The sequence below is a fragment of the Arachis hypogaea genome, chromosome 11, assembly GCF_003086295.3.
Source record: "Arachis hypogaea cultivar Tifrunner chromosome 11, arahy.Tifrunner.gnm2.J5K5, whole genome shotgun sequence".
Taxonomy (NCBI): Eukaryota; Viridiplantae; Streptophyta; class Magnoliopsida; order Fabales; family Fabaceae; genus Arachis; species Arachis hypogaea.
In genome coordinates, this window is record NC_092046.1 from 132,697,776 (window position 1) to 132,769,864 (window position 72,089).

At 38.6% G+C, this 72,089-nt stretch overlaps 5 protein-coding genes and 1 non-coding gene across 6 annotated transcripts; 2 read left to right on the forward strand and 4 right to left on the reverse strand.

Moving 5' to 3' along the window:
- The first annotated feature begins 4,625 nt into the window (after positions 1-4,625).
- On the forward strand, positions 4,626-5,379 carry LOC112721828 (uncharacterized). The gene is made up of 2 exons (XM_025772855.1): positions 4,626-4,916; positions 5,014-5,379. Exons 1-2 carry the CDS (start codon positions 4,626-4,628, stop codon positions 5,377-5,379), a joined length of 657 nt encoding a protein of 218 aa, XP_025628640.1.
- Positions 5,380-5,720: 341 nt separating this feature from the next.
- Positions 5,721-6,362, reverse strand: LOC112721829 (protein MAIN-LIKE 2-like). The gene has a single exon (XM_025772856.1). The coding sequence runs from the start codon at positions 6,360-6,362 to the stop codon at positions 5,721-5,723; it is 642 nt and encodes a 213-aa protein (XP_025628641.1).
- Positions 6,363-15,384: 9,022 nt separating this feature from the next.
- LOC112721830 (uncharacterized) lies at positions 15,385-16,353 on the reverse strand. Its single transcript, XM_025772857.1, has one exon. It carries the CDS (start codon positions 16,351-16,353, stop codon positions 15,385-15,387), a length of 969 nt encoding a protein of 322 aa, XP_025628642.1.
- A 23,472-nt stretch (positions 16,354-39,825) lies between these two features.
- On the reverse strand, positions 39,826-39,933 carry LOC112725178 (small nucleolar RNA R71). The gene has a single exon (XR_003164302.1). It is a non-coding gene; the product is annotated as a small nucleolar RNA R71 (small nucleolar RNA).
- A 16,366-nt stretch (positions 39,934-56,299) lies between these two features.
- Positions 56,300-58,671, forward strand: LOC112722671 (S-adenosylmethionine synthase). Its single transcript, XM_025773779.3, has 2 exons — positions 56,300-56,683; positions 57,211-58,671. The coding sequence occupies exon 2, from the start codon at positions 57,221-57,223 to the stop codon at positions 58,400-58,402; it is 1,182 nt and encodes a 393-aa protein (XP_025629564.1). The 5' UTR covers positions 56,300-56,683; positions 57,211-57,220; the 3' UTR covers positions 58,403-58,671.
- A 7,985-nt stretch (positions 58,672-66,656) lies between these two features.
- Positions 66,657-67,289, reverse strand: LOC140176212 (uncharacterized). The gene has a single exon (XM_072206129.1). The coding sequence runs from the start codon at positions 67,287-67,289 to the stop codon at positions 66,657-66,659; it is 633 nt and encodes a 210-aa protein (XP_072062230.1).
- Positions 67,290-72,089: the final 4,800 nt, after the last annotated feature.

Below are 72,089 nucleotides of genomic sequence, written 5' to 3' on the forward strand. Positions count from 1 at the left end.
GTTTTAGTTTTTTCTGTGACAACTACATTAATTGAAAGAATTTTTTAAACTATGAATATCATCAAGACTTAATTGTATGGGATGTGAATTTTTAACTAATCATTTTAGTGATATGTGTAAAAAAAAAATTTCAATTGTATTATTAAAAAAAAGTTATTCAACATTTCTAAAATATGAAATTTAAAAGAAAAATAGATTTCTAAATTATATGTTATTATTTAAATTAATATTTTAATATTTTAATTTGATAATTAGACATTTTGAGGATTAATCTTATTTTATAATAACAAAATATAATTAAAAATAAATTAAATAACACATACATTTATACAAATATATAATAAATAATTTAATAGCTAATTTTTTATGTACACATAATATTTTTTATAAAAATTATTATCGTATTATATATATATATATTCTGCCCCACTATCAAAAGTTTATAAATTTATCACGGTCTGTTTTTAATTGTGTGATATAAAATATTTTGTAAAACGAAAAATATCTTATTTCCCATATAATATATGATACATTAAATATTAAAGTTAGCATAATTCACCTATTTTAATTTATGTCATACATTTATAATTTAGACTTTTTATTTACATAGAATTATTATAATAAACATTAGTCACCATCTGTTGTATTTATCTGTAACCCAATTTGAGACGGTTTTTGGTAAAATTATATTCATTTTAATTTTTTTTATAAAAAACTATTAAAAATAGCAAATTGAAAGTAGCATTTTTTATTATTCATTTATTCCTTTCCATTGTTCAAACTACTCAACCCAATATATATACCATTAGGATCGACGAAGTTAAAAAAAAAAAAAAACCAAATTTTTTCCATTTTTTTGCAATAAAAATTTACATGCCCAATTTATCTTTGGATCTTAGAGTTTTTGGTCCATGTTTATCACAGCCCACACGAAAACAATAATTTTTTCTTTTACATATTTGTCCTTCTAGTAATAATCAGTTCTCATCTCACTTTACATATTTGACTTTAAAGCTCTCCATCACGTGTCATCTTACTATTCACCAATCAATCTTTAGTCACCTTTAGTCATCAAAATCCAAGCCACCATAGACATCACCATATATATATATATATATATATATATATGAGAAAAAGCTATGCATAGACTCGTTGGGATGTGCGCCGGGTCCAATGGTTTAGCAAACCGGACTTGTCGGATTGGCTGTATAACCGACAGATGAGCTCATTAGCCATAGGATAGACATGCATCATATGCATTTGTATGCTTTATTTGGGTTTGAATTTGTTTTGGTTTGCCTAATTGTTAAACTGTTCTTAATTGCTACTTGAACTATTTGCTGTAACTGCTACCTAAACCTGTGTTTTCCTTGTCTGTTTTGCCTGTGTTTGTCTTGGTGTGCTACTTTTGAGAATGAGTTTTGGTACTGAATTGATTATTGTGTTGATTGATTGCGTGGTTGGTTTCTGATTAAGAATTTCTTATACGAAAAGAAAAGTTTTGGACGTATGAAAGATTAAATATTGTTTTTTTGAAAAGGTTTTGAACAATTAGCTATTGGTTTTTAAAAGATTCATAAATCATGATAATCGCTAAGCTTGAAAATAGTTTTCTTATTAAATATCTTCTTATGACAATTCTGAAACTCCATGGTGAGACCGTGTGGTTAGGTTCTCACCCCCCTACAGCTTTACCTTTTCAGGAATCGGAAAAAAGAGCATTATGAAGAGTTATACTGCGTTTTGGTTTATGATGTTATATTAATTAGATAATTTTTCTTTCCTCGTCTTTGTTATTACAATTTTATAAGAGGGATAGGAGTTGTATGTGTTTTATATGTATGTTATATTATAAGCTATTATGTAAGAAGTCTTATATATGAATCTATGCCTGTTTGTATTTTTTTTAAGATAAAGTATTTATTTCCGATTTTTAAGAAATCAGCGATACGGTGTCGAGTCAAAGGCTCCTATTTTAATATTAAGTATATAAAGTAGTCGTAATACTTCTTTCTATCAAAATGATGCAGCCGGAAGCATAACATTCTGATAGTAAGGATGTTACAACATACAATGCTTTTAGAGGTGTTTTTAATTTATTTATTTTAATTTATTAAACTAATTTAGTTATACTAATTATTTGTATCAACTAATTGATTTAATTAATTCTTGGAGATATCTCCTGATTAAATTTATTTGATGTATTTGAATTTATTAATTATAACTAATATATATTATTTGATTTAATTCAAATATATGTATTTGATTTAGTTTATTACTCACTTTATATCTTATATATATGCATTTTTATTTTATTTTAATTTTATTCTTAATATTTAATTTTAATTTTATTTTTGATATTTCAATATATTTCAGTTATATATACTACCAGAGTGAATAATATTAATTATAACTAATTAATTATATTATTTGATTTGACTAAGATAAATATTAAATTATTTAATAAATAAAAAATAAAAAATAAAATAAATAAATTTAATTTAAATTGTTCTATTATTATTTTCTATATATGAAATCATAATTTACTTTATACTTTTTTTCTCTTTCTCTTATGTTTTAGTTATAATTTTGTAGTTGCTTTATTTTTTGATTTTGTTTATCTTCGTTTTGCCAAAAAAAATTCATAATTTTATTTTATATTCTTTTTTCATTTATGTATTTTGATTAATAATTCTCAAAGGTATTACTATTTTATTTACTAATATTTTAAATTTTTTATAATATTTTTATAGAACTTGATTAATAAGTTCTTTTTTATAATGTTATTTTGAAATTTTTTAATAAGTATATATCTTAGTTTTTATCTTTTATTTTTTATATTCATTGATTATACTAATTTTTTTATAATGTATCTTTTATTGACAACATGTATTGTATTTTTTAACTTCTACTTTTTTTAATTATTTTTTTACTTTTACTCCTTTTATGTTTATTATATTATTCACTTCGTCTTAATTTTAATCTTATGGTTATTTTCTAATTGTGTAAAATTGAATAGTTTCTTTCAAAAATATATATACATATATATTACCTATTATAATTTAATACAATTATTAAGATAAACAAACAAATTATATGAATAGGTAATTTATTTCGAGGGCAAATCACTGATATAAGCTAAGGGGAGGAAAAATTTACACCAATCAACCAAATCAAAAACTGGTTCATGAATCAACCAAGAGACATTTCTATATAGTTCGAATCACCCAAATTCAAACTTCATCTCCATGTAATTCGAATCATACTGATTCAAATTACACATACACGCACACACTCACTAATTCGAATCAACCTGATTCGAATTACATACATACAGTAATTCGAATCAGGGTGATTCGAATTACACCCACGCACGCGTTCCAAAGTAATTCAAATTGGAGTGATTCGAATTACACAAGCTATAATTTGAACTACAGTAGTTCAAATTATACAGGGCCAGACGTGTATAAATATGGTGTGAATGTGAATTGATCTCATTAGAGTGAGAAAATGACTAGTGAGGAGAGTTTTGTAGTGTTGGTTCATTACAGAGGATCGATTAAGAGGAAAACACGATCTGGTGTGAAGTTCACTGATAAGGATCCTCTCAGTATTTTTATCAGGCCTACGATGAGCTATGATGAGGTTGTGAATTCTATACTACAGAAACTTGGTCTGCAAGGCATGAAACGGATTCACAAGTTATTCTATCGCATTCCGATCTCAGTGATGCAAGAAATAGTGAAGTATGATTGTTTCACGATCGGGGGTGATGAGGACTTGCAGGTCCTGTTTCATTGTCGTCGGCAGTTTTCCGAGGTTAGGATACCTGAGCTATTGGCGAAGTTGGTTGATGTGGTATTTAGCTCGGGGGGTTCGAACTGGAATACCCACACTATAGGCACGGTAGCCGATTCTAGCTCCAGACCTGTTGGTGCATCTTCGTCCGTCCCTGTGAATGAACCTCCGGTCGAGCCTGTCGCCTCCCCGTCATTCGCTGTTGATCTCAACTGTAGTGGAGGTGGAGAGGTTGGAATAGTAGATGTTGTGCCGACTTTTTTACAGTGTGCTGCACCGGCTGGTCTGGGCGATGCTTTGCTGGATGATGTTGACAATGATGACGTGGAGCAGGATATCATTGCTGATGACAGTGGCGATGATATTTGAGCAAGTGATCCAGCTGGGGCTGGAGGTGGTTCTAACTCTGGCACACAGCAGTACCCTTCGCACTTTTCATCTTTGGACTTGGATGCCATGAGACAGGAGGGGTTCCTGGGGAGCCTACTGGATTTGGTGCTAGAGATGGCTAGGGGTCTGTAGGTCTCACAGAGTTTCAGGTTGGTCAGCAGTTTCAGGATAAAGATGAGGCTGTGTTAAGTGTGAGGACGTATAGCATCCAACGCGGGGTACAGTACAAAATGGTGGAGTCTGACTATCGCCGGTATGTTGGGAAGTGTTCTGAGTTTGAAAATGGGTGCACATAATTGATTAGGCTAAGTCTCCGGCAGCGCAAGGGTATTTGGGAGGTAAAACGGTACAACAGACCACATACGTGTCTCGCGACGTCCATCCCTAGCAACCACAGGAGTCTGGATTATCATGTGACCTCGGAATTCATCATGCCAATGGTTAGAGCTGATGCATCCGTCAGCATCAAGGTGCTCCTGAATGAGACGGCGGCACACTTTGGGTTCAGGCCGACGTATAGGAGGGTTTGGTTGGCGAAGCAGAAGGCCGTCGCCCACATCTACGGTGATTGGGATGAGTCGTACAACGAGCTCCCGCGGTGGGTGTTAGGAGTTCAGTTGACAATGCCTAGTATTGTTGCAGTCCTTAGGATGAGTCCTGTTCGAGTTGGGGCCAGGTCGACGACTTGCAAGCTTATTTTCACCAGCTCTTCTGGATGTTTCCACCATGTATTGAGGCATTCCGGCATTGCAAGCCGTTGGTGAGTATTAACGGCACCCACCTGTATGGTAAGTATGGGGTACATTGCTCGTCGCGATTGCACAGGACGGAAACTCCAACATACTGCCTGTTACATTTGCACAGGTTGAGGGTGAGAATGCGGAGTCCTGGTCCTTCTTTCTTTCCCATCTACGGCAGCACGTGATCCTGCAACTGGGTCTGCTGGTTATATCAGATAGGCACAACAGCATCAAGGCTATGCTTGAGGCTCCCGACGGAGGCTGGCTACCTTCTGCTGCCTACCGTGCATTCTGTATTCGACATGTGATAGCAAATTTCGCCCTGACCTTCAAGGGCAAGGACGCAAGGAGGCTTCTTGTGAATGCAGCTTATGCTAAATATATCAATGCCGTCACACACCGCCATAACGCCGTATGCCGAGGCTCCAACACCTCCGGATGCACAACCTGAAGGACGTCGGGAGAGCTATACGGCATCTAAATAAACTGCAAATACATAGCATCAATGTTAGGCCATACCGTGATGCGAACTATGAAAGGTTACTTAATTAAAAAATAAGTGGTTTGTATACTAAGATCCCCAGCCTGTAATAGGTCTATCCTCAGCCTCCACATATGCACTCGAGGTCCCTTCTCACTAGCAGAAGGATTGTGACCTGACCACCTGCAACTCACATCGGTGGTATAACGAATGCAAAATATCACCACATAGTATAATATTATAAGTAGACACGGAATAAAATAATTTTAGATGAAATAGAAAAAATGATAACAGTACCTCGAGGCCAAGGGTCAGCTGAACGTATCATACCCAGCAGGTCTAAACCCAGGAAAGCGCCATAAGATCCAAGACTGAAGTAGCTGTAACGAACCAGCTAACTTCACAACATGTATGTTGGCCACTCGGCACATGCACCGGTACAACCACGCGAGTGCTGCCGACCCCCAGCTGTAGCCACCCATATCCTCAAGCCTAGCCACGTAGGGTAGCCACCTAATGTGAATACGGTTGCCGGACTTGTCGGCAAACAGCTGAGTGCCTAACAGCATCATGATATAGCGCCTGACTGTCTCCTCGTCGGCTCCCTCAGGGCACCCTCCAAACGTCTCCTGGAACCAGTTGCAGTTCACTGCAAACTTCTGGATTTGGTTCGCAGGAGGTAACACACCAAGAAACTCCTGGAACCACACACAAGCTGGACGGTCACCCTGGATGTATGTCTGGAAATCCGTCAAGCAACCACTGACATAACGTCCGTCGACCGGCAACCCCAACTGGTACGACACGTCCTGCATTGTGATCGTGCACTCCCCGAACGACATGTAAAATGTGTGCGTCTCCGGATGCCACCGCTCGACGAAAGCACTCACAAGGGGCTCATCCAATCTGAACCATCTATCGTTCAGTCTCGCAAGATGGTATAACTCCGCCATCTGCAAGTATGGACCGTACCTCTCGTCCAGTCACATGCCCTGCTACCGTCGCATGCTCGAGATGCATCGCTGGGGCTGCACATATAATGGACCAGATAACTAAAATCACTTACAAAACCAATTACAAAACCACTAACATAAACCACTTGCAAAACCACTAACAAAACCACTAACGAAACCACTAACATAAACCACTTGCAAAACCACTAACAAAACCACTAAGATAAACCACTTGCAAAACCACTAACAAAATCACTAACAAAACCACTAACGAAACCACTAACATAAATCACTTGCAAAACCACTAACAAAACCACTTGCAAAACCACTTGCAAAATCACTAACAAAACCACTAATAAAACCACTAACAAAATCACTAACAAAACCACTAACAAAACCACATACAGTATCACTAACAAAACATAAAAAATCAGTCACATACAATGTTACCAACGTCATTTACCATCAAAACCACTAACATAACGTATATAAACAAACGAATAAGTTACTTAATCCTACTTTTAAAAAAAAGATTACGTACTAACCTCTTCGTTGATAACCCCGACTATATGAGCTACTCCTTCCAAACGATATAGTCTGTCCGGATTATCCCCTATGGGCTGAATATCCTGCTCGAGCCTTTGTTGGAGTCGTTCTGGGTCGTTTTCTCTGGGATTTGGTGGGGTATGATAATGAAAAAGTGGTTCGAATGAGGTTGATTCGAACTCTTTTTATAGCCGAAGCATGAGTAATTCGAAACACCCCAATTCGAATTACTACTAGAGCCAAAAATTGAGTAATTTGAATCACTCCAATTCGAATTACTTTGGAACGCGTACGTGGGTGTAATTCGAATCACCCTGATTCGAATTACTCTGTGTGTAATTCGAATTAGGTTGATTCAAATTAGTGGGTGTATGCGTGTATGTGTAATTCGAATCAGTATGATTTGAATTACATGGAGCTTGAAGTTCGAATTTGGGTGATTCGAACTATATAGAAATGTCTCTTGGTTGATTCATGAACCAGTTTTTGATTTGGCTGATTGGTGTAAATTTTTCCTCCCCTTAACTTATATTAGTGATTTGCCCTTACTTCTATAAATGATTTGAAAAACAATACTATCTGATTGTCTTAAAATCAATTTTAATACAATTTTGTTCTTTCATTTTTCATTTTTTATGTACATCGTGAGTTTTGTAGATGATTTATGTTCGTTCATAAAAAGTACATGCAAAACCAATCATTTATCATGATGAGTATATATACACATAAATTGTGAATTTTATAAGTGTATCAGAAAACGATAATATTATGGAAACAAAAGAAATAGTTAGAATTTTTTTTATTTAACATTTATTGATAGTTATAATAATTAATAAATATTAAATAAAAAGATTTTGACTAATTTTGGTTAATTATTTTTAGTTATTAAATATTTTTTATCAAGTAAAATCAACAAAAAATATAAAACAGGAAAAAATGCTACAATTTACGTAGTCCAAAGGCTAAGAAATAAATAAAGAAAGAGCCAACGATTTACTGTGTGGTGCTAATAAAAAAAAAACAAAAACAAATAAAAAGAAAAAAAGAAAGACATGAATTGACCATTGTTTTTTTAATATGAAAAACCAATGAATTGGACTCCTAATTGATCTGGTACTGTTTCTGAACTGTTTAAGAATAAAGATTGATTAAAGTTGGTAATATTATCCAAAATCGGTGAAGATCGATTCACCCGAATTGTTAAAAAGAAAATTTTAAAATTTATGAAGATGTGATTTGAATTTTGTTTTTTTTTTTTGTGACTACATGCTCTCTTTGTCGTTAAACTATATTATTTTTTATTATTTTAAATATTAATTATTAATTATATAGTAAAAATATACAATAATTTTTTAGATATTGTTACGTGGGTAACCTGAAGTTGGTGGATTGGGCTTGTGAGATTGGTCCAAGCATTGAATGGAGGTAGACTCCGACTTGGCTTGCGTCTGGGAGCCGCCGTCCGACTTGCCTTGCGTTTGGGAGTCGCCATCCGACTTGTGTGTATTATGAAGGAATGGGGGATGGTACCTGCAAAAACACTCCGATGCTTAAGTCAGCAAGGGGTTAAGCAGGTTTAGAGAGTATTGGAACTTAGAGTTACCTGAGGGGTGTCAGTGTATTTATAGTGGTGAACCAATAACCACCGTTGGAGTAGTTCCACCTTTTAAGGTGGATAACCGTCCCTTTATCTTAGGGAAGTTGAGATAGGGCTCCTGGAAGTGGGTTGAGAGATTTTAGAGGCAATTACTTATTTTGAATAAGTGTTATATGCTAGCTAACTTTTGATCCCGACTTCTTTGAAGTGGAGTCTGTATTCGATCCGACCTCCTTCCGGATCCTTATAAGGAGGTCGGTGGATAGCGAAGGCCAATCTTTGGATTGGGTCTTTTTGGCTTATTTGGACCTGGACCCTAGTGTTGGGCCAGGGTATGAACAGTGCCCCTACTCGAGTTCGATCTCTTTCATTTATGAGTTGGATTCGAGTATTTGAACTTGGGCTTGTAGCCGACGTGATTTTGAAACCGACGTGATTTAAATTTCTCAACAGTCGCGTCTAATCAAATGTCGCGTCTGTTATGGGTTTTTCCTCTCTTTTCTTTGTTTTCTTTCGCCTTCTAAAAAACTTCCTGCATACACTCTTTGTTTCTTTCAAAGGAGAAACTCTCTAGTCTTCCTTTTTTGGAGTGGTCCGCTACCGCTGTGTTCATTTTCCTTCGCGCTTATTAACAAAGGTTGGTCTCTTCTTCTTCCCTTCATTGTTATTTGATGCTTTATTTTGCACATTGGAGGAGTTTTTGCGTGTTCGTAGTGAGTCTGTCTGTAGGTCTAGTAACTCTGTTTTATTGAAGGGCTGCTTTACTCTTTTAGTGACCCTGATTTTGATCTTTTTTCCTTTTTTTGTAGGTCTCATTGTCCTTTTACCTACTTCTTTTTTACTGGAATAGATGTCTTCCCTCCAGTCCCTTTTCGCAATGGGTGGATGATACAATTATGGAGGAAAGCCCTTTAGTAGATGTCGATTATATCATCGACCTTCGTACCCATCATATGATTTGTGGCGATGAGGTTGATGAGCCCAAATATGAGTTAGTGGCCTCGGGCCCTGAAGACCGGGTTTATTTTGGGAGGATTTCTGAAATTAGACCCCCATTTTTTCTTCATGTATAACTGTCTTTTTACCCGTCTGGGAGTTTTTCTACCTTTTTCTGACTTTAAGATAGAGGTTCTGAATCATTGCCGAGTTGCTCCTACTCAGATCCACCCCAATTCTTGGGGTTTTATGAAAATTTACCAACTTGTCAGCCGAGAGCTGCACTTTCCGACCTCCACAAAAAATTTTTTCTATCTTTTTCATCCGACCAAGCCATTTAGTGGTCAAAATAATAAGTAGCAGTGGGTGTCTTTCCGGGCCATTCAAGGTCGGAAAGTTTTTTCTATCTTTGACAAGTCTTTTCATGATTTTAAAAATTTTTTCTTCAAAATTCAAGCCGTAGAAGGTCACCATCCTTTTTTTCTGGACGAAAATTCTCTTCCCCGCTTTCCTCTTTATTGGTTAGAGGCCTCTCCTGTGGAGAAGTATGGCCTGGATGACTTGGATGAGGTTGAGGAGGCCGTTGTTGGGTTCTTCCGAGAAGTTTGGGGAAGGACCCCTAATCTGGACACAAAAAAGTTTCTTCTTGGTTCTCTGGGTTTCGTGTAGACCCAATTAGGTAGCTTTCGTTTCTTTGTCGTTGATTTTGGTAACTTCCAACTTGTAGTCTTCCAACTTGTAGACTTCCGACTTGTAGTCTAACTCTTTGTTTTCTTTTTTTCATAGATGGTGAAGAAAGGTTCCATCGCCTCCTACCAGAAGGTTCAAGATGCCAAGAGAAGGTCGCGGGCACGGGTTGATGCCACGAGGGCTACCGGCACTCTTCCTCCTCCTCTTCCTCGTGATCTGGGGACCTCTTCTCGTCCCATTATGGTAACTTCTGCTTCTGCCTCTTCTCTTCCTCCTCCCATCCTTCATGTCCGAGCTTCCCCTGAACCTGAGAAGAAAAAGTGTAAGACCTCGGGGTCTGGCTCTTCTTCTAGGAATTTTGATGATCCCCAGTTCGTTTGGAATCACATCTTTTCCCATACTCAAATTAATATGGATGATTCTTTCGTTCGAAACCATCTTAATATCCTGGTTCAGGGGAGTGTTCGGGCTGCTGAGGTATGTACAAAACTTCTTGATATTTTTGAGAAGACTCCCCTTATCTCTTTGGGTTCTACCAAAAAAGTTGAAGAGTTGGAGGGGAGGATTTTCCTTTATCAAGAGGAAGAGAAGAGGTTCCAGGAGGAAGTTGCTGGTTTGAAGGAGGAAAGGTCCTGACTTCAGAAGAGGGAGAAGAAGTTGATGACCCAGTGTGCCATGGCAGAGGGCCTTAAGGAGAAGGCAGAGCAGAATTATGTAAGGGTCTTTTCTGAGAACATTGATCTCTAGCGGGAGTTGGAGAGAGCTCGAGAGGCTTATCAGGATTTGGAGGTCTCCGTGGCGGAAAGCTCGGAGGAGGCCTGGAGAATTTTCAAAGAGCAGGTCGGAGTTATTGCTCCTGGCCTGGATCTTTCCCCTCTTGATTCTGATAAGATTGTTGTGGATGGGGTTATTGTTTCTCCTCCCCGACCTGAGACGGATTCTGAGCTGAAGACCCGTGGGCAAAGACTTGTAGAATCTCCTGTTTGTGAGGATCAACTGGAGGGGTCTCAGCCAACGTCTTCAAATGTTCCGACCCCTGCTGCCGAAGAGACCGCTCCGTCCTCCCCTGCCGCTGATCCGACCTTTCTTCCCTCTGGTGACTCTTAAGTTTTCTTCTTTTAATTAATTTGAGCTATTGGGGTCCCGGCTTGTGGGCCCCTCTTTGAACAATTTATCTTTTTCTGTTGTTTGTGGTGGCTGACTCTGACTTTCTTGGCTTTTCATGGCTGTTCACAAAAAAATTATTTTACTTCACCCTTTTTGGATAAGGGGTTTTTTAAGAGATATCCTGTGTGTGTGCATCCTTTCTGCAATTTTTCTTTGCTAGGTTTGTAGAAAAAAACCTTTTTGATCTTTTTGTTTTGAAAAAAACATTTTATCTTGGCAGGCTGTGCTTTATCTAAGTTATTTATTTTTTCAGAGACTTTGAGACAGCTTCTGCCTTTAGTTTTTTATGGATTTCCTTTATCTAAGTTATCTCTTTTTATCTAAGTTATTTACAGCTTCTTTTTTGAATTTTGCTCATAACTTAGGTTATTTTCACGATACATTTCAATTCTTCTCGGTTTTTTCGACTTGTGGGTTGTAATATTTCCGAGTTATCATGATTTGCTTGTATAACCTCTTTGCACCGATTTGTACCTTGTCGTTTCATCCTGACGACCACTTAGGTCGGTCCTGGGATTTTTACGTTTTGTCGAGTTTAAGTCAGCGTGTTTCATAGGAAAATGGTAATAACTTAATGGAATTTGCATAGAGATGTGAGAAAAAGATCTTTATTTATTGACGAAGGTACTTTTTGCTACTAATCATCGACCCTTAGTCTCCACTTTGATTCCTTGTTGAAACCCCTTTCAGGAAAACCCTTTTTTAGGAAAAAACCATGAAGTCAGGAAAAAGAGTACATCAGGGAGTGGAGTTCGCTTTTAACTATAGTACCTTTTCATATTACAAGCATGCCACGACCTTGGTAGCTCGGTACCGTTCAAGTCGGTTACTTTGTAGTATCCTTTTTCCTAAGACTTCACTTATATTGTATGGCCCTTTCAAATTAGCAGCGAGCTTTCCTTTTCCCGATTTGTTGACTCCGATGTCATTTCTAATCAAGACCAAGTCTTCTGGGGCGAAGCTTTTTCGAATGACTTTCTTGTTGTATCTGTTTGTCATTCTTTGCTTTAGCGCTGCTTCTCTTATCTGGACTTGTTCTCGGACTTCAGGGGGTAGCTCGAGCTCCTCTTTGTGCCCCTGTACGTTGCTAACCTCGTCGTAGAAGCTCACCCTTGGGCTATGCTCGTTGACTTCAACTGGTATTATGGCTTCTATGCCATAAGCAAGTTGGAAGGGTGTTTCTCCTGTGGCAGACTGAGGTGTGGTCCGATAAGCCCATAGTACTTGAGGAAGCTCTTCAGCCCATGCTCCCTTTGCATCTTGTAACCTTTTCTTCAACCCAACCAGTATGACTTTGTTAGCTGCTTCAGCTTGCCCGTTTGCTTGCGGGTGCTCTACCGAAGTGAACTGAAGCTTGATCTTCATACTGGCTACCAAGGTGGAGTCAGTGAACTGGGTTCCATTATCAGTAGTAATGGAGTGAGAGACTCCATACCTTGTGATAATATTCTTGTATAGAAACCTCTGACTTCTTTGGGCTGTGATGGTGGCTAATGACTCTGCTTTGATCCACTTCGTGAAGTAGTCTACTCCCACTATTAGATACTTTACTTGTCCCGGCACTTGGGGAAAGGGTCCCAATAGGTCCAACCCCCATTTTGCAAAATGCCATGGAGAAGTTATGCTAATGAGCTCCTTGGGGGGAGCGACATGGAAGTTTGCATGTATTTGGCATGGTTGACACTTCTTTACGAATTCGGTGGCATCTTTCTGTAAGGTCGGCCAGTAGAACCCGGCTCGTATGACTTTCCTAGCCAAGGACCTTGCTCCGAGATGGTTCCCACAGATACCATTATGGACCTCTTCTAAGACTTCTGTTGTCCTTGAGGTCGAGACGCACTTTAACAATGGTGTGGATATACCTCTTTTATAGAGGATATTTTTTACCAAAGTGTAGTTTTGTGCTTCCCTCCAGATTTTCTTGGCCTTTTTTTCCTCTTTGGATAGGATGTCGAATTTCATGTATTCGATTAAAGGGTTCATCCATCCGAGGTCCAATCTGGATACTTCAAGGATGTCTTATCTGCCCTCTGTTTTTTTTTTACTGAGGGTTCTTGGAGAGTTTCTTGTATCAGGCTTCTATTATTCTCTCTTGGCTTGGTACTTGCTAGTTTGGAGAGTGCATCTGCTCTGCTGTTGAGATCCCAAGTTATGTGTTTGACCTCGGTTTCTGCAAAATGCCTAAGATGCTCCAAGGTTTTGTCTAAGTACCTCTTCATGTTGGGGTCTTTAGCCTGATACTCTCAATTTAATTGGGAGGTCACCACCTGAGAGTCGCTGAATACGACTACTTTGGTTGCACCGACTTCTTCGGCCAGCTTTAACCCCGCAATCAAGGCTTCATACTCTGCCTGATTGTTAGAAGCTGGAAATTCAAATTTGAGGGAGACTTCTACTTGGGTTCTCTCTTGGTTGACTAATATTATGCCTGCACTGCTTTCGACTTTATTGGAGGATCCGTCCACGTATAACTCCCATGTTGTGGCGACTTCCTCTTGGTCCCCTGCGTATTCCGCCACGAAGTCGGTGAGGCATTGATCTTTGATTGTTGTCCGAGTTTCATACTTGAGGTCGAACTCAGACAGTTCTATGGCCCATTGAACCATTCTACCCGCAATGTCTGTTCTTTGAAGTATTTACTTCATGGGCTGGTTCGTTCGGACCTTTATAGTGTGTGCTTGAAAATGAGGCCGTAGCCTTTGAGAGGATACTATTAAGGTATATGCAAACTTTTCAAGTTTTTGATACCTCAATTCAGCGCCTTGTAAAACTTTGCTGGTGAAGTATACAGGATGCTGCCCGACCTTGTCTTCTCGTATTAGAGCTGATGCTACAACTTTGTCGGCTACGGACAAATACAAGACGAGTTCTTCCTCAACTTTAGGTCAGGACAGAATGGGAGGTTGGCTTAAAAACCTTTTGAACTCCTGGAATGTTTCTTCGCACTCAGGAGTCCATTCGAACTGGCATCCTTTTCTTAGTAGAGAGAAGAGTGGTAGGGATCTTAACGCTGATCCTGCCAAGAACCTAGAGAGAGCTGCAAATTGGCCATTCAATTGTTGGACCTCCTTTAAGCAAGTCGGACTTTTCATTTCTAGGACTGCTTTGCACTTGTCGAGGTTGGCTTCAATTCCCCTTTGTGTAAGCATAAATCCCAAAACTTTTTCTGCGTCTACCGCGAAGGTGCATTTTGTGGGATTCAACCTCATCCCATGCATCCTAATAGTGTTGAAGACTTGCGAGAGGTCAGTCAAGAGGTCGGCCTCATCCTTGGTTTTTACCAGCATGTCGTCTACATAGACTTCCATTAGACTCCTAAGGTGAGGTGCAAACACCTTATTCATCAGCCTTTGATATGTGGCTCTTGCATTTTTCAACCCAAAAGGCATGACTACATAGCAATAATTTGCTCTTGGTGTGATGAAGGATGTCTTTTCTTGATCCGGCTTATACATCGGAATTTGGTTATATCCTGAGTATGCGTCCATGAACGATAAGAATTGATACCCCGAACTGGAGTCTACTAAGGTATCAATGTTTGGGAGTGGATATGGGTCTTTGGGACACGCCTTGTTCAGGTCAGTGTAATCAACGCACATCCTCCACTTGTCGTTTTGCTTTTTTACCAGCACCACATTTGCTAGCCATGCCGGATATTTAACCTTTTTGATAAAGTCGACTTCTAAGAGGGCTTGTACTTGTTCTTCCATTACTTGGGCCCATTCAAGTCCGAGTGTTCTTCTTCTTTTCTGAACAGGTCGCGATCCCAGGTACACTGACAGTCTATGCGACATGAGTTCGGGATCTATCCCTGGCATGTCGGAGGCCTTCCAGGCAAAGAGGTCAGAATTCTCTTGTAGGAGCCTTATAAGCTTCTGCTTCGAATCTTCTTTCAGGTTGGCTCCTATGTTGGTATTTTTTCCTTCCTCTTCTCTGACCTGTACCTCTTCAGGTTTTTTCCCGGGTTGTGGTCGCAACTCTTCTTTAGCTCTGACTCCTCCGAGCTTAATTGTGTGCACTTCCTTTCCCTTCCCTCTTAGGTTCAGGCTTTCATTGTAACACTTTCTTGCCAATTTCTGGTCTCCCCTAACGGTTGCAATTCCCTCTGGTGTTGAAAATTTCATGCAAAGATGGGGGGGTGGATACTACTGCTCCGAGCCAATTTAGGGTTGTTCTGCCTATTAGAGCATTGTAGGCCGAACCCACATCGACGACTATGAAGTTGATGCTTAGAGTTTTTGATTTTGCCCCTTTTCCAAAAGTTGTGTGTAGAGGTATGAATCTTAGTGGCTTTATTGGTGCATCCCCCAGCCCATATAGGGTATCGGGGAAAGCTCTTAACTCCTTTTCATCCAGTCCCATCTTATCAAATGCTGGTTTAAACATAATATCGGCCGAGCTTTCCTGATCCACCAGGGTTCTGTGCAGGTGGGCGTTGGCAAGGATCATGGTTATCACAACTGGATCGTCATGTCCAGGAATGATTCCTTGTCCATCTTCTTTAGTGAAAGAGATGGTTGGGAGGTCGGGTACTTCACCCCCGACTTGGTAGACTTCCTTCAGGTGCCTTTTGCAAGATGACTTTGTGAGACCACCTCCCGCAAACCCTCCTGAGATCATGTGTATATGTCTTTTCGGGGTCTGTGGTGGTGGGTCTCTTCGGTCCTCGTCATCTCGCTTTCTCTTACCATGATGGCCCGACCTTTCCATAAGGTATTTGTCAAGCCAACCTTCTCTAGCCAGCTTTTCTATCACATTTTTTAGGTCGTAACATTCATTTGTTGAATGACCATATAGCTTATGGTACTCACAGTATTCGCCACGAATTTCTCCCTTTTTGTTTTTGATGGGTCTAGGGGGAGGTAGTCTTTCAGTATGACAAATTTCCCTGTATACATCAACTAGGGAAACTCGTAAAGGAGTATAGGAGTGATATCTCCTGGGCCTTTCAGGGCCGGCTTTCTCCTTTTTCTTGGGTTCTCTCTCTTTCTCTTTTGATGAGTGAGAGTGCCCAGGTCGCCAGCTTGGTTCCCTCATCCTAGCATTTTCTTCCATGTTGATGTACTTCTCGGCTCTTTCCTGTACATCACTTAATGAAGTCGGGTGCCTTTTCGAGATGGACTGGGAGAATGGGCCTTCTCGGAGTCCATTTACTAGGCCCATAATCACCGCCTCCGTAGGCAGGTCTTGAATTTCCAAACACGCTTTGTTGAACCTCTCCATGTAGTCCTTTAGAGGTTCTCCGACCTCCTGTTTTACTCCCAGGAGGCTCGGTGCGTGCTTTACTTTGTCCTTTTGGATAGAGAATCGCATCAGAAATTTCCGCGAGAGGTCGTCAAAGCTGGTGACCGACCTTGGGGGGAGGCTATCAAACCACTTCATCGCTGCATTCGTTAGGGTCGTCAGAAAGGCCTTACAGCGAGTAGCATCAGAGGCGTCGGCTAGGTACATCCGACTTTTGAAATTGCTCAAGTGATGCTTGGGGTCGGTGGTCCCATCATATAAGTCCATATCAGGGCTTTGAAGTTCCTTGGAACCTTTGCCCTCATTATGTCCTCAGTGAAAGGATCTTCTCCTCCCAAGGGTGAATCTTCTCAGTCACTGTGAGAGTTTCTACCTCGGAGAGCATATTCTAATCTTTTGAGATTTTCTTCAAGTTCTTTCCATCGTTCGACCTCTCTTCTTAGGCTCCTTTCTGCCTCTCGTTGCCGCTCCAATTCCTGTTCTAGTTGCTCCAACCGTCCCTGGTGGCCATGGAACAATCCCATGAAATCAGTTACATGGGATTGTCCTTCTTTACCTGATTCATGTCCCTCAGAGGAGTTCCCTTTTGGGTCCTTTACCCCTGAGGTGCCTTCTTTGTGCTGGTTAGTCACCCTTTGGTGAGTGACTATTGCTCTGTCGTTATTACCAGCGTCCTGATTCTCTTGCTCAGAATTGGATGCCGTGTTTCCGTCCTTGTTGAAATCGTCCGCCATCATTGGTTGATCTCCAGGTTCCCCGGCAACGGTGCCAATGTTACGTGGGTAACCTGAAGTTGGTGGATTGTGCTTGTGAGATTGGCCTAAGCATTGAATAGAGGTGGACTCCGACTTGGCTTGCGTTTGGGAGCCCCCGTCCGACTTGTGTATTATGAAGGAATGAGGGGATGGTACCTGCAAAGACACTTCGATGCCTAAGTCAGCAAGGGGTTAAGCAGGTTTAGAGAGAATTGGAACTTAGAGATACCTGAGAGGTGTCAGTGTATTTATAGTGGTGAACCAATAACCACCGTTGGAGTAGTTCCACCTTTTAAGGTGGATAACCGTCCCTTTATCTTAGGGAAGTTGATATAGGGTTCCTGGAAGTGGGTTGAGAGATTTTAGGGGCAGTTACTTATTTTGAATAAGTGTTATCTGCCAGCTAACCTTTGATCCCAACTTCTTTGGAGTGGAGTCTGTATTCGATCCGACCTCTTTATAAGGAGGTCGGTGGATAGTGAAGGCCAATTTTTGGATTGGGTCTTTTTGGCTTATTTGGACCTGAACCCTAGTGTTGGGCCAGGGTATGAACAGATATTTTTTTAATTTTATACTCACTTATATTTAAATTAAGGTTTAATTACTCTACAGGTCCCTATAGTTTCACCGAATTTTCAATTAGGTCCCTATACTTTTTTTCTTTTCAATTGAGTCCCTGTACGTTAATTTTTTTTTCAATTAAGTCCCTGCCGTCAGTATAACATTTAAGATAACAAAATAATCTTATCATTTGGTTGGAGTGGCTAGCTGAATAAACATGTATTTTTCCAAAATACCAAAAACACTCCTTGCATTTCATCCCAAAAGAAAAAAACCCTAAGTTCTCCCGTTTCCTGCGTCGGTCCGCCATCGGCGTCCGTCTCTAGCGTCATCTGCAACGGACGCTTGGTGGTGCGCTGTCTGTTGCCTCCTTCCCTCTGTGCTAGTCTGCTCTGCTTTGTTCTGTTCAGAGGTATTTTCTGTTGTTTGTCCGTCCAAGCCGTCGCCATCCCTCGCAGTAAAGCCCCTTGCCTGACATCGCCGCGCCACACCGTGCCGAGCCTCGTAGCGCCTGGCTGATGCGTGAGCATCTTTCCTATCTTTTCCTAGTGAATTTGCACCTAAATTGTTGAATTTAATTAAGAATTAATTATATTTTAGCCACTATGGATGCTATTTTGAGTTTTGTGCAATTTTATTTATTTTAGGTAGCATTCAGATGGATTTGATGAAGTTTCTGCAGAGAAAGAGAAGAAGCCAAGGAGATGACCAGCGAATACCGACGTGGACGCATGGCTCACGCGACCGCGCGGAATGGAGGAAATCGCAATGACGCGATCGCGTGCCTGACGCGAACGCGTGGACTGGAATCTGCACAAATGACGCGAACGCGTGGACGACGCAGACGCGTCACATGCGCCACGTGCAGAAAACACAGAAAAACGCTGGGGGCGATTTCTGGGCTGTTTTAACTCAATTTTCAGCCCAGAAAACACAGATTAGAAGGTGCAGAATGGACAGAACAAGTGGTTCCCATCCATCAACTGAAGATCTGTTAATTAATTCAAATTTAAATTCAAATCTTAAATTAGGAAAAGATATTATTTTAATTTTTAGTTTTAGATATTAGATTTTAAATTTATTAGGATTAGTTATAAAAGGGAGATTCCACCTCATCCCATCAGGGAAACATAATTGACAATCCTAATTTTCTCTCTTTTCTATGAGCAACTAAACCTCCACTGTTAAGGTTTGGAGCTCTGTCTATTTGTATGGTTTGATTTTATTACTTTTTCTATTTTAATTTATGTATGGATTTATATTTAAGAATTGTTTTCGCTCTTTATTTTATGAATTTGGGTGGAACGGAAGTATGACCCTCTTTCTATTTGAGTTCTTGTAAAACTTGGAAAAGCTCTTTACTTGAACAACAGCTTGAAAACAATTTCTCCTAAATTTTAATTATCTGGATTTAATGGGATACGTGACATATAATCTTTTTAATTTTGGGTAATTAGAGTTTTTGTGGCATATAAACTAGAAATTGATTATCACCCTCTAATTGGAATTAATTGACCAAGGAATTGACAGTTAATGAATTTTAGAGGAGACTAGGAAGGTCTAAGGAATTAGGGTCTAGTCACATATAGTTTGCCATAAATTAAATCCTGCATAATTAAAATAGTTAGTAAGAAAAATTAATCCGGAAAAATAGATAACTCTGAAACCTTAACTATCTTCTCCATATTTTCTTCCCAATTTATTTATCTGCCTGTCTTTAATATTTTTTTATATTGTTTAATGTCTTTTATACTGCATCTCAACACTATTTTCTATTTGTCTAACTAATCATATCAAATGCTATTGTTGTTTAATCCATCAATCCTCGTGGGATTGACCCTTACTCACGTAAGGTATTACTTGGTACGACTCGGTGCACTTGCCGGTTAGTAAGTGTGGTTGAAAATACCGCACCAAGTTTTTGGCGCCGTTGTCGGGGATTGACTGTGATTAACAACTATTAGTTATTTGATTGTTTAGATTAGACGTTTTAATTTTAATTTTATTTAAATATTTTTTTATTATTTTTCAAAAAAAAAAATTTCGTTTCCCACCCCTGTACCCGTTTTAAATTTTTTTACTTTATTTAACTTTTGAAAATTAAAAAAAAAAAAGCCTTCGTCTGTTTTTTTTATTTACTTTTCTTTTTTATTTATTTATTTTTATTTCTTTTATTTTCATTCGATTTCTTTTCATTATTATTATATTTTTTTATATTTTATTAACTTTAATTTTATTTCTATTTTTTTTATTTCAAAAAAAAAATTCTTAATTTCTGAAATTAAGTTTGGTGATTCCTAGTTAGTTTTATTTTAATTCTTCTTATTTTAATTTTTAGAACTTTGTTCTTTCTTCTTTACTTTCCTGTTTACTACATGGTGCGTTTAATCCTTTTTGGTGTTTTGTGCTAAGGAAAAATAATGGAGAGAGATCACATGGGTTACTACTCACACCCGAGTAGTGATTCATATCATTATGAATGGAGAAACCACCCAAATTTTGGTTGGCAAAGTCAAAACCAAAGAAACTTCAATGCTCCATGTTCCAACTATCAAGAACTACCATCCCCATATCCATACCAAGAACCACCTCCTCTCTATCCATATCAAGAACCATCATCTTTCTACCCATATCAAGAGCCACTATCTTCCTATTCATATCAAGAACTATCCTCTTTTTACACTTATCAAGAACCATCACCTTCTTCTTATTCATCTCAAATACCATCGGATCTTGAGCTTCTCATGAAAGAATGTTTACATGATATAAAGACAAGTGTCAAAAATATAGAGAAGCATATGCAGTCGATTATCAAGTACCAGGAAGAGGAACAAGCAAATTCCTTCCCAAAAGATACAATGCAAGATCCTATGGAAGAAAGTGAGGAAACCAATCAAAGGAGTTTATACTCTAGTGCATTAGAGAACTTTCCATCCTCACACATGGAAGAAGAGGAAGATGCAAAAATAAAGGAGGAAGATGCACCCACAAAAGAGGAAGATACACAACCTCCCATGTCCTTGGTAAGCAATGAAGAAGAGATTGAATTAAAAGAAAGCTACCAAGAAGAAGAGGTTGAAATTGAGGAAGCTTGCAAGGAGGTGGTAGAATTCAAAGTAGAACACAAGGGAGTAGAGCTTGCAAGACCTCTTCCAAAGCCATCACCATCCAATACAACATTCAAGTGGGTAAAATTCCTATTCTTAACCTTTACTTTCCCACTTGAATATGGGCTACTGGAGACGGATGGCCAACTTAGAGCTCTCTGTGATATTAAGAGTAAGAGGAAGATGGTTAGTGCTGAGAATTATCAAGCAAGGTTCAATATGGTTGCATGCTCCAAATTGAAGTGCAAGGATTGGTGTAGAGCTAATCTAAATGGGTTTAGATGGTTGTTTGGATGTCTCTGTAAGAATTCAGATTGCTTGCCACCCGGTGGGAACAATGGCGATACACAAGAAGACGGGTGTAAAAGCAAAGTTTGGGACCCTGGAATTCATTCCCACAATCAACACTCTTGGGGCTTTGTCACTTGCTTCAACTTGCTCAAAGGTGTTGTGCACCTAGTTTGGGATCCCGGTAGCCATTGGAATTACAAACATTGGTGGAGATTCCTGGATCAGTACAAGCACAAGCCACCATGACAAGGAAGCTCACAACATGTCCAACTTAAGGACTTTAACTAAAAGTGCTTGGTGGGAGACAACCCACCGTGGTATGATCGTTCTTTTTCATTCTTAGTTATTTTTCGTAATAGTAGTTTTCTTACTTAGTTGATTTTTATTAAGTTCTTACTAATTTTCTGATCATGCAGCTATTTTATCACAGGAACCGAACACCTCAAGCTAAAAAAAAAAAAAAAACACCCGACGCGAAAGCGTCGCTGACGCGTACGTGTCATCTAGGGGTGCAAGAAAAATAAAAAGTTACAGAGAGTTGCGCGGGAGTGGCGCCAGAATGAAGTTTTTCGCACAAACAAGCCCACGCGGACGTGTGGCCCACGCGTTCGCGTCGTTTGTGATTTTCGTCATTCACGCGGTCGCGTAACCGACGCGATTGCGTGACCTGCAAATTCGACGTAACAGAGCGTTTTGGGCAGAGAGTTGTGCCAGCTTGGGGCAAGAAGTGTGCTAAACGTACAAATTTGGTCACGCGGACGCGTGATTGACGCGTTCGCGTCAGTTACACATATGGCCATCCACGCGATTCGCGTGCCTGACGCTAACGCGTCATTATGAAGAATGCGCGACGCACGCGATCGCGTCATTGACGCGAACGCGTCGCTTGTGCCGCCTAGTTTTCTTCTCTCTCTCCCCCAATCCTAATTCTCTCTTATTCTCTTATCCTTTTATTTTTTTTCTTTCATTTTAACATTTGTCTCTTCTATTTTCAGTTCTTATTTGCTTGAGGACAAGCAAACCTTTAAGTTTGGTGTTGACGCTTCGCTTAAGGGTTTTCTGTTTATTCCTATGGCACCAAAAGGGAGGCGAATCATCTTCACTGAGGAGCACAACCTGAAGAATAAACGATTGCTAGGATAACTAAGGTGGTTGAGTTCCTTTCATTTTTTTATTCCTCCCCTCTTTGTCTATGTTATATGCCGGTTTTCTGCTATTTTTCTTTGTTTGTTGCATGATCCTTTATTAGTTAGAATCCTAGGACTAGTTTAGTTTTCTTTTAATTACTTTAATGCTAAAAAGATGTTTCATGTACCACTCACTGAACTTGAATCTTAAAAGAAAAGAAAAAGAAGTGATGTATTGCATGAGAAACTGAGTTTAATTTTTAGAGTAGTCTTATTTACTTAAATGTGGTGGTATTTTCTGTGACTCTGAATGCATGCTTGAACAGTGCATATTTTTTATAGTGAAGTTTATGAATGTTAAAAATTATTGGCTCTTGAAAGAATGATGAAAAAGAGAAATGTTATTGATAATCTGAAAAATCATAAAATTGATTCTTGAAGCAAGAAAAAGTAGTGAAAAACACAAAGCTTGCGGGAAAAAAAAGAAAAAAATAAAATAAAATAAAAAGCAAGCAGAAAAAGCCAATAACCCTTTAAACTAAAAGGCAAGGGTAAAAAGGATCCAAGGCTTTGAGCATTAATGGATAGGAGGGCCCTAAGGAATAAAATCCTGGCCTAAGCGGCTAAATCAAGCTGTCCCTAACCATGTGCTTGTGGCATGAAGGTGTCAAGTGAAAAGCTTGAGACTGAGTGGTTAAAGTCGTGATCTGAAGCAAAAAGAGTGTGCTTAAGAACTCTGGGCACCTCTAACTGGGGACTCTAGCAAAGCTGAGTCACAATCTGAAAAAGGTTCACCCAGTTATGTGTCTGTGGCATTTATGTATCCGGTGGTAATACTGGAAAACAAAATGCTTAGGGTCACAGCCAAGATTCATAAAGTAGCTGTGTTCAAGAATCAACATACTGAACTAGGAGAGTCAATAACACTATCTGAATTCTGAGTTCCTATGGATGCCAATCATTCTGAACTTCAAAGGATAAAGTGAGATGCCAAAACTGTTCAGGATTGCAGTTGTAAACCCCACTATAAGAGAAGACATGGGCTTAATCGAACTCTCATTCTCATGCAAATTCACATCCTAAGCTTATATTAGTTTTGGTTGCTTGAGGACAAGCAACAGTTTAAGTTTGGTGTTGTGATGCATGAGCATCTTTCCTATCTTTTCCTAGTGAATTTGCACCTAAATTGTTGAATTTAATTAATAATTAATTATATTTTAGCCACTATGGATGCTATTTTGAGTTTTGTGCAATTTTATTTATTTTAGGTAGCATTCGGATGGATTTGATGAAGTTTCTGCAGAGAAAGAGAAGAAGCCAAGGAGATGACCAGCGAATACCGACGCGGAGGCATGGCTCACGCGACCGCGCGGAATGGAGGAAATCGCAATGACGCGATCGCGTGCCTGACGCGAACGCGTGGACTGGAATCTGCACAAATGACGCGAACGCGTGGACGACGCGGACGCGTCACATGCGCCACGTGCAGAAAACACAAAAAAACGCTGGGGGCAATTTCTGGGCTGTTTTAACTCAATTTTCAGCCCAGAAAACACAGATTAGAAGCTGCAGAATGGACAGAACAAGTGGTCCCCATCCATCAACTGAAGATCTGTTAATTAATTCAAATTTAAATTCAAATCTTAAATTAGGAAAAGATATTATTTTAATTTTTAGTTTTAGATATTAGATTTTAAATTTATTAGGATTAGTTATAAAAGGGAGAAGTTTTCCTTCCTTTAGAGAGGTCCTGGGGAGATTCCACCTCATCCCATCAGGGGAACATAATTGACAATCCTAATTTTCTCTCTTTTCTATGAACAACTAAACCTCCACTGTTAAGGTTAGAAGCTCTGTCTATTTGTATGGATTGATTTTATTACTTTTTCTATTTTAATTTATGTATGAATTTATATTTAAGAATTGTTTTCGCTCTTTATTTTATGAATTTGGGTGGAACGGAAGTATGACCCTCTTTCTATTTGAGTTCTTGTAAAACTTGGAAAAGCTCTTTACTTGAACAACAGCTTGAAAACAATTTCTCCTAAATTTTAATTATCTGGATTTAACGGGATACGTGACATATAATCTTTTTAATTTTGGGTAATTAGAGTTTTTGTGGCATATAAACTAGAAATTGATTATCACCCTCTAATTGGAATTAATTGACCAAGGAATTGGCAGTTAATGAATTTTAGAGGAGACTAGGAAGGTCTAAGGAATTAGGGTCTAGTCACATATAGTTTGCCATAAATTAAATCCTGCATAATTAAAATAGTTAGTAAGAAAAATTAATCCGAAAAAATAGATAACTCTGAAGCCTCAACTATCTTCTCCATATTTTCTTCCCAATTTATTTATCTGCCTGTCTTTAATATTTTTTTATATTGTTTAATGTCTTTTATACTGCATCTCAACACTATTTTCTGTTTGTCTAACTAATCCTATCAAACGCTATTGTTGTTTAATCCATCAATCCTCGTGGGATCGATCCTTACTCACGTAAGGTATTACTTGGTACGACCCGGTGCACTTTCCGGTTAGTAAGTGTGGTTGAAAATACCGCACCACTGGCCTCCCGTCCCGCGTTGTGCCTCTGTTCCATCTCCCTGTACTCGAACTGTCTGCAAACAGGTGACAAAAAAAAGCTTGTTTTTTCAATTTTAAAACTTGATGTTTATGCTAATTTTATTTTTTTAAAAATATGGCATTGGTTGATTATCTATTTGTTGAATTGATTTATGGATTATTTTGATATAATGATTTATTTAGGATTTACAATATGAATATTTATATACAGAAATTTTGTTAAAAGAGGGGAATTTTTACTATCAAGCAAGGTAAATTTTGCTTTTTCCAACAATAAATGGTGTCCTGGTTCTGCAGGCTTCAATGCCTCTTGATTTTTCTGTTCAATTGTCATGGATGATTTAGGGTTTTGCTATAAATCAGAAGTTTTATATTTAAGGTCTAATGGAAGCCGAAAGCCATTAGACATAATATCATTTCATATTGATATTGCAATATACGCCATCCCCTTTTTGGCGCCTTGGATAGATTCTGGTCATCTGCTCACATATTGAGTTTTATGCTAAGTAGGATTCATTCTTAAGGTACTTCAAGTCAATTCAATCAGAACCTTAGAACCGGAATGTTTATTTATTTCCTTTGTGGTGCTTTGGAGTTGTAATTCGATATTTGGTTCTGTTTTCTGCAAGGTCATCATATTGCTTTTACCATATTTACTTACATGTGATGCATCATATGGTATTACTAATGAAATATTACTATCTGCCTAGCTAATTTTACATGATACTTATTGTTCATACCCTGGGTTGAGCTGTACGACCCGGGCTGATTGATGATAAGTCGACCGACCTCTCCAGGTCAGGACTATCCGACCTCTTCTCAAAGAGCTCGGCCAAATCACCAGGAAAGCCCAAAAAGGGCCTAAATAGAGGAACACGACCCAAATCCAAAGGTAGCCCAAGCCTAGAGAGATAAGGGCGGTTCCCTTGAAGATAAGATGACTTCACTCAAAGATAAGATAAGATAACTATCTTATCTCAAGAAAGGTCACTCCACACTACTATAAATACACTGGAGCACCCAGGTATAACTCATACTCTGATTCTACTAAAAATCTGCTTAATACCCTTGCTAACTTAGGCATCGGAGTCCCTTGCAAGTATCACCACCCTCCGATGACGAAGGATCAGCACCACCACCAAGTCCAACAAGTCGGACACGGCAGCTCCGGCCACCATCATCAAGTCGGACATATCAGCTCCGACCAGTATAGAAGATCTCGTCCGAGATCAACCTACAGTTTCAGGTAACCCTCGGAACATTGGCGCCGTTGCCGGAGAACCTGGAAGTCATCCCATCACCATGGCAGACAACCTTGACAACGACCATGACTCTGGATTAGAGGAGAGAACCCTGCATAAGAACGCGGACAACACAAAGGATACGTCTCAACCAAACAAGGACAAGAATTTTCCAAACATAGAAATCATAGAGGCCCTACAAGCTCAACAAGATCGCCTCAAACAGCTTGAAAAAGAGGTCGAACATCAACGGGAAGCTGAAAGGAACCTCCAGAGAGAGACTAGACGACTCCGAGAGTTGGAAGATAAACTCCTAAAACTCGAAGCCGACTTAAAAACCAAGACTACATGATCCAATCATGAAGATAACCCCCGCAAAGATCAAGACCCATTCACTAAGGAGATTATGAAAGCTAAAGTCCCAAAGGACTTCAAAGCTCTCGACATGACCCCATACGACGGAACGTCAGATCCAAGCCATCACCTCAGCAATTTTAGAAGCAGAATGTACCTCACCGACGCGTCACACACTATTCGATGCAAAGCCTTCCCAACAACCCTAACAAAAATAGCAATTAAGTGGTTCGACAATCTGCCCCCAAGATCCATCACAAGTTTTGATGACCTAGCCAAGAAATTTCTTGACAGGTTCTCCATCCAGAAGGACAAAATCAAGCACGCCCCAAGCTTATTAGGAATCAAGCAAGGAGATCGGGAAAGTCTTCGCAATTATATAGAAAGATTCAACAAAGCATGTTTGGACATACAAAGTCTGCCAACAGAAGCCGCCATTATGGACCTCATCAATGGCCTACGAGAGGGATCTTTTAGTCACTCCATATCAAAGAAACATCCCACATCTCTAAATGAAGTACAAGAACGAGCAGAGAAATACATCAACATGGAGAAAAACTCTCGAATAGAAGAGTCATCAAAATTTGGATTCTCCTGCTCCTCCCGAGATAAGGATAAAGAATCCAAGAAAAAAGAAGACCAACATGGAAAGAAGATTAAGAAATACCACAATTACATCCCTTTTCGGGTGTCTCTCGTGGAAGTTTACCGAGAAGTATGCCACACCGAGAAGATTCCACCACCTCGAGCAATTAAAGGCAAAAAAGGAGGAGGAAATCGGACAGAATATTATGAATACCATCAAATCTATGGACATCCCACCAACGAGTGCTTCGACTTGAAAAATGTCATAGAAAAATTGGTAAGAGAAGGGAGACTAGATCGGTACTTAGCCAGCAAAACAGATGAGCCCAGGAAAAGAAGAAGAGACGAAGAGGTCGGACGAACTTAACGGCCACTTCGTACCCCAGAAAGACATGTCCACATGATACATGGAGGATTTTCGGGAGGAGGAATATCCAAATCATCTCGCAAAAGACACCTTAAAGAAGTATATCACGTTAAGGGAGGAGAAGAAGCACCCGACCTCCCTACTATTACTTTCACTAAAGATGATGCATACCCGAAAAAGAGCTCAGAGCATACCCGAACAACCTATTTGGACTAGGAGACACTCCAATCCAACCACTTGGATACATATCTCTACACACAACCTTTGAAAAAGGAAACCGGTCAAGGACACTCAACATAGACTACATCGTGGTCGACGTGAGTTCAGCCTACAATGCCCTAATAGGTCAGACAACGCTAAATCAACTCACCGCGGTAGTCTCAACTCCACATCTATGCATGAAATTCCCAACTACAAAAGGGATCACTACGATAAAAGGAGACCAGAACATAACGCGCAGCTGTTACAACGAAGGTCTGAACCTCAGAGGCAAAGGAGAAGAAATCCACACCATCGAACTCAGAGGAATTCGAGGTCGGGAAGAACTTCGTTCACAACCTGAAGGCGAGGTAGAAAAAGTCCAGATCGGAGATATTCCAGATAAAACAACCAATATTGGCGCAAACCTAAAAAGAGATGTAAAGGAGTCTTTGATACAGTTTTTAAAAGATAACGTCGAGCTCTTCGCATGGAAGGCCGCAGACATGCCAGGCATAGACCCCAAACTAATGTGCCACAAACTGGCAGTATATTCAGGATCTCGGCCAGTACAGCAAAGGCGTAGAAAGCTCGGACCTGAAAGATCCCAAGCTGTGGAAGAACAGGTACAAGCTCTACGAGAGGCAAGATTCATAAGAGAAGTTAAGTACCCACTATGGCTAGCCAACGTCGTCCTGGTAAAGAAATCAAATGAGAAGTGGCGGATGTGCACCGACTACACCGATCTCAACAAGGCTTGCCCAAAAGATCCCTATCCACTCCCAAGTATCGACGCCCTGGTGGACGCCTCCTCAGGATATAAATACCTCTCATTTATGGATGCTTATTTGGGATAGAATCAAATCCCGATGTATCCACCTGATCAAGAAAAAACTTCATTCTTAACCCAAAAGTGAACTACTACTATGTCGTCATGCCATTCGGACTCAAAAACGCAGGAGCCACGTACCAAAGATTAATGAATAAGGTCTTCGCAGACCATATTGGGAAACTTATGGAGGTATATATGGACGGCATCTTAGTAAAAACACAAAGCGAGGAGTCATTATTGTCCGACCTCGCCCAAGTGTTCGATACCATAAGAGAATATGGCATGCGACTTAACCCTACGAAATGCTCCTTCGCAGTAGAAGCTGGTAAATTCTTGGGTTTTATGCTCACACAAAGAGGAATAGAAGCAAACCCAGACAAGTACCGGGCCATGCTCGACATGAAAAGCCCGAACTGTGTCAAAGAAGTACAACAACTCAACGGGCGACTGGCAGCCTTGTCCAGATTTCTAGTAGGATCACCCATAAGATCTCTCTCCTTCTACGCCACATTAAGGAAGGGAAAGAAGTTCGAATGGACACTTGAGTGCGAACAAGCCTTCCAGGAGCTTAAAAAATTTCTGGGACAACCACCCATTCTCACCCAACCACGGGAAAGAGAAGCACTCATACTATACATTGCAGTAGAAAGTCGGGCAGGAGCTTCAACACTAGTCAGTTAGGATAAAAGTGGACAACAACCTGTATACTTCATCATCAAAGCATTACAAGGATCTGAGCTGAACTATCAAAAGATAGAGAAGTTCGCCTACGCTCTCATACTAACTTCTCGATGACTTCGCCCATACTTTCAAGCTCACACCATCAAGGTTCGGACCAACCAACCCATGAAAAGCATTCTACAGAAAACAGATTTAGCAGGAAGAATCCTACAATGGGCGGTCGAGTTGTCTGAATTCGACCTTCAATATGAAGCTCGGACAGCCATCAAATCCCAATATCTGGCTAATTTCATCGCAGAGTATACTGATATCCCAGAAAACCTTACAAATTGGAATCTTTACGTAGATGGCTCTTCAAATAAAATAGGAGTGGAGCAGGTGTGATAATAGAAAGCTATCAGAGAACCCAAATCGAACTCTCCCTGAAGTTTGAGTTCCCTGCCTCCGATAACCAGGCTGAGTACGAGGCGTTATTGGCTGGTTTGAAGCTGGCTAAAGAGGTGGGAGCCCAAAAACTTGTCATCTTCAGTGATTCACAAGTCGTCACCTCGCAAATAGTAGGGACCTACCAAGCTAAAGACCCTGCCATAAAAAAGTACCTGGACAAAACCAGGGAACAACTCGGACAATTCAAAGAATACGAGATCCGACTTATACCTCGGGAACAGAATGCCCGAGCTGACGCACTCTCAAAATTAGCCAGCACCAAATCAGGGGGCAATAATAGAAGCCTCATCTAGGAAAAACTGCAAGACCCGTCTATCTTGGAAGAAGACAAAGTCCTAACCATAACAGGTCAGGATCAAGGATGGATGACTCCCATAATCAGCTACCTCAAATCAGAGATACTCCCTACAGATAAAAAGGAGGCAAAGAGGTTAAAGCGGGAGGCACAGAATTACACCATCATAAACAACATCCTATACAAGAGTGGAATTTCGACGCCCCTACTAAAATGTGTACCAACCTCTAACACAAAAGAGGTCTTGGAAGAAATACACAGTGGAACATGTGGCAATCATCTCGGAGCTCGAGCTCTTGCCAAGAAAGTACTCCGAGCCGGATTCTTTTGGCCAACTTTGCAAAAAGAAGCCACTGAATTTGTCAAGACATGTCCACCATGTCAAAAACATGCTAACTTCCATATCGCCCCACCAGAGGAGCTCATCAACATAACATCACCTTGGCCATTTGCAAAGTGGGGACTCGATCTCCTCGGGCCCTTTCCTCAAGGATCAGGACAGGTCAAGTTCCTCATCGTAGGGGTAGATTATTTTACAAAATGGGTTGAAGCAGAGGCCCTAGCCAATGCCACTGCGCAAAGAAGTCGGAAATTCCTATATAGAAACATTGTCACAAGGTTTGGGATTCCTTACTCCATTACCACGGACAATGGCTCAATTTACAGACACAGGCTTTAGAAAGTTGGTAGCCGACTTGAAAATAAAGCACCAATTTACATCCGTAGAACACCCACAAGCTAATGGACAAGCAAAAGCAGCTAACAAGGTCATATTGGCTGGGTTAAAACGGAGATTACAGGACGCAAAGGGAGCCTGTGCTGAAGAGCTCCCACAAGTCCTATGGACATATCGAACAACTTCACATTCCACCACAAAGGAATCTCCTTTTCGATTGGCTTACGGAGTGGAGGCAATGATCCCAGTAGAAATCGAAGAAGGATCCCCTAGAACGATCTACTACAATGAAGAGGCCAACTCCCAGCTCCAGAGGGAAGAGCTCGACTTACTTCCAGAAATCCGAGAAAGAGCTCGGATAAGGGAGGAGGTATTAAAACGTCGAATGGCCTCAAGATACAATCGAAAGGTAGTACAGCAAAGCTTTGACAATGACGACCTCATCCTAGTCCGAAATGATATCGGAACAAGTCGACCCGGAGAGGGAAAACTAGCGGCTAACTGGAAAGGACCCTACCGAGTCACAGAGGTACTGGGAAAAGGCTACTACAAAGTGTCCGAACTCGAGGGACGAGAGCTACCAAGGTCATGGCACGCCTGCAACCTAAGAAGGTATTATAGTTAGGAGGTAATAAAAAGATCTTAGGTCAGAAAGTGCACTCTTTTTCTTGAAAAGGTTTTTTAATGAGGCACCAAGCCAAGATCTGCAAAATCACCTGACTAAGAAGGGTAAGCACCCACATGTATATATACTTTTTGCCTACATGTCTATTTTTCTACTTGAATAAACTTTTCAGATTCTTTACAAAAATCTCACTATCAAGACGCATTAATCTGAACGCAAAAAATTCATCGCCCGAGTACAAAGCTACAGATCAGCAAGGTGAAATCTAAATTCACCATCCGATCACGATGATAACCGAATTCATCGTCCGATTTCGACAAAAGTCGGCAAAGCGAACACGCTGCCCGAATTTTACAAAATCGGCAAGATGAAAATGCAATAAAAACATATTAATGCCAAAAATTATAAAAAGTAACCCATAAAAAGGGATTACTAAAGATAACTTGGACCGAGCCGACGTGAAGAAGTCGGACAAAAACCACAAAAGTTATAAAAAAGTGATCCATAGAAAGAGACCTGACGAGGTCTTAGAAAAAGTGGATTGCTAAAAATAACTTAGGATGGACCGACATAAAGAAGTCGAACCAGCTTGATCAAAGTGACCAAAAGTTATAAAAGTAAGCCATAGAAAAGAGGCCTGGCCAGCCCTGAAAATGGATTACTAGAAATAACTTAGAAGGTACCGACATGAAGAAGTCGGTCCAAGCCAACTAAAGCTGCAAAGTTATAAAAGGTAACCCATAAAAAGAGACCTGGCAAGGTCCAATTAAAAAGGGAGATTACCAAAAATAACTTAGAAGGGACCGACATGAAGAAATCGGACCAAATCAATTAAAGCAATAGAGTTATAAAAAGTAAATCCCAAGGGATTACTAAAAATAATTCGCAAAGACTAAAAGAAGTCGACCGACAGAAGGCGTGCGCTATAAGGAACTCAAGCCGGACCCAGAAAGCCATGACCTCAATAAAATCAATTTACAAGTATTCTATCAAAGAACGCAAAGAAGAATAGTTAAACAAAGCTAGCTTCGACTAAAGCAGGAAATAAAGCACAAAAGGTAATCAAAAGAGGTCGGATAGCAAGACTCCGACACTCTAAAGATTCCTGAAAGTGTCAAAAGCTGCAGACAACCATATCATGAAGAAACAAAGCTACTATAAATCAAAAGGCCACCTGAAAAGGTGATCTCAAGAGTTGAAAAGGCATTTGTTTTTCTAAATAAAGTTGCTAAGAAAAGCAACTAAAAATATCCCAGTCAAACAAAACACAAGTAAGAGTTCAAAAGCCCACAGACTGGGCTGTCCACAATACATCAAAGAAAACTATAAAGGATTCAAAGACTCCCCAGTGGCGGCATCTCGGGGTGAAGGAGGACGAGTCTGTAGGGGGACAGCATCGACAGTCCCATCCGCCCGATTCAGGATCTGAACATCAGGATCCGAATCAGGGTGGTCGACTTCGGCTGCAGGAGTTGAAGAAGTCGGGGCAACAGAAGCCTTGGTGGATGGCACAGGAGGTGGATCTACATCATCATCATCTTCATCCGGGACAGGGACGATCTTCCCATTTTCCACAATATTGTGCAAGTTGAAGAGAGACAGGTCGAGATCGGGAGCCAGAACTCGGACCTGATCCTTCAAATTCTCATAAGCAGAAGTCACACTGCCCACGAGATGACCCTGGAGCTCAGCATAATCAGCCCGGGCAGATTCCAACCTCTCCCTAAGCTCCATTATCTCACCATAAGTCAGGACATAGCTTTCCTTATGCTTCAGCGCCATCTCCTCAGCCAAATTTGCAAAAGCCACCGCAGCAGTAGCTCGAGTCTTCTCACCCTCCAACTCTTTTTCCAGCTTCACCACCTTCACCTCAAGCTCCTCCTTCAACCCCTTAATCCTATCAAATTTTGATTTGGCCTCTTCCATAAAAGCCTTTGTTGCATGAATGGGAAGGTCCTGAGCAGTTCGGAATAAGGCTGCTCCCATGTGTGCCATCTTAATACTGCTTCGGGTAATGAAGTCCAAATGACGAAGAATGGATACATCGTCAGTAGGAACAACACCATAAGGAGCAATTTGTTGGTCAACAAACCCAACAACATCAAAGTCAGGGGCATCCAAATTAAAAGGCTCAACAATCCTCTGTCTTTTTGGAGGAGGGCCGGCAGTAGGAGAAAAGGTAGCAGCAAAAGTTTGGGGAGGATCAACCAAATGGACCTGAGGAGTAGGAATCATCCTCCTCGGCCCAGAAGCGCTTAAGGTCGGCTTCTTAAGATTGGCTTCTTAAGATCCTTCTTAGCCGAGATGTTCTGGGCAGCAGTAGCTTTCCTTGCTTTCTTAAAGGCCTTCATGGAATCATTATTTTTAACCATCTCTGAAAAACACAGCAAAATAAGTTACAAAACTGGAAGAAACAGAAACAAAAAGCAAGCGAACAAAGCAAAAAAGAAGTCTACCACTACCCAGCTCAGCTCGGACAAGGGAGAGGTCTCATAAGAGTCTCTTTGTGTCGAGATGGGGAGGTTGCCCCCAAATTTCCTCCAACAAATTCACAAAAGCCTGCTCGACCTCATCAAGCATCTCCCACGTATATCTAGATACTACAACATTCTTTTGCCAACATAAGAGGAAGGCAGGTTCATTATTCGACTTCAAGAAAAATGGCCGAGATCCCTCAACAGCTCGAACCTTAAAAAGGTAGTTCTTAAAATCCCTAAAAGACTCATCGTACATAGAAAATACTTTGTGTCCTTGGGCAGACCTAAAAAAAATTCAAGAAGCTTTCTTTTTGGTAGTCCCAGGTTTGGTCAAGACAAAGAGGTAAAGAAAGAGAGTTTGAGAAGGTTTGACATCCAACTCTTGGCAAAGCAACTGAAAGATCTTCCCAGGAGTTTGGATGGAGCTACATTACACGACCACAACAAGTCGGTCTCAAAGGAGGTAAAAGGAAGGGTGATGTTCATTTGGCTGAAAAAGTAGTCGTAAGCATAAAAGAAGGGGCATTCCCCCTAGGTCAGAGAAGGAAAGCAAACCCTTTCATCGGAGTCAGGTGCTACCGTTTCGTAGTTTTTCTCCTGATCCCTACTACTACAGATCCGGTGATATTTTCTAAAATCCACGATATACTCAGAATTAACTATTGAAACACACATCAGGACGAGGGAGTCCAGCCAGTCAGACATTCCCTCGGGAACTTTGGAGGAGGTCTCGACAATATTTTTTCGAGAAGACATGGTCAACTAGTCCTACAGAAAGAAAAAGAAAAAGGGGTTACTATCTAAACAGGTCGGGCAAATCAAGAAATCAGCTCGAACAAATATAGAGATAACTCATACAACAGCAAAAGGAGACCCCAGGACTCGCACCAAGGTCCAGGGGCATCCTTTGGAGGCAGTAACAGAATAAGGACTCAGGAAAAATCTACAAAGTCTACATCTCGACATCTCCCAACAAGAAAATAACCCTCTTTTCAACAAAGCAACAATCCGAAAGGAAAGTCACGAACCAGAAAGTCATCAAAATAGCCATCTTTTTATCTTTCAGCAAAGGAAACTATCATGCATCAAATATGCCAAAGAAAAATCATCAAAGACGCAACCTTTTCAAATAGTTTATCACTCCAAAACTTCAAATGCAAGGACACAATCAGAAGCAGTAGCAACATTCAAAATCCCAAAATGCATCAGCTAGTAGGAAACAAGAAAAAGGGGTATATAAAATTAAAAAAACCCTAGAATGGTGCATATCACAGAAATCCTCAGAGTACACACTACAACAACAAACGCCAAGAAAGATTCAAACTTTCCAACATGAATTCAAGCAAGAACAAAACTTCTCATGACCAAACGAACTATAAAAAGAAAGGGCGCGAAAGAAAAAGAGGAAGATAGAAAACCAACCTGCAGCGAAGAGGGAATGATGAAGCAATCAAAAGACTGAAGCAACAACTGAAGCCACACTAACGATCATCTTCTCGAGTAAGGAAGAGGAAAGCACGGAAGCACAAAAACAGAGGGAGTAAGGAGAAAAGAGAAGTTGCAGTAAGCAAAGAGAAGAGAAATGGAAGAGAGAGGCTCTTTGAAAAATTCAAAAATGAGAAAAGGAAATGGCGAAGGGGGGAGTTAATGGGTTTTTAAAACCCTCACACATTCCCAAGAAAGTGCAAAACACGCGCTATAAAGAGAGAGACGTTCCGCATTTAAAGCCACTAATGGGAAGTTCTACAAGCAAAGACCAACAGAAATGCTTGAGCTCAGCTTCTCTGAAAAAAATTTGAAGTCTAAAGGACTCGACCTTAAAAGGAAAGACTACACTTAAGCAGGGGCACTGTTCATACCCTGGGTCGAGCTGTACGACTGATGAGCGGATAATTTATACGCTTTTTGACATTGTTTTTAGTATGTTTTTAGTAGGATCTAGTTACTTTTAGGGATGTTTTTAATAGATTTTATGTTAAATTCACATTTCTGGACTTTACTATGAGTTTGTGTGTTTTTCTGTGATTTCAGGTATTTTCTGGCTGAAATTGAGGGACTTGAGCAGAAATCAGATTCAGAGGTTGAAAAAGGACTGCTGATGCTGTTGGATTCTGACCTCCCTGCACTCAAAGTGGATTTTCTGGAGCTACAGAACTCGAAATGGCGCGCTTCTAATTGCGTTGGAAAGTAGACATCCAGGGCTTTCCAGCAATATATAATAGTCCATACTTTGGCCAAGAATTGACGACGTAAACTGGCGTTCAACGCCAGCCTTCTGCCCAAATCTGGCGTCCAGCGCCAGAAAAGGATCCAAAACCAGAGTTGAACGCCCAAACTGGCACAGAAACTGGCGTTCAACTCCACAAATGGCCTCTGCACGTGTAACACTCAAGCCCAAGCCCAAGCACACACCAAGTGGGCCCCGGAAGTGGATTTATGCATCAATTACTTACTCATGTAAACCCTAGTAGCTAGTTTATTATAAATAGGACCTTTTACTAGTCTTTTTGATCATCTTTGAACGCATTGTTCTTAGACCATGGGGGCTGGCCACACGGCCATGCCTGGACCTTCACTTATGTATTTTCATACGGTAGAGTTTCTACACTCCATAGATTAAGGTGTGGAGCTCTGCTGTTCCTCAAAGATTAATGCAAAATACTACTGTTTTCTATTCAATTCTTCTTATTTCGCTTCTAAGATATCCATTCGCACCCAAGAACGTGATGAAGGTGATGATTATGTGTGACGCTCATCATCCTTCTCTCTTATGAACGCGTGCCTGACAAACACTTCCGTTCTACATGAAATAAGCTAGAATGAGTATCTCTTAGATCTCCTAACCAGAATCTTCGTGGCGTACGCTAGAATGATGGCGGCATTCAAGAGAATCCGGAAGGTCTAAACCTTGTCTGTGGTATTCTGAGTAGGATTCAATGATTGAATGACTGTGACGAGCTTCAAACTCGCGATTGTTGGGCGTTAGTGACAGACGCAAAAGGAGGATGAATCCTATTCCAGCATGATCGAGAACCGACAGATGAATAGCCGTGCCGTGACAGGGTGCGTGAGCATATGATTCACTGAGAGGAGGGGATGTAGCCACTGACAACGGTGATGCCCTTGCATACAGCCAGCCATGGAAAGGAGTAAGACTGATTGGATGAAGATAGCAGGAAAGCAGAGGTTCAGAGGAACGAAAAGCATCTCCATTCGCTTATCTGAAATCCCTGCCAATGAATCTACATAAGTATCTCTATCCCTTTTATTTTTTATTTTAATCTAACAAAGTATCATGTTTAAATCCGCCTGACTGAGATTTACAAGGTGACCATAGCTTGCTTCAAGCCAACAATCTCTGTGGGATCGACCCTTACTCACGTAAGGTTTATTACTTGGACGACCCAGTACACTTGCTGGTTAGTTGAACGGAGTTGTGTCCACACATACATAGAGCCACAATGAGGATTCAATACAATTATATATTGTTACTCTTACACAAGTACAAAGAACATGGAACACAATTTCGTGCATCAAGTTTTTGGCGCCGTTGCCGGGGATTGTTTGAGTTTTCGGCAAGCTTTTGGTCCGGTAACATCAGTGCCAAGTCTGATCCGGCAACAACGTCAAGTTTTTGGCGCCGTTGCCGGGGATTGTTCGAGTTTGGACAACTGACGGTTCATCTTGTTGCTCAGATTAGGTAATTTTCTTTTTGTTTTATTTTCAAAAACTTTTTCAAAAAAAAAACTTTTTCTTTGTTTTCGTTTTTCTTCAAATAAATTTTCGAAAAAAAAAATGTTTTCAAAAATAAATTATTCTATGGCTTCAGAATTTTTAAGAATGAATTCTAGTGTTTCATGAAGCATGATTGAAGCCTGGCTGGCTGTAAAGCCATGTCTCAATCCTTATACTCAAGAGAAGAGCTTCTTTATCTTTCTTAGCCAATTGGCTGTTGAATGTAAGGAATGTCAGGCGTGTCATGTCTGAGTTACATACTAAAGCTTGGCTGGCTATTAAGCCATGCCTGACCCTTTGATTGGAGCTTTAGAGCATAAGATTCCTGGAATTCATATTGAAAATTTTGGAATCCTTATTTTTCTTTTTCAAAATAGTTTTTCGAAAAATATAAAATAAAAATCCAAAAAAATTAGAAAATCATAAAAATCAAAAATATTTTGTATTTCTTGTTTGAGTCTTGAGTCATATCATAAGTTTGGTGTCACTTGCATATGCATCTTGCATTTTTTCGAAAATATCATGCATTCATAGTGTTCTTCATGATCTTCAAGTTGTTCTTGGTAAGTCTTCTTGTTTGATCTTGATGATTTTTTGTTTTGTGTCTTTTCATGTTTTTCATATGCATTCTTGAATTCTTGGTGTCTAAGCATTAAAGAATTCTAAGTTTGGTGTCTTGCATGTTTTCTTTGCATTAAAGATTTTTCAAAATTATGTTCTTGATGTTCATCATGATCTTCAAAGTGTTCTTGGTGTTCATCTTGACATTCATAGCATTCTTGCATGCATTCATTGTTTTGATCTAAAAATTTCATGCATTGCATAATTTTCATGTTTTTCATAAAAATTCAAAAAATCAAAAAAATATCTTTCCCTTTTTCTCTCATCAAATTCGAAAATTTGAGTTGACTTTTTCAAAAATTTTTAAAATCAAATTGTTTTTCATGAGTCAAATCAAATTTTCAAATTTGAAAATCTTATCTTTTTCAAAATCTTTTTCAAAAATAAAATCTTTTTCAAAATTCTTAGTTATTTTCGAAAATTCCAAAAATATTTTTCAAAAATCTTTTTCTCATTTTAAATCATAATTTTCGAAAATAACTTAAACAATTAATGTTTTGGTTCAAAAATTTGAAGTTTGTTACTTGCTTGTTAAGAAAAATTCAAACTTTAAGTTCTAGAATCATATCTTGTGATTTCTTGTGAATCAAGTCATTAATTGTGATTTTAAAAATCAAATCTTTTTCAAAAACTAATTTCTATCATATCTTTTCAAAAATATCTTCTTATCTTATCTTTTTCAAAAATATCTTTTCAAAATATCTTTTCTAACTTCCTAACTTCCTATCTTTTCAAAATTTGTTTCAACTAACTAACTAACTTTTTGTTTGTTTCTTAACTTTTTCAAAACTACCTAACTAACTCTCTCTCTCTAATTTTCGAAAATATCTCCCCTCTTTTTCAAAAATTTCTTTTTAATTAACTAATTATTTTTATTTTTTATTTTTGATTTCAAAAATTTTTCGAAAAAATACTAACAAATTTTCAAAAACCAATTTTCAAAAATCACTAACTCCTTTTTCAAAATAATTTTCGAAAATTATTCCTCCCCCATCTCATTCTATTTATTCATTCATATCCTAACATCTCATCTCACATCTCTTCCATTCGTACAGTTGCATTTCTTCCTTTACATCACATTCTTTGTCTCCCCCTCTTTTCTTCCACTCACAAAGGGATCCCTATACTGTGGTATAAAGGATCTCTATTATTATTATCATTTTTCTGGCCATTCTTCCTTGTCATATGAGCAGGAGCAAGGATAAGAACATTCTTGTGGAAGCAGATCCAGAACCTGAAAGGACTCTGACGAGAAAATTAAGAGAAGCTAAAATACAACAATCCAGAGAAAACCTTTCAGAAATTTTTGAGCAGGAAGAGGAAATGGCAGCCGAAAATAATAATAATATAAGGAAGATGCTTGGTGACTTTACTGCACCTAATTCCAATTTACATGGAAGAAGCATCTCCATTCCTGCCATTGGAGCAAACAACTTTGAGCTGAAACCTCAATTAGTTTCTCTGATGCAGCAGAACTGCAAGTTTCATGGACTTCCATCTGAAGATCCTTTTCAGTTCTTAACTGAATTCTTGCAGATATGTGATACTGTTAAGACTAATGGAATAGATCCTGAAGTCTACAGGCTCATGCTTTTCCCTTTTGCTGTAAGAGACAGAGCTAGATTATGGTTGGATTCTCAACCTAAAGACAGCCTGAACTCTTGGGATAAGCTGGTCACGGCTTTCTTAGCCAAGTACTTTCCTCCTCAAAAGCTGAGCAAGCTTAGAGCTGATGTTCAAACCTTCAAACAGAAAGAAGGTGAATCTCTCTATGAAGCTTGGGAAAGATACAAACAGTTGACCAAAAAGTGTCCTTCTGACATGCTTTCAGAATGGACCATCCTGGATATATTCTATGATGGTCTATCTGAGTTATCAAAGATGTCATTGGATACTTCTGCAGGTGGATCCATTCACCTAAAGAAAACGCCTGCAGAAGCTCAAGAACTCATTGACATGGTTGCTAATAACCAGTTCATGTACACTTCTGAAAGGAATCCTGTAAGCAATGGGACGCCTATGAAGAAGGGAGTTCTTGAAGTTGATACTCTGAATGCCATATTGGCTCAGAACAAAATATTGACTCAGCAAGTCAATATGATTTCTCAGAGTCTGCATGGAATGCAAGCTGCATCCAACAGTACTCAAGAGGCATCTTCTGAAGAAGAAGCCTATGATCCTGAGAACCCTGCAATAGCAGAGGTAAATTACTTAGGTGAACCTTATGGAAACACCTATAACTCAACATGGAGAAATCATCCAAATTTCTCATGGAAGGATCAAAAGCCTCAACAAGGCTTTAATAATGGTGGAAGAAACAGGTTTAGCAATAGCAAGCCTTTTCCATCATCAACTCAGCAACAGACAGAGAACTCTGAACAAAATGCTTCTAATTTAGCAAATCTAGTCTCTGATCTATCTAAGGCCACTGTAAGTTTCATGAATGAAACAAGGTCTTCAATTAGAAATCTGGAAGCACAAGTGGGCCAGCTGAGTAAAAGGATCACTGAAATCCCTCCTAGTACTCTCCCAAGCAATACAGAAGAGAATCCAAAAGGAGAGTGCAAGGCCATTGACATAAGCGCCATGGCCGAACCTGTGAGGAGAGGAGAGGACGTGAATCCCAAGGAGGAAGACCTCCTGGACGTCCAGTGACCAATAAGGAGCTTCCCTCTGAGGAACCAAAGGACTCTGAGGCTCATCTAGAGACTATAGAGATTCCATTGAACCTCCTTATGCCCTTCATGAGCTCTGATGAGTATTCCTCTTCTGAAGAGAATGAGGATGTCACTGAAGAGCAAACTGCCAAGTTTCTTGGTGCAATCATGAAGCTGAATGCCAAATTATTTGGCATTGATACTTGGGAAGTTGAACCTCCCTTGTTCATCAATGAACTAAGTGATCTGGATCAACTGACATTGCCTCAGAAGAGACAGGATCCTGGAAAGTTCATAATACCTTGTACCATAGGCACCATGATCTTTAAGGCTCTGTGTGACCTTAGTTCAGGGATAAACCTCATGCCCCTCTCTGTAATAGAGAAACTGGGAATCTATGAGGTGCAAGCTGCTAAAATCTCACTAGAGATGGCAGACAGCTCAAGAAAACAGGCTTATGGACAAGTAGAAGATGTATTAGTAAAGGTTGAGGGCCTTTACATCCCTGCTGATTTCATAGTCCTGGATACTGTAAAGGAAGAGGATGAATCCATCATCCTAGGAAGACCTTTCCTGGCCACAGCAAGAGCTGTGATTGATGTTGACAGAGGTGAAATAGTCCTTCAATGGAATGAAAACTCCCTTGTATTCAAAACTCAAGGATCTCCCTCTGCAACCCTGGAGAGGAAGCATGAAAAGCTTCTCTCCAAGCAGAGTCAACCAGAGCCCCCACAGTCAAACTCTAAGTTTGGTGTTGGGAGGCCACAACCAAACTCTAAATTTGGTGTTGAACTCCCATATCCAAACTCTAAGTTTGGTGTTGGAGAGTCTCAACAAAGCTCTGCACATCTGTGAGGCCCCATGAGAGCCCTCTGTCAAGCTATTGACATTAAAGAAGCGCTTGTTGGGAGGCAACCCAATGTTTATCTAATTCTTATTTTTATTGTTTTTCATGTTTTCTTAGGTTCATGATCATGTGGAGTCACAAAATAAACAAAAAAATTGAAAACGGAATCAAAAACAGCAGAAGAAAAATCACACCCTGGAGGAAGCATCTGCCTGGCGTTCAACGCCAGAACAGAGCATGGTTCTGGCGCTGAACATCCAAATGGGCAGCATCCTGGCGCTGAACGCCCAGAACAAGCATGGTTCTGGCGTTCAACGCCAGAAATGGCAACAAATGGGCGCTGAACGCCCAAAATGGCCACCAACCTGGCGCTAAACGCCCAGAGTTGTGTGCAAGGGCATTTTACATGCCTAATTTGGTGCAGGGATGTAAATGCCTTGACACCTCAGGATCTGTGGACCCCACAGGATCACCTCAGGATCTGTGAACCCCACAAGATCTCCACCTTACCTCCTCATAATCCTAGTTTTTTTTTCCACATCTTCTTCTTCATCTATTCCTTCTTCTTTTGCTCGAGGGCGAGCAACATTCTAAGTTTGGTGTGGTAAAACAATTATGTAAAGGATCTATAGCTCAGTGGTAGAACATGTGGCTGCAAATCAAGAGATCCCTGAGATACCTCAGGAGATGCACCTCCCTCCACATAATTATTAGAAGCAACTGAGGATAGAAATCCCAAAAAAAAAAAAATCACTAGGAATCAAGCCGCAAAGGCAAGGAAGAGACATAGAAGAGCCCAAGAACATCATTGAAACGCCATCATCACTAAGGTGGATTCATTCCTTGCTCTTACTTTCTCTGTTTTTCGTTTTCTATGTTATGTGCTTATCTATGTTTGTGTCTTCATTACATGATCATTAGTAGTTAGTAACTATGTCTTAAAGTTATGAATGTCCTATGAATCCATCACCTCTCTTAAATGAAAAATGTTTTAATTCAAAAGAACAAGAAGTACATGAGTTTTGAATTTATCCTTGAACTTAGTTTAATTATATTGATGTGGTGACAATGCTTCTTGTTTTCTAAATGTATGCTTGAACAGTGCATATGTCTTTTGAAGTTGTTGTTTGAGAATGTTAAATATGTTGGCTCTTGAAAGAATGATGACTAGGAGACATGTTATTTGATAATCTGAAAAATCATAAAAATGATTCTTGAAGCAAGAAAAAGCAGCAAAGAACAAAGCTTGCAGAAAAAAAAAAGAAAAAAAAAATAGGCAAAAAAAAATATAGAAAGAAAAAGCAAGCAGAAAAAGCCAATAACCCTTAAAACCAAAAGGCAAGGGCAAATAAAAAGGATCCCAAGGCTTTGAGCATCAGTGGATAGGAGGGCCTAAAGGAATAAAATCCTGGTCTAAGCGGCTAAACCAAGCTGTCCCTAACCATGTGCTTGTGGCGTGTAGGTGTCAAGTGAAAACTTGAGACTGAGCGGTTAAAGTCAAGGTCCAAAGCAAAAAAAGAGTGTGCTTAAGAACCCTGGACACCTCTAATTGGGGACTTTAGCAAAGCTGAGTCACAATCTGAAAAGGTTCGCCCAATTATGTGTCTGTGACATTTATGTATCCGGTGGTAATACTGGAAAACAAAGTGCTTAGGGCCACGGCCAAGACTCATAAAGAAGCTGTGTTCAAGAATCATCATACTGAACTAGGAGAGTCAATAACACTATTCGAAATCTGAAGTTCCTATAGATGCCAATCATTCTGAACCTCAATGGATAAAGTGAGATGCCAAAACTATTCAAGAGGCAAAAAGCTATAAGTCCCGCTCATATGATTGAAGCTCTGTTTCATTGATAGTTTGGAATTTATAGTATATTCTATTCTTTTTATCCTATTTTGATTTTCAGTTGCTTGGGGACAAGCAACAATTTAAGTTTGGTGTTGTGATGAGCGGATAATTTATACGCTTTTTGACATTGTTTTTAGTATGTTTTTAGTAGGATCTAGTTACTTTTAGGGATGTTTTTAATAGATTTTATGTTAAATTCACATTTCTGGACTTTACTATGAGTTTGTGTGTTTTTCTGTGATTTCAGGTATTTTCTGGCTGAAATTGAGGGACTTGAGCAGAAATCAGATTCAGAGGTTGAAAAAGGACTGCTGATGCTGTTGGATTCTGACCTCCCTGCACTCAAAGTGGATTTTCTGGAGCTACAGAACTCGAAATGGCGCGCTTCTAATTGCGTTGGAAAGTAGACATCCAGGGCTTTCCAGCAATATATAATAGTCCATACTTTGGCCAAGAATTGACGACGTAAACTGGCGTTCAACGCCAGCCTTCTGCCCAAATCTGGCGTCCAGCGCCAGAAAAGGATCCAAAACCAGAGTTGAACGCCCAAACTGGCACAGAAACTGGCGTTCAACTCCACAAATGGCCTCTGCACGTGTAACACTCAAGCCCAAGCCCAAGCACACACCAAGTGGGCCCCGGAAGTGGATTTATGCATCAATTACTTACTCATGTAAACCCTAGTAGCTAGTTTATTATAAATAGGACCTTTTACTAGTCTTTTTGATCATCTTTGAACGCATTGTTCTTAGACCATGGGGGCTGGCCACACGGCCATGCCTGGACCTTCACTTATGTATTTTCATACGGTAGAGTTTCTACACTCCATAGATTAAGGTGTGGAGCTCTGCTGTTCCTCAAAGATTAATGCAAAATACTACTGTTTTCTATTCAATTCTTCTTATTTCGCTTCTAAGATATCCATTCGCACCCAAGAACGTGATGAAGGTGATGATTATGTGTGACGTTCATCATCCTTCTCTCTTATGAACGCGTGCCTGACAAACACTTCCGTTCTACATGAAATAAGCTAGAATGAGTATCTCTTAGATCTCCTAACCAGAATCTTCGTGGCATACGCTAGAATGATGGCGGCATTCAAGAGAATCCGGAAGGTCTAAACCTTGTCTGTGGTATTCTGAGTAGGATTCAATGATTGAATGACTGTGACGAGCTTCAAACTCGCGATTGTTGGGCGTTAGTGACAGACGCAAAAGGAGGATGAATCCTATTCCAGCATGATCGAGAACCGACAGATGAATAGCCGTGCCGTGACAGGGTGCATGAGCATATGATTCACTGAGAGGAGGGGATGTAGCCACTGACAACGGTGATGCCCTTGCATACAGCCAGCCATGGAAAGGAGTAAGACTGATTGGATGAAGATAGCAGGAAAGCAGAGGTTCAGAGGAACGAAAAGCATATCCATTCGCTTATCTGAAATCCCTGCCAATGAATCTACATAAGTATCTCTATCCCTTTTATTGTTTATTTTAATCTAACAAAGTATCATGTTTAAATCCGCCTGACTGAGATTTGCAAGGTGACCATAGCTTGCTTCAAGCCAACAATCTCTGTGGGATCGACCCTTACTCACGTAAGGTTTATTACTTGGACGACCCAGTACACTTGCTGGTTAGTTGAACGGAGTTGTGTCCACACATACATAGAGCCACAATGAGGATTCAATACAATTATATATTGTTACTCTCACACAAGTACAAAGAACATGGAACACAATTTCGTGCATCAACGACCCGGGCTTATTGAAGACAAGTTGACCGACCTCTCCAGGTCAGGACTATCCGACCTCTTCTCAAAGAGTTCGGCCAAATCACCAGGAAAGCTCAAAAAGGGCCCAAACAGAGGAACACGACCCAAATCCAAAGGCAGCCCAAGCCTAGAGAGATAAGGGCAGTTCCCTTGAAGATAAGATGACTTCACTCAAAGATAAGATAAGATAACTATCTTATCTCTAGAAAGGTCACTCCACACTACTATAAATACACTGGAGCACCCAGGTATAACTCATACTCTGATTCTACTAAAAACCTGCTTAATACCCTTGCTAACTTAAGCATCGGAGTCCCTTGCAGGTACCACCACCCTCCGGTGATGAAGGATCAGCACCACCACCAAGTCCAACAAGTCGGACACGGCAGCTCCGGCCACCATCATCAAGTCGGACATATCAGCTCCGACCAGTACAAAAGATCTCGTCCGAGATCAACCTACAGTTTCAAGTAACCCTCGGAACACTTATCCTTATATTGATATGCTTTTGATGCTGACATTATCGAAAAGAAAAAAAATATTTAAAAGGACATGATTTGATCTTCAATTTTTAAAATTTGATGTAACATGTTTATACATATGTCAATTTTTTTAAAATATGGCATTGGTTGAATACCTATTCCTTGAATTGATTTCTGAATTTTTTTGATATAATGGTTTAGGATTTACAATATAAATATTTATGTATAAGGATTTTGTTAATTAGTGAATTGACATATGAATTAGTTTTGCTGTGAACATCGTTAGCTGTGTGCATCCAGATCATTTTGTATATACAAGCTGAAACTAAGTTGTTGCAGATTGAATGGAGCAGAAATTTTGTACAAGGGTTTTGTTCCTAGAAAGGACTTTCTCAAATGTGGAGACTTGCAAAGTGTAAGGCTTTATGTTCATGTGAAGCCGGCACTTGGTAGAACTTTCACAGACATTGCAATGTGGATTTTCTGTCCATTCAATGGACCAGCCACTCTTAAAATTGGAATGAAAAATATACCTTATGAGGATTGACTTTTAATTAAGGTTTGGTGCTATTCATTTGATATTATTTGTTGTTGTTGATTTGGGTTTTCATTAAAAATCTTAGTGTGTTTTCTGATGTTACAATTTATCATATCTTCTAGGAAAATATTTTGTTGTGGCAAAGACAGTGTGAGAATGCATTGTATTCCCTGCTCAGTTTTGGTGCTCGACGGCCTGTGCGTCACTTGGCATCAGTTGCATTGGCAAAGATTATATCTAAGGGAGATGGAATATCTGTTTATGCTAGAGCAAGCAGCCTTTAGGAATTTCTTTCTGATGGTTCTTGTTACCATAAGGAAAATTCATTTCTTCAATATACTTGCTTTTGAGTTTTTGTCAGCCAAATTGGTTCTTTTGTTTGATGAACTATATAGAACTTAGTTTTTGTAAATAATTTTAGTTATTATTCTATCAATGATTCTTGTTACCATATGTCATATGCGAGTTCTTTCATTATGTTGGTCATAATAAATACTTGAGTGATGGAAATTGAATTTTATATTATACTTATTACTATTATTTCTGTTTCATTTTATCCATTACTTTTTTTTGTATATTCTTAAGATAAGGTATTTTGAAAGTCAAAAAAATAAAGAAAAAGTATTTTTAGTACAATTTGTATATAAATAAGAAAAAAATAATAGTGATAAAATAAAGGAGATTATAGGAAGATTTTTTATGTCGTAGAATCATTAAATAGGGATTATAAGAATATCTTTCATTGAATATTTATAATTTCTCTGAATTTTGAATTAGGTCCCTATACTATTTTTTCTTTTTAATTAGGTCCCTAGGGGTATACAAGTAATTTCACAATTCACTAATATTTTTTTAACGTTTAACGTTAACAAGGACTAAATTGAAAAAAAAAATAATGTATAGGGATCCAATTAAAAAGAAAAAAAATATAGGGACCTAACTGAAAATTCGATAAAATTATAGGACCTGCAGAGTAATTAAACCTTAAATTAATTATAATTTTTATTATTCATAATTATTAATATAAATATTATTAAATATTTATAAATAAAAATATAAAATATATTTATTAATTATAATATAATTATTTTTTTATGATTATTATACGATATTTATTAATATTATTTTTTAATAAATATATATAATATATAATAATATAATAAATATAAACTAATTAGTTAGTTATTTTAATATAAAAATAAAATTAAAACATCTTTATTAAGACGCTTTAGAACTCACATAGTCACACTAGTGCATATAGTTCAGTTTGCTGTATCCCATCGCATTGACCTACTAATTTCTTCCCCAAAAAAAAAAAAAAATTCAATGCTTCATATGAGTTGGACTCGTGTAGTGTTATTTTCTCATGCACACAAAATGCTATTATTATTGTGATTATATCAATTGATAAAGGCTTATAAAGCTACATAAGTCCTTAAAAATATCGTCTTAATATATATAATAATAAAAAAGGTTGGTCCCTTTCGAAGGGTGTTGGGTTAGGAAGGCCTATTGCACCCACACCTCACCTACTCCTTTTTGCTAATGGTCAGAGTTGGTGGAGGAATTTACTTATTAAACGTGGTATCTTTCTTCATGCTTACATCGAATTTACGAGTTACTATCACTGAATTTTCAATGCTTGCCTTCGTGGCATTGAAGTAGTACAAGGAATTTGATTGTTGTCCACCAAAATTCTCTATTACACCTCACAGGAACTTCATTTTATATTCAATTTATCACCAAAACGTGGTTTAGAATTGTGGTGTATCATGTGGAATAGCAATTGGACCAAAAATTGAAATGTGTGCAGCAATATAATTAGTAAAATGAGGTTAAAAAGAATAGATGAATAATTGGTATTGCTCAACGGATTTTTTTAATGAATAAAACAAATGTTTTATTTTTTAAAATAAATAATTTGTAACATTTTTATTAAAATACACCATATCTCTTATTTCGTTTACAGAATAAACAAAATAAGAGTGTATGTATTTCGTTTACATTGTAAATGAGATAAGACAAGAAATAATGTAGCTGTATCACGTTTGTACACGTAATGTGTAACGGTTTTATCTCGTTTACACTGTAAACGAGATAAGAGTGGAGGAGACATATATATATGTATTTCGTCCACAGTGCCTGTTGAGTTTTTATTACATCCATTTCTTCAACTTTTCTCCCACTTCTACCATTTTCTAATCAAAATTTCGATTTACTATGAGACTATGGTATGCGCCAATGCACATGATGCGAATATCAACCGACTGAACCCGACATGGTACATTATTGGGGTAGTCGACTTTGAGTCTGGTGTTGCTTTTTATTTTATGTTTATGTTAAAGCATACGTGTATAGCCATACTTAGAGTACTTTTATAGAAATAGTATGTAGTATATGTTAAGCGAATGAATATATTGTTAGCAATAGTTTAAATGATAGGGTATGATTTTAGGTATACTTTGAAATGAATTTGTTATTTAAATGTTTATTTAGGTTTGTTTTTCTTTAAACTAAGTTATTAAGCATATGTTTATTAATTTAGTTATTAATTATTTAACTAAATATTTCTTAGTTAACTTAATAAGTAACAAGATGTTTATATTTCTAGTTATTAAATAGTTAAATAAATAGTTTTATTTAAATTTGTTAATTAAATTATTAAATTGATGGTTTACTTGTTGTTAGTTATTTAAATAAATATTTTTACTTAATATAAGTTATGAAAGAGATTGTTTATTAATGTTGTTATTAATTATTTAACTAAATATTTTATTTAAATTAAATTATACAGATTCTTATTAATTTAGTTATTAATTATTTCAGTAAATATTTTTTATTTAAATTAATTTATAAGGTAAATGCATGTTTGTAATTATTTGTTAAACTAGTTGACTTATAATTTAAATTAATTTGTTATGTAAACATTTTTTGGGAGAATTTTTTAATGTGAAATTTGTATAGTTTTATAGAGTTACACATTTTTAATTTGGGTTTTGTCATTGTTTATCAGAAGTCTTGCCTACTTCTTTCCAAGAGAGTGAGTCACACACTCTCACCACCGGATGCCATTGTCCCCTACTTGAGGGAGGCTGGCTTCGGCAACGCGGTGCTACTCAGGGATTTCGTATTTGACAACTCCCTAATTACGACATTTGTGGCGCGCTGGCGTCTTAAGACCTACACTTTCCACCTGCTATGGGGTGAGTGCACCATCAACCTGCAGGATGTCACCTACCACCTCAGGCTACGCGCGCATGGAAAGCCAGTCGGTAGGTGCTTCCGTGATTTTCACACATGGTACAAGACCGAGGCTTGGGAGTTGGTGGAGCGGCTACTCGGTGCCAAGCCTCCTGCAGTCCAGCAGCGGGGTGCGCAGAGGAAGGAGTCTTTCTCCCTGAAGCTGACATCGCTTCGGGAGTGACCCCGACAGATGCCTGATACTGATGATCCAACTACCTTCCAACAGTACGCAAGGTGCTACATATTGTTGATGATTAGGGTTACTTGATGACTGATAAGTCAAATAATTAGTTCTATCTCCGGTGGCTCCCACTACTAGATGACTTTTAGAGGTGTCATTCTCTGTCTTGGAGATCTGCGATGCTAGCATGGACGTACCATTTCCTATGCTCTGCAGCATATCGCATCACCACAAACATTGCAGAATGCACTCCTTTGCTAGTATCTTGGATATACCAGAAATTTTTCTAGTAGTGTCCACCTGAGCGACATGTTTACATGTAGCCTATGACTGCGAAGTAACTACTCACTATGGTTTTATTATTCTTTGTTTATATAATTCAATATGATGTGCAATTAATTGAATCGTGGTTATTCTTGCAAATGTCCACAGGTTAATAAGTATGACACAGCAGAACAGGGACCAGCATGAGCAGAGAGTCCTATGATGGCATTGGGCGTTAGATCAGTTACACTTGGATGAGGCAAGCGAGTTGCCCTTTTATTTGGTTACACTTGCATAAATTACTTATACTTTTTTTACACTTGTCACCGATGATTATTTCACAACGTACATTGTAGTTCCTGTGACACCCTACAACGACCCTACACTGCAGAACATTTGCCTGCTATGGCTTAAGGAAGAGACAGAGTAGGGACATGGATGTTTGTTGTTCCCCTCGTTTGCTTCAACATACTTGAATTTTACCATGTCGACTGGGTGAAGTGCTAGTTTAATGGTGAGCAGCCAGTGCTAGGGGACCCAGTCAATGTTAACAGGTTCCTGACTACCATAGGATGGGGCGAGGATGTCTGGTGGCTTACCAAGCTTCGGGAATGGTACGATCGGTGGAGGGCTCGATTTGAGGAGGAATACCGGATATCAATTTAGCCGTGCACAGACTATCGGCCAATGCGGGAGTACTAAGATTGGTATCAGCAGGCTTGCCATGTTAAACACTTGTCAGGGCGGAATGTGCTTGATGACCCCAGATTGTTGGACTTATCGGGAGACGTGCAACCTAGTGCGAGCCAGTCGAGAGACGTTCTACATCTTCTTCGGGATGACCTTGACCGTTGTCGGCGGGCCAGGGAGGTTCGGCCGGACACTCGGAGGCCTACCAGGAGAGAGAGGGGAGCCAGAGAGTGCGGAGGAGTTGCAAGACTTCGGAGGGACAGAGTTAGTCCTCGCATGGAGCGTTTAGACGTGGAGTCCGAGGAGGAAGCTGAGTATCACCGACAGAAGGAGCACGGGATAAGCCTGGCAGGTTTGATGACTTACCGCCACCACCACCACCCGTTTCACCATCACTACCACTACATCAGCCACCTGGTTCAAGTGTACAGGGACCTCAGAAAAATAGGGATATTGCCCTGCCTGGATGGCATGACGTAGAGGCATCCAACAGTCGTCACGAGGCATTGGATGTGGATGAGATCTAGTTTGAGGAGGCATTCCAGATTCACACCACCTACCAGGGCACGGTGGGGTATAGGTTGGTAGCACCGATGGAAAATGGAGTTTTCCAGTTTTGTCTATTTTGTCTCCATGGCAATGAGCATATGCGGCTCATGTTTGACATCCATGAGAAAAGAACAAGTTATGGAGCTTTTGGTGGATGTCGGTAATGTTGGTGGCGGTGGATCTGGCTACTCAAATTTTGTGTAGGACGACCCACATCTCGCACCACCACCGATACACGTTGCGAGTTCAATGGAAGACATGGACATGGATGGTGAGGAATCGGACTAGGAGTATGTTGCGGATAGCAACGATAGTGGTTCTTCTGAAGATGATGACAAGGAGGAGTTTGTCCCCGAGATGCCAGTGCAGTTCGGTATCTTCTTGCCCCGCAACCAATTCTGGCCTTATCAGCTGTACCCAGTCATTATCAGATGTTGGATCTGGACGCGATAGATGCATGAGAAAACTTTGTTTTCCAATACGAGTGAAGACGATTACAACTTAGATGGTGGTGTGGAGTTTAGGATTGGTCACAGATTCAAGAATAGAGATGCAGTGATGCAGAGTATGAAAAATTATAGTATCTACAGAAGTGTTGAGTACCGAGTAGTGGAGTTGGACCGATTAAAGTACCATGTTCATTGCTAGCAATATGCAGCTGAATGCCCATGGAGTCTCTGTGTTGACCTCCGACAGAATCTCAAATATTGGTGAGGCCTCATTTAACTGTGGTATAATTAATATCATTTATCACTATTATATTTTTTGTATATGCTAACCATGAATGTGTTATTTCATTAGGGAGGTGCGTAGGGTTGGAGGAGCGCACACGTGTTTAGCACCAACCATGTCTCAAGACCATCGATAGTTGGACAGTAGCCTCATCTGCCGTGTCATCCTGCCATTGATACAGTTCAACCCATCTGTCAGCATCCCTGTACTACAAGGTGTAGTTAGGCAAAGCTATCACTTCAAACCCTCCTATAGAAAGGTCTGGATGGCGAAGCAAAAGGCAATTGCGTAGATATACGGCGATTGGGAGAAGTTATACAATAAGGTGCCTAGGTTGCTGCAAGCACTGCAGAGTTATTGTCCCGAAATAATATGTAAGTTCTAGGCCGTATCGTACTATGATGGACACCTTATGATGGACACCTTATGATGCACGATTGTAGCATGTTTGATAAGGTATTCTGGGCCTTCCTTGCCTGTATGGAGGCATTCAAGCATTGCAAGCTATTCGTCTTTGTCGATGGCATGCACTTGTATGGCAAATATGGTGGTGTTTTGCTTATTGCAGTGACATAAGACGATAACAACAACATTCTTCCTATTGCTTTTGCAATTGTTGAGTGTGAGAGCACCAAGTCTTGGTCATTTTTTCTTACCAATTTGAGACGACATGTGACCCCACAAGACGGCCTGTTGATTATTTCTAACATTCCCAGGCAATCAAGACTGCACTGATAAGCCTGTTGATTATTTGCCCATTTCAGCCATCGTGCGATGCACTTACGAGAGACTGCAATAATTGTTTGTCAGGAATGGCATGGAGGCACAGCAACTGGCTGCAAGGATTCAATTTTCCCAATGGATGATAGCTGCTATTGAAAAAAATAGAGAGGGAATATCAAATATACGCATTACTCACTGTGATAGATGGGCTTTAGTGTTTGTGGTTGAGGAGCTAGAGCCTTTCGAGGGTTGGTTGCAAGGCTCATTCCGTGTTTGGTTGACAGTGGGTACGTATGACTGTGGCCTTTTTTAGTCACTCTATTTCCCATGCCGTCATGCGCTTGCCGCTTGTGCCACTACTAGTGTCAAACGGGGTCCATACGTGCATCTAGTATACTTTCAGTCCGCTGTGTTCAAGGTGTATAAGATGGAGTTTCCATCGATACCAAATGAGAAGTTTTGGCCGGAGTGGTTCGGGACATGGCTGTGTCCTAATCCAGCCATGCGTAGAAAGGCTATTGGTAGACCTGTTTCCACCAAGTTTTGTAATGAGATGGATGGGGATGAGCATCAAGAAAAAAGGTATGGTCTATGTAGGCAAACTGGGCATACCTAGAGAGGTTGTCCAAAGCAACCTATAGACAAGGCTTATTTTAGTTTCATGGTGTAGTTGTTTGTTAGTTGTCAAAAGACTCGTGGTGTGTTCTTTGTTTACTTAATTTCTTTTGTACTTGAATTTTAGTTTCTTGTTTAGATCATTACGATTTTTTCATAATTTGCCCATTTAGGTTGTTTGTTTACTTTGATTGAACTTTAATGCACTTTTCTTCGTTGTTGAATTCTAAAATTTTAAATTTAGCACAGATACATATTTAAATACAACAATGATATAAATCACATAAACTAATTGCAATGACACAAGTTACAACAACGATGCTCACAAATTTAAATATTGTGACAAGCTACAACTTTAATGACAAATAAGATAACATGAAGTCTAAACATAACAATGTCATCGGTGCAAAACACCATGGTAATGCATGTGGTGTCCGGTGCCACAGGGCGAAGGCCAGTACCTGTCGATGAGGTCTGCTAGAGCATGGGCCTGGAGGAAGTTGTGGATGACCTACAAATGGATTATGTGACTGAGGTGGTTGCTACAACGAAAGTGGATGACTAGGACCATAGTAATTGTCCGAATAAGGCAGCTGTATATATGGTTGGGGATGATACTGCTGCTGACCAGGTGGAGGACTAGATGGTGCTAACCTCGGCTGGGATGCTGTCATGAGGAACCCATAGTCCACCGATGGCGATATCGCATAATGTGCACCTGATCGGTCATGTGTACCGTACGAAGAACTAGGTCTCGATTAAATGTATGGTGTCCAAACTGAGATAGACATAGGAGCATATGACTACTAATGGACATACCCCATGCTCTACTCTCTACCCGAGCGAAAGTATTCCGCGATATATGGTTGCATGCATGAATAATAAGGTCCGCATGGTGAAGTTTCTCGCATGATTTAATTTGTTATTATGAATTTAATATGATGTTGGTTCATCATTTCGAGTGAAAGTGAATTAAACTCCTTAAGTACATATGATTTAGGGTCGATTTAAAGCACTTTTAGGGAAACCGGAAGGGATTTTTATGAGATACGTTTTTTTTTACCCCTTCAAGTGAAAGAATCTTTAACAAAATAAAGCTTAAAACAATACAGATACGTTATTGTATGAAAACCAAATTTTATCGTCAATTGCAGAAGTAGCTAAGCACGCATATGATTTGGTCATGTCACCACTCACCAATATTTTAATTCACAAAGGAACAATGCCTTCATAGTTAGGCAATATCCTATAATTATCCACTCAAGCAACCATGCACTAAATAAATAAATCTTCTTTCTAATTTATTTTAATAAATTTGTTAGCCAATATTATCAAGTAAAGTTTACAGTTTAATTTCAAAAGTAATTAGCCTTTTATGAAATATTTTAAAAGTTTTAACCGCTTTAAATATATTTTAAAATAAAAATATTATATGTATATTAAAATCAGTTATCATGTATTTATGTATAAATATATGTATTATTAATAGTTAATTTTAGTGACTGATTTTGATATACACCTAATACGGTTGATTTTATATTTTTTTTTATCAATTTTAAAATCTTAACAAATTCTTTTTTGGCTTTAACATTTTAGTCACACTTTAATCATTTTTATTTTTTTTAATGAGCATATAGAGAGGCAATAATGAAGAATGGACAAATGTGTGAGAGTCAAAAACAAGAACACCATTGAGATTTGGGAGAAGGAGGCCAGGTATTTGCACGCAACAAGTCAAAATCAAACTTCGCAAAACCGCATTAGTCATCCATTAGTAGTTGTTAGTACACAACACAACAATAGTACTTACCAACCATGTTGTGGTAGGTGTGATGGCACTACATTATTATTTTTTTTAACTTTTTTTTTCTAAAAAAGATTGGTGCTTATAAAATTGAACTTATAATTTTGATCATTAAAGTCTTAAACTGTGGTTAAATAGAAAACACTTATAGTCCCCTAGTCAAATATTGGATATTCTATCTACATACGTATAAAAAAATTAATCACACAATTAATTATTTATATAAAATATATGTTAATATATAAAATATATATTGAAAATAAATTAATTATAACATATATTTATATACAAATATGTAGTAATCAATTTAGTGATTGATTTTATATATATATATAATATTTTTTATTTTATATATGAAAAATTTTAGGTTAATATTATTCTATTTATTAAGATGTGTACTAATTAGCTAAAGATTAATTATTATTTTGACGGTGAATATCTGATGTTTTAATTAGTTCTATACTTCTGTTCACTGAAATTAGAGATGAATCCAAAAAATTGCAAAGAAGATGAGGTCAAAAGCCTAGGAATATATATAATAAAGTTTAAATATGGGAGAGTCACCAAAAAATAAGGGGGGGGGGGGGGGGGTTTACGCGTTATTGTTACCTTTTTTTTTTTTAAAGCAGAAAAGCGGATAATATATAACAAAGATATATATAGTTAAAGTACGACTTTGTTTTAGACCTTATTTCTTGAGCCTTTGACTTGTGAGTCATTGCAATAAAAAAATTATTTTATTAGAATATAAAAATCATAAATTAAGTTAATATTGATAAAAATTCATGATTTTTTTAATTTGTGAGTTTAATATTAAGATATATATATATAAAATTATTCTCTACATACAAGTCATTTATATATACAAGTTCATACAAGTTATTTATATTGTATTGTTTAAGAATTTTTAGTATATATATATTAATAAGTTCTATATAATTTAAAATTTTTCTTCTTCTTTCTTGTATTATAAAAGTGAATTTTATTGGGTTAGAGTTAACTTGTATAAACTTATATGTGTAGCATGTCTCATATATATATATATATATATATTTCAAATTTGTTAGGGCCAGTGCCTACTTATTTTTGTCCCAAATAATATAATCATTCAATATAATATTTTTTAACATTAATTATGCAATTGAGTGTAAAAAAAAAGTACTTTTACTTATGTAACAAAAAAAATTAAATATATGTTTATAAATATATTTATTTAAATACATATGAGATATTTAATTATTTACAGGCGCAACATGAAATTAAATCCTGAATAATTTTACAAAAGAATTCCTTTTTAATATATTGAACTCAGTTCAGCACAGCTGAATTCAATTCAATTTTCCCGAGTGAAGGGGACGGTTCCCTCATTGGAAAATGGTTGAAATGAATCTAACCCAAAATATAATCCTCCTACCGAGGGGCATTTTCGTCATTGAAGCCACTCGAGCAACCCCCACCCCTATAAATGGCGTCTCAGGGGTCACGTTTGAACTCGCACAGCTTTGAGCAGAGGCCCCAAGCTAAGCAAAGCATCCACCTCTCTCAAGGCACCATTCACTTCTCTCTCTTGCTCGTTACTCGGAGTTCGAGCTTCTTAACCGTTTCTCTGCTCTTCTTCTACCTTCAGAGGTATTACTCTCTTCTTTTCTTCTCTCTTGCAATTTGCAAGTAGTAGTAACTGTTATGTTGGCAAGAAGAAAATGTCATGAAAATTTGTGTCATGTTGTAGATCTAGTGGTTTTCTTCACTCGATAGGCTCTTAGCTAGCGTGTTTATGCTGAATTCAAGTTCGTTCGTATGAGATCTTAATATGAAGTGCACTAACACTTGTTAATTTCGCGTTTGGATTTCAGATCTAGTTGAATTCATGTGTTAATGACTAGGTTTTTGTTCGGTTGACTTAAGATTTAGACATATAAATTTCATTTCTTGGACGAATTTGTTTATTTTCTGAAATTTGCTGGATTTGGAAAATAAACGTTAGACTTTGAATTTGTACCGATTAGGTTATTTTTTTATAAAAGAATTGTTGTAATTACTGGTTGCTATAGGCATAGTTGGAATAAGGAGCTTCTTTTGGATCTTTTGTCTTTGCCTTCTATGTGTTTGTTTTTATGCAAGGTGCTAATTCTTTGATTTGATCTATTGTTGTGCAGTTAGTAAAAAATGGCAGCAGAGACTTTCCTTTTCACCTCCGAGTCGGTGAACGAGGGACACCCAGACAAGCTCTGTGATCAAATCTCCGATGCTGTCCTTGACGCCTGCCTCGAGCAGGACCCAGACAGCAAGGTTGCCTGTGAAACCTGCACCAAGACCAACATGGTCATGGTCTTTGGAGAGATTACAACTAAGGCCAATGTAGACTACGAGAAGATTGTCCGCGACACCTGCAGGAACATTGGATTCGTTTCCAACGATGTTGGTCTTGATGCTGACAACTGCAAGGTTCTTGTCAACATTGAGCAACAGAGCCCTGATATTGCACAGGGTGTCCATGGCCATCTCACAAAAAGGCCCGAGGAGATTGGTGCTGGTGACCAAGGTCACATGTTTGGCTATGCCACTGATGAGACCCCTGAGTTGATGCCCTTGAGCCATGTTCTTGCAACCAAGCTTGGCGCAAAACTCACCGAGGTTCGCAAGAACGGCACATGCCCCTGGTTGAGGCCCGACGGCAAGACCCAGGTCACAGTTGAGTATGTCAATGACAAGGGTGCCATGGTTCCCATCCGTGTCCACACCGTGCTTATCTCAACTCAGCACGATGAGACCGTCACCAACGATGAAATTGCCGCAGATCTCAAGGAGCATGTTATCAAGCCTGTGATCCCGGAGAAGTACCTGGACGAGAAGACCATCTTCCACTTGAACCCCTCAGGCCGATTCGTCATTGGTGGGCCTCATGGTGACGCAGGTCTCACTGGCCGCAAGATTATCATCGATACCTACGGTGGATGGGGAGCACACGGTGGTGGTGCCTTCTCGGGAAAGGACCCAACCAAGGTAGACAGGAGTGGAGCCTACATTGTGAGGCAGGCTGCCAAGAGCATTGTTGCCAGCGGACTTGCCAGGAGGTGCATTGTGCAAGTGTCCTATGCCATCGGTGTGCCAGAGCCATTATCTGTGTTTGTTGATACCTATGGAACTGGGAAGATCCCTGACAAGGAGATCCTCCAGATTGTGAAGGAGAACTTTGACTTCAGGCCAGGAATGATCTCAATCAACCTTGATCTAAAGAGAGGTGGCAACAACAGGTTCTTGAAGACTGCTGCTTATGGACACTTTGGAAGGGATGACTCTGACTTCACATGGGAGGTTGTGAAGCCCCTCAAGTGGGAGAAGGCCTAATTCAGTGATTTCACCGCTTGCGTGTGCTGGGAATTTTGCACCTTATTTCTATCATCATATATCTAATTAATCCCTACACCTGTGTGTGTTGTCTCTTCATCATGTTTTTTTATCGTTTTTTTTTCTGTTTTTTTTTTTTTTTTGTAATTTTTTTTACATGGTCAACAAGAAAATGTACTCTCAGTTTGTATGCCTAATATTGTGTAATAGTAGCAAATCAAAAAGAGAGTATACGATTTACTAAATGAATCTCATATTACTTTTTCCCACTCGAATCTTGTGCATTTTAATCCTAATCCCTATGCCAAAAAAAGAGAAGTAGCTGCAATACGTGTTTTCTGATTCCAGAAGAACTCTTATACCTTATTAACTTCGTCAGTGTTCCCCCTTCAAATCTTGAATTTGAAGGACAATGTTACTTTATGAGTATAGTTTACAATCCAATGTTAAACAAATAAAATGCTACTGCTACAAGAAGTTGCAATATCTAATAGAGATTCAATGCAATATATAGCCGACGTTTGACAGTATTTTCGCATGTTGGTAATGTCATATGAAAGGCTTTTGAAGCTCGTCTAAAAACCGTGTAAGAAAAATTAATTCAAAAGTTTTAGGGAAAGATCGTAAAGATCCCAGTTAGAAACTCAAAAGTGAAGCTAGGTTAGTTAGTACTTAGTAGGAAAAGCCTAACTGGCTAACTAGCTATGACAAGAAGAATGACCTATATGTGGAATATATTAATTCGTTCAATGACAATTACATTAAAGAACTTCTTCAGCAGAAATTCGCTACTATATCTATCTGTCTCTAAAATTTATGCGTCATCATGCCGAGGTAAAAAAGTATTTCAGTGAATCATGGAACTATGGCCCTCCATGTTAATGTAGTAGGTGGTGAAAATGGAAGGACAGTTTTGTTTGTTGTTCAACTTTTGGTGTTGTGCAAGACAAGGATCAGACAGATGGAGATTCCTCGTGACTCTTAGCCACAACCGCATCTTAAAGCAACTACAATCACTACCAAGTTGCATTGAGCTAGCTAAGACTCAGATCCACTTTCCATTGAGGTATGCATAAAGTCGGTGAACGTGTTACCTTGGTTTTCCGTGTTCCATCAAAATTTTAGTTGGATAAAATTATTAAAATACCTAATATACCCTTTTTTAATGTATATTACATTTCTGAATTGTCCACCTTTTTCATCTATTTCTTCAGTTTTCACTAACTTAACTCTCCCCCACGGCCCACCCGACCGGACCATAGCTATTCTAGTTTCCATCAAATTATCTTTTTAATTTTTGTTCCATTCTTTGATCCCAGACATGTCCATTAAACAAAATGAAGAAACTAAACAACAACAATTTGTAAAAATTTGCACTTGCAACATTAAACTCAACAACAAAACAAATCAGCAGCTAAAGGCTTCGACAGATGCAGAATTAGTAGGTCTCTCATCAAGTTGTAATAGAGTTCAAATCTTAGAAGTGGAATATAAAATCCTTTTTAGTGTGTGTAGTGTAAGACAAAAAAGAAAAACAAAAAAATAAATCACAAAAAATAAGAGTCAAAACTAACATTTTAGTTTTAGCCTTGTTACAAATCCCCAACCAAATTAAGGCCATAATTTCGAAGTGTTCTGAGTTCCTTAATGGTTGTGCAGTCATTCTGACAGAAGTCAAGAGGTTAGGGGAGATAAATTTTTCAAATAAAAAATGATACCAAGTCATTTGTGATATTATCTTATCATAAAACCAACTTCTCTTTCATCAAAACTTTGGAACTTTCAAGGTCCAAAACATTATTTTGTCTATAAATAAAACTTTTCTATATTGTCAATATTCATTGAAAATAAACTCAAATAATTTATTATTATTATTATTATTATTATTATTATTATTATTATTATTATTATTATTATTATTATTATTATTATTGTGTTTGTCCAATTTAAGTAATTCGACAAAAACTAATATCTCTTCAATGGCTCAAGACCACGTTGCCTGAACTAAAAGGAGCATGATGGCAGTTTGTCGTGTATAAACTATATGATGCCATCGTTATAGTGTCTTGTTACAGTACTCTTCGCATATGAGGGAGCATTATTGGCCTGAAATCAGCCCCACCTCCATTTAAGTTAATACAAAATTTTTATGATATTACTATTAGGCACATGTGATTGTTATTGTTATTGATATTAACTTCTCCTAATTGTCCATATTCATTTTCCCCGTTCAAAATGTAACACTCGCCCACTTCTCGTTCGCCCTTTCTTTTGGACCACTGCACCCGACCCCAACAATTTTTTTTTTCTTTCTTTTTTTCCTTCTTAAAAAACAAGTATTTGTAAGATCATCAAACCTTACCTAACTTTGCTTTGGCAGCCAACTTATGAGTAACTCAATTAGCATACAATTGTGCTTACTTAATCAAGTTTTTTAAGATTAAAACACTTCTGAAGTGTTACTTGAAACAAGAATGATGTTTTTAGGTCTAAACGAGAGGTCCAAACGCTTTAAAAGGGTGTTTCAACATTTTTGTCCAAACGATGGTAAGGATACTTAACAAGTTTTAGCAAGTTAAGTCTAGTGTTGAGTATTTATAAAATAGAAAACGAAATTCAATTATACCTTGTGGATGACTTCAGAAAATAGTGAGCATTAGAAAAAGTTATGCCTTTGTAAAAGTTGATTACTACCTGAATGGTAATAACCAAAATAACGAGGAGAGCATCTGATTTGTTTCCCATTTCGAGTAACAACTTGATTACGGGATCTGTACCTAATTGGTTCGATCCGTTTAGATTCGGTCTAAAATAACAAACTTTGTGCTATTGGGCCGAGTTTGAGAGAGAGTAGCCATTTTTATAGGATACGTTGTCAAGTTTGAATTTGAGGTTGGACTACCTCAGATATAGATATGATCATATGAACAAAAACTTTTAATTATGTTAAAATTTGAAAATAGTAAAAAAGTATTAGCTTTCAATGTGAATTTCTTTTTTCAAGTATTGATTCCTCGAAAGATATAATATTTGCTACTCAAATAATTGTACCTGACTTGATCGGACTATACACGTCGTTTAGACTAAAAATATTATTATTATTTGAACATTAACAAAGGGTCACCTTATAATGGGAAAAGGTGGAGCCATCGAAAACCTTATGTTTTGATTTATGACAGGATCAAAGGAGCTAAAGAACAAAAATATTTTGATCTATGGAGAAATAATGCTATTGCCTTTTCATAGATTTTGCATATTACCATATTCTCGAAGCCACTTGTAACCAATTCAAGGTGCCGAATCTGTGGATTGGACCACTGGCAAGTAAGTTATTCATTCATGTAGCAGTGACTAATGAACATTATATGCATCATATGAAAGAAATTGTTACCATGTACTCTGTCGTTTTTCGCCACTACGTGTACGGTGATCTGCTGATTTTTGAATCCCCTTTAATTGGAAAAAAGCCAAAACACTTCTCACTTCCTCCGTTCTCATATATAGTTGGTGGTGTATGATTTTATTTAATTAAAAAAGTGCAGCATGGTGATATTTCAATTTTATTTAGGGAGGGAGGACTTCAAAAAATCACGTGCCTACAACACACATGATTTGATGATTTCCACGCCTTTCCATGCATTGGTTTTGATGTTCTAATACAGATACTTGAAATCGAAAAAAATAACATAATAGATATTGTTTGGTGGTAGATAACTGGTTTTGAGGTATAGTTTGTCATATTCAGTATTCGAACTCGTCTATTTTTGAGTGAAACGAAATATACATCGGTTTTTTAAGGAAGAGCGGCAGTAAACACCTGCAAAAACATTTTAACGCTCAAGTTAAAAATAGTGTAAGACAGTAGAGATGATATTTAGAGTGAATAATGTACCTAATAAGTATAAAGAGTTTTGTATTTATAAAATGAATCAGTTATAGGTAATCGTTTTATATCTTTAGAATTATTTGGGGTTTGTTTTTTTAAATTTTTGGTAACCGCTTTTGACTCTTTATGGATTGATCGATTAGGAAAGAGAATCTCGTTCATTTAGTGTAGCATGTGGTCTATTTCATGTCTTTTAGATTATGAGTTATAAGTATAGTTGGTCCGGTATTTTGGGTAACGAATCACAGTCCCCAAACTTGACCTGTGATATTTTCTTGACCTGCGGTATTTTTTGGATGTAGACAGGTTGAACTTTTTTACCTATAACTCATAATTAAGGTAGTGGTACCCCAAGTGGAACTTATATACATCATGTGTTTTATATTTGAATTTAGAAACTTAGTTTCGAGATGATGTGTGTAAATGAATAAATAAAATAAGAAAAATGTTGAGAAAAGAGGAAAAGAAAAAATGAAATGTGTAGGTAAAGTAACTGATAGGATGTGATCAATTAATGTAATTGCAATTACAAATGTCATGATAGTTGACTAAGTGTTTTATGGTTCACGATGAACGGTCCTAATTGATATGGAGATGAAGAGGTGGTTTTGGGGGGGGGTCATTGATTAGTATTATCTGTGGTGGTAAAAGTGAGAGTTTTTTGTGAAAGTTGTGTTTTCAAATTTTTCAGAAGTCGATTGAAATTTCTTGAAGATGAGTAAAAAAGGTTTGTGATTTTATTTTGTGCTGTTTTTGTTGTGTTTGTTTGTTTTGTTTGTGAGTGGCTTTTAGAGAATAGAAAAAGACACTGAAAAGAAAAAAATAAAGGTGGAACGAAGAAGAAGGCGAAAAGAAGAAAGAAAGGCAAGGTAGAAGAAGGGAAAAGAAAGAGGAATCGGAGATTGTAGAGGTTGATGTGGTCGTAGATGAAAATAATCCATATGCTTGGGTGTCTTTTGTTGTCGGGGAGTATGCATCATTGTTTGTTAGTGAAGAGAGTATTTTGCAGCTCGGGAATGCTGCTGGCTGGGTAAGAAACGGTCAAGGTCGGAGGATAGAGTTTTTATCTTGTGAGTTAGTTGATCACATTTTTCATAGAGAAGAGGACAGTGAGTATTTCTATATGTATACCTGTATTTTGTAGAATTGGGAATCAAATTCCCTTTTACTTCCTTTGAATGTGGTATCCTGACGCAATTGAGGTGTGCGCCATCTCAGTTGCACCTAAATTCTTGGGCCTTTATTAGAGGGTTTAAGATTTTGATGGAATTTCTTGAGCTTAAACCTTCATTGTAGGCTTTTTTTTTGCATTGTTTCAGGCAAAAAGTGTAAGAAAAGGTTTGTGGATAAACCTTGTCAGTGCTCCAAATCGTGCAAACTTTAGTTTATATAAGGCACCTTTTAAAGGGTTTAATACTATGTATATGAAGGTAAGGTCAGTCGAGGGTGATTACCCATTTTATATGGACGAGTTTTGGGTAGAGAGGTTCCCAATATACTGGCAGGCATCTGCTTGACAAATTTTAGGGATGAAAAGGATGGAATACAGGGATGAAATGATAGTGGAGTTTTTGATGAATAATGTATCATCGTCTTGATTATTAGCTATATCCGGGTTATTCTAGTGGGAAGAAGATAGAAAGGTTGTAATTGAATACTTAGGTAAAAGCTTTTGTTGTTGTGTACTTCTCTGTTTGTTTGGTGTTGGTTATTTACTGAAGTTTTTGTTATTTTTTCAGGTGAAACTTGAAAGGACTCTGAAAGTGACAACAAGTAGTTTGTGGATGTTTTTCAAGGCGAAGAGTGTAGATAAAGAAGGTTCCACAAGTAATGTGAAAGCTGATGGAGGTGCTGAGGTGAATCATTCATCACGGGTGAAGAAGGTTAATTATAAGAGGAAAATAGGGATGGTAATAAGAGCAAAGTGGTGAACCTGACCGACGATAAGTTTGTTGGAAAGGATGTTGATTTGGACCAGGTGAAGAAATTTACTGAAAATCAAAGAGTGTTACACAGGTATAAGGGTGATGAAGACCTTACTTTGTTATGGAGTGAACACTTTCCTCTGACGCTGGTGGCCGATGAGCATGGTCAGGGTCCTGCTGATGTGAAGCTTGTTCACGATGTTGGTGACATCGGCATTGCTCAATATTTGCAGGTAGACAAAGTTAAGTATTAGGTCCTTTTGTTTTGTGTTAGTATACCTTTGTTTCATTGTTTTGTTGTATTTTGTAGGTGATGAGAGTTCGGCTGATGTGCATTGGATGAACTCAGGAGCTGAAGCATGCCAGAGATGCATTTGACAAAGCTAGCATGGACCAAATTATGCAAGAAAATGTAGAGAAAGGTAACAAGTTCCGGGAAGCACAGGACCAGGTGAAATTGTTGGAGGAAAAATTAACTTTGGCTGATGATGCTAGAAAGAAATTGGAAAAGGAAAATGTGAGTTTAGATGCAAGGTTGGTGGTGTTAGGTGTTGAAAAGAAAGAGTTGGAGAATAGTAAGAAGAATCATGGCCTTAAAATGTTTATTACTGGATTTGAGAGAGCTGTGGAGCAGGTGAAGTTCTTGGCTCCTGAGATGAATTTGTCTGCTGTGGATCCATGCAAGGTTGTAGATGGTAGAGAATTGATAGAGGATGAAGATGAAACTCAGGAAGGGGAGGGCGAGAATCCTGATGCTCCATGAATTAGGAAAAAAGAACTGAACTATTGGTATTAGTTTATTTTAAACTTATTCGTGTTAGGATGACCGATGGATTGAGTGTAGCCAAGCACTTTTATATGGGTTTGTAAAAATTTGACTTGGTCTTTGTTTGGACATGTGGAAGCGATGTGCATCTTCATGCTTAGTAAGTATTTTGAAATACTAATTCGATATTCTGAATGGTTGTGTTGATGATTTATTTTGTATCCTTATGTGTGTGATATATGTGATAGATTTCCTTGCTTTTGTATGAATTTTGTAATATAATGAGTGTATGATTGATTCAGATGCGAGGGTTTGAATTGTATGTTCTAAGTTAGCAATTGACATGGGGCGTCATTATCTTATAGAGTAATTTGGTAGTGCAAAAAATGTTTTGTTGATATGAAATATTATATTATTAGATGATAAAGAAACCTTCGTCATTTTGAAGGTGGGGGGTGTGCCTCGTTAAAACCTCTCCAACAAAATCTATCTTAGGAAAAAAATTTGGTAGTAGAAAAAATGGTACATCACCTAGCCTGGCTTATGGACTTAACTATAGTAAAGTTTTAGGGACGAGATATTCCAAGCAAGGTTGTCAAACTCGCGAGTCTAGGTAAACTCGCGGAGCTGACCTAGACTCGACTCGTAGACTCGTACGAGTTTACCTGTTATACATTTTTTATAAAAAAAATATATATATCATGTATAATATATATATTTACTCAGATATAGACATTCAAACCTAACAATTTCAACATCAAAACACATAATAAATTAACATAATACTACAATTACAAGTTACAACAAGTACTTTGGTTCACACGTTTAAATCCTTCACAAGTATCTATCTAGTTCAACATAAAACACACAATTACACAATCAAAGGTTCATAAGTCACAACCAAAACACAAAAGAAAACAACAAAGCAACAATTAAATTTCTAATAAACTCTAAAACTCAAATCCTCCAATATCTTCATCTTCCATGGCATCAACATCATCATCTTCACCATCTTCATCAGAAACATCATTTCTTTCAAGCTTAGGCTCAACACGGCCAACAAAATCATCATCATCATTCACATGTTCATCTTCTTCCTCTATTAAATTTTGTTGTGGATCCCCAATAAACCCATTCTCACCTCCCTTACCCATGTTGAATTCATTACTATTCATACCTAGAATAGCAAATTCATTACTATTTGGATCATCATTAGTATTGTCATTCGTTGGCAAGTGAGAATGCTCAACACTTTCAGCAATATTTTCATTAACATCCTCAGTTATCCACTCATCATCAGAATGCACTGCATCAAATTCAAGTTCTAGAGTTTTTCTAATTTGCTTGCCCTTTAACTTCAAATTATACATCACATACACTAAATCATTCATTTTCTTTTGATGCAACCGATTTCTTCTCTTTGTATGAACCTACAAACATATAGTGCCAATAGTTAATAAATATACAAAAATTAAAATTAAAATAAATAATGAATAGTTCTAAGGAAGTAAGGATTAAGGAATCACCATTTCAAATGAATAATTTCCCATATAGGTTCATAACTAAAAATAACAATGCAAATGAATAAAAATAAGAAAATTAAATAAATAACTGAATATAACAAGAAAACATGGTAACATGATACATTGATAATCAAATATTAAAGCTTTCAATTAGTCAAGACTCAAGATTATCTCTTTTAACACAACCGAAGTTAGTCTTGATTGTTTCTTTGGCGTTTCTCATGCCTTCAAAGATGAAACTCATGGCTGGTTTTTCATCTGAATCAACCAAGCGAAGGGCTGTAATGAGAGGAGCAGCAGCCTTGAGGCATATGACAATATTCTTCCATAGCCTACTATCCAAGGCCATGTTTTGGACTCTTATTCCTTCAGGTGTTGATGCAACCTTAATTATCTTCCAATCAGCAGAAGTAAACATAGTCATCAACGGTCCTTTATTATCATGAAGACAAGTGAGAGTCAAATAGGCAGTGGCGAATCTTGTGGCACCTGGCCGAACCAAGTCCTTTCCCTTTGTAAAATTCCTCAACATGCTAATGAGCATACTCCGGGAGTAGATAAAAGTGGTGATTTTTCTTCCCTTTTTTATGGTTGTTTCATGCACCTTTAGCTTCTTTTCAAAATCCTCCAATATCAAATCTATGCAGTGTGCAGCACATGGTGTCCAGTACAAACTTTTTCTAGTCTCCATCATTCTTTCTCCAGCAGCCTTATAATTAGCAGCATTATCTGTAACAATTTGGACTACATTCTCTTCACCAACAAATTCTACTGCATCTTCTAGCATTTTGACAACTTTATCCGTTATTTTTGAGATGTCAGAAGTGTCCAATGAATAAAGGAAAACTGTTCCTTTAGGGCTGTTCACCAAGAAATTACAAATACTACGCCTTTTTTTATCAGTCCATTGGTGCACGAAATTGTGATGTCCAGGCTCGAACAATCCCTGGCAACGTGAGCAACTTGGTACGCGTAATCGTGATTACACTTTAATTATGTAAAATTCATGGCTCTTTCTTCCCCTGGCAATGGCGCCAAGAACATGGTGCCAATACCATGGTTCACAACTTCGATACAACTAACCAGCAAGTGCACTGGGTCGTCCAAGTAATACCTTACGTGAGTAAGGGTCGAATCCCACGGAGATTGTTGGTATGAAGCAAGCTATGGTCACCTTGCAAATCTCAGTTAGGCAGATATAAATGGATAATGGTGTTTTCGAATTTAATATAATAAAATAGGGATAGAAATACTTATGTGATTCATTGGTAGGAATTTCAGATAAGCGAATAGAGATGCTTTCGTTCCTTTGAACCTCTGCTTTCCTGCTATCTTCATCCAATCAGTCTTACTCATTTCCATGGCTGGCTTTATGCAAGGGCATCACCGTTGTCAGTGGCTACATCCCCTCCTCTCAGTGAATAATATGCTCACGCACCCTGTCACGGCACGGCTATTCATCTGTCGGTTCCCGATCATGCTGGAATAGGATTCACCCTCCTTTTGCGTCTGTCACTAACGCCCAACAATCGCGAGTTTGAAGCTCGTCACAGTCATTCAATCATTGAATCCTACTCGGAATACCACAGACAAGGTTTAGACTTTCCGGATTCTCTTGAATGCCGCCATCATTCTAGCTTACGCCACGAAGATTCTGGTTAGGAGACCTAAGAGATATTCATTCTAGCTTATTTCAAGTAGAACGGAAGTGTTTGTCAGACACGTGTTCATAGGGGAGAATGGTGATGAGCGTCACACATAATCATCACCTTCATCACGTTCTTGGGTGCGAATGGATATCTTAGAAGCGAAATAAGATGAATTGAATAGAAAACAGTAGTACTTGCATTAATCTTTGAGGAACAGCAGAGCTCCACACCTTAATCTATGGAGTGTAGAAACTCTACCGTATGAAAATACATAAGTGAAGGTCCAGGCATGGCCGAGATGGCCAGCCCCCAAAACGTGATCACAGGATCAAAATACAATCCAGGATGATTAATACAATAGTAAAAGGTCCTATTTATAATAAACTAGTCACTAGGGTTTACATGAGTAAGTAATTGATGCATAAATCCACTTCCGGGACCCACTTGGTGTGTGCTTAGGCTGGGCTTGAGTGTTGCACGTATAGAGGTCCTTCTTGGAGTTGAACGCCAGCTTTTGTGCCAGTTTGGGCGTTCAACTCTGGTTTTGGCTCCTTTTCTGGCGCTGGACGCCAGCTTTGGGCAGAGAGCTGGCGTTGAACGCCAGTTTAAGTCGTCTATTCTTAGCCAAAGTATGAACTATTATATATTGCTGGAAAGCCCTGGATGTCTACTTTCCAACGCAATTGGAAGCGCGCCATTTCGAGTTCTGTAGCTCTAGAAAATCCACTTTGAGTGCAGGGAGGTCAGAATCCAACAGCATCAGCAGTCCTTCTTCAACCTCTGAATCTGATTTCTGCTCAAGTCCCTCAATTTCAGCCAGAAAATACCTGAAATCACAGAAAAACACACAATCTCATAGTAAAGTCCAGAAATGTGAATTTAACATAAAAACTAATGAAAACATCCCTAAAAGTAACTAGATCCTACTAAAAACATACTAAAAACAATGTCAAAAAGCGTATAAATTATCCGCTCATCACAACACCAAACTTAAATTGTTGCTTGTCCCCAAGCAACTGAAAATCAAATAGGATAAAAAGAAGAGAATATACTATAAATTCCAAACTATCAATGAAACAGAGCTTCAATCAAATGAGCGGGACTTATAGCTTTTTGCCTCTTGAATAGTTTTGGCATCTCACTTTATCCATTGAGGTTCAGAATGATTGGCATCTATAGGAACTTCAGATTTCGAATAGTGTTATTGACTCTCCTAGTTCAGTATGATGATTCTTGAACACAGCTTCTTTATGAGTCTTGGCCGTGGCCCTAAGCACTTTGTTTTCCAGTATTACCACCGGATACATAAATGCCACAGACACATAATTGGGTGAACCTTTTCAGATTGTGACCCAGCTTTGCTAAAGTCCCCAATTAGAGGTGTCCAGGGTTCTTAAGCACACTCTTTTTTTGCTTTGGACCTTGACTTTAACCGCTCAATCTCAAGTTTTCACTTGACACCTACACGCCACAAGCACATGGTTAGGGACAGTTTGGTTTAGCCGCTTAGACCAGGATTTTATTCCTTTTAGGCCCTCCTATCCACTGATGCTCAAAGCCTTGGGATCCTTTTTATGTGCCCTTGCCTTTTGGTTTTAAGGGTTATTGGCTTTTTCTGCTTGCTTTTTCTTTTTCTTTCTATTTTTTTTCGCCCTTTTTTTTTTCTACAAGCTTTGTTCTTTGCTGCTTTTTCTTGCTTCAAGAATCATTTGTATGATTTTTCAGATTATCAAATAACATGTCTCCTAGTCATCATTCTTTCAAGAGCCAACATATTTAACATTCTTAAACAACAACTTCAAAAGACATATGCACTGTTCAAGCATACATTCAGAAAACAAGAAGCATTGTCACCACATCAATATAATTAAGCTAAGTCAAGGATAAATTCGAAACTCATGTACTTCTTGTTCTTTTGAATTAAAACATTTTTCATTTAAGAGAGGTGATGGATTCATAGGACATTCATAACTTTAAGACATAGTTACTAACTACTAATGATCATGTAATGAAGACACAAACACAGATAAGCACATAACATAGAAAACGAAAAATAGAAGAAATAAGAACAAGGAATGAATCCACCTTAGTGATGGTGGCGTTTCCTTCTTGAGGAACCAATGATGTCCTTGAGCTCTTCTATGTCTCTTCCTTGTCTTTGTTGCTCCTCCCTCATTGCTTTTTGATCTTCTCTAATTTCATGAAGGATGATGGAGTGCTCTTGATGTTCCACCCTTAGTTGCTTCCAATAATTGTGTGGAAGAAAATGTATCCCCTGAGGTATCTCAGGGATCTCTTGATTTGCAGTCAAATGTTCTACCACTGAGCTATAGACCCTTGATGGAAGCTTTTGTCTTACCTTTCCTCTTTCTAAAGGTTTCTCTAGCCTTAGGTGCCATCAATGGTTATGGAAAAAACAAAAAAAGCTATGCTTTTACCACACCAAACTTAGAATGTTGCTCGCCCTCGAGCAACAGAAGAAAGAATAGACGAAGAAGAAGAAATGGAGGAGATGGATGGGAGTGTGTATTCGGCCATATGGGTGGGATTGGGTGGGAGAGAGATGTTGAATTTTGAAGGTAGTGGGTGTATGGATGTGAGTGGTAAATGGAAAACAGAAGGGATGATCATGAATGGAAAGAGAGATGATGAGGTAGGTGGGGATCCTGTGGGGTCCACAGATCCTGAGATGATCCTGTGGGGTCCACAGATCCTGAGGTGTCAAGGCATTTACATCCCTGCACCAATTTAGGCATATAAAATGCCCTTGCACACAACTCTGGGCGTTCAGCGCCAGGTTGGTGCCCATTTTGGGCGTTCAACGCCCATTTGCTGCCATTTCTGGCGTTGAACGCCAGAACCATGCTTGTTCTGGGCGTTCAACGCCAGAACCATGCTCTGTTCTGGCGTTTGAACGCCAGACAGATGCTCCTCCAGGGTGTGATTTTTCTTCTGCTGTTTTTTATTCCATTTTTTATTTTTTTGTTTATTTTGTGACTCCACATGATCATGAACCTATAAAGACATATAACTAAGAAAAATATAGTTAGATAAATAAAAATTGGGTTGCCTCCCAACAAGCGCTTCTTTAATGTCAATAGCTTGACAGTGGGCTCTCATGGAGCCTCACAGATGTGCAGAGCATTGTTGAGACTCTCCAACACCAAACTTAGAGTTTGGATATGGGAGTTCAACACCAAACTTAGAGTTTGGTTGTGGCCTTCCAACACCAAACTTAGAGTTTGACTGTGGGGGCTTGGGTTGACTCTGCTTTGAGAGAAGCTTTTCATGCTTCCTCTCCATGGTTGCAGAGGGAGATCCTTGAGTTTTAAACACAAGGGAGTCCTTATTCCATTGAAGGACTATTTCACCTCTGTCAACATCAATCACAGCTCTTGCTGTGGCCAGGAAAGGTCTTCCTAGGATGATGGATTCATCCTCTTCCTTTCCAGTATCCAGGACTATGAAATCAGCAGGGATGTAAAGGCCTTCAACCTTTACTAACACGTCCTCTACTTGTCCATAAGCCTGTTTTCTTGAACTGTCTGCCATCTCTAATGAGATTTTAGCAGCTTGCACCCCATAGATTCCCAGTTTCTCTATTACAGAGAGGGGCATGAGGTTTATTCCTGAACCAAGGTCACACAGAGCCTTAAAGATCATGGTACCTATGGTACAGGGTATTATGAACTTTCCAGGATCCTGTCTCTTCTGAGGCAATGTCAGTTGATCCAGATTACTTAGTTCATTGATGAACAAGGGAGGTTCAACTTCCCAAGTATTAATGCCAAATAATTTGGCATTCAGCTTCATGATTGCACCAAGAAACTTGGCAGTTTGCTCTTCAGTAACATCCTCATTCTCTTCAGAAGAGGAACACTCATCAGAGCTCATGAAGGGCATAAGGAGGTTCAATGGAATCTCTATGGTCTCTAGAT

Excerpts from the sequence above, each read along its gene's own strand:
- LOC112722671 (XM_025773779.3), top strand. The coding sequence starts at position 57,221 with ATGGCAGCAGAGACTTTCCTTTTCACCTCCGAGTCGGTGAACGAGGGA.
- LOC140176212 (XM_072206129.1), bottom strand. The coding sequence starts at position 67,289 with ATGCTAGAAGATGCAGTAGAATTTGTTGGTGAAGAGAATGTAGTCCAA.
- LOC112721828 (XM_025772855.1), top strand. The coding sequence starts at position 4,626 with ATGGTTAGAGCTGATGCATCCGTCAGCATCAAGGTGCTCCTGAATGAG. Across the intron at positions 4,917-5,013 it reads CTTCTGGATGTTTCCACCAT|GACGGAAACTCCAACATACT; the intron begins GTATTGAGGCAT and ends GCGATTGCACAG.
- LOC112721829 (XM_025772856.1), bottom strand. The coding sequence starts at position 6,362 with ATGGCGGAGTTATACCATCTTGCGAGACTGAACGATAGATGGTTCAGA.
- LOC112721830 (XM_025772857.1), bottom strand. The coding sequence starts at position 16,353 with ATGGAAGAAAATGCTAGGATGAGGGAACCAAGCTGGCGACCTGGGCAC.